Raw genomic sequence first — 72,089 nt, 5'->3', positions numbered from 1 at the left:
CTGGCGCTGAACGCCCAGACCATGTTCATTCCTGGCGTTCAACGCCAGAAACAAGCATGAATCCGGCGTTGAACGCCCAAGGGGAGCATGGTTCTGTCGTTCAAACGCCAGTAACAAACAAGGAAGTGGCGTCTAACGCCACTCCAGCTTCCACCCCTGGCATTCAAATGCCAGTGGGGGCTCAGTCACATACAAGTGCTGATGACAACCCTTCTAAAAAGGCTTCCCAACCCACTTCTGTAGGTAATAAACCTGCAGCAACTAAGGTTGAGGAATACAAAGCCAAAATGCCTTATCCTCAAAAACTCCGCCAAGCGGAACAGGATAAGCAATTTGCCCGCTTTGCAGACTATCTCAAGACTCTTGAAATAAAGATTCCGTTTGCAGAAGCACTTGAGCAAATACCATCTTATGCTAAGTTCATGAAAGAGATCTTAAGTCATAAGAAGGATTGGAGGGAAACTGAAAAAGTTTACCTCACTGAAGAATGCAGTGCAGTCATTCTGAAAAGCTTACCTGAGAAGCTTAAAGATCCTGGGAGCTTTATGATACCCTGCACATTAGAGGGCACTTGCACCAAGCAAGCTTTATGTGATCTTGGGGCAAGTATCAACCTAATACCTGCATCTACTATCAGAAAGCTTGGTTTAACTGAAGAAATCAAACCAACCAGGATATGTCTTCAACTTGCTGATGGCTCCATTAAATACCCATCAGGCGTGATTGAGGACATGATTGTCAAGGTTGGGCCATTTGCCTTTCCTACTGACTTTTTGGTGCTGGAAATAGAGGAGCACAAGAGTGCAACTCTCATTCTAGGAAGACCTTTCCTAGCAACTGGCCGAACCCTCATTGATGTCCAAAAGGGGGAAGTAACCTTGAGAGTCAATGAGGAGGAGTTCAAGTTGAATGTTGTCAAAGCCATGCAACATCCAGACACCCCAAATGACTGCATGAGTGTTGATATTATTGACTCTCTGGTAAGAGAGGTCAATATGGCTGAAAGTCTCGACTCAGAGCTAGAGGACATAATTAAAGATGTTCAGCCTGACCTGGAGGAATCAGAGAGAATAGTAGAACCTCTGAAAATCCCTCAGGAAGAGGAGAAACCTCCTAAACCCGAGCTCAAACCATTAACATCTTCCCTAAAATATGCATTCTTGGGAGAAGGTGATACCCTTCCTGTAATCATAAGCTCTACCTTAGAGCCACAGAAAGAGGAAGCACTAATTCAAGTGCTAAGGACACACAAGACAGCTCTTGGGTGGTCCATCAGTGATCTTAAGGGCATTAGCCCAGCTAGATGCATGCACAAAATCTTACTGGAGGGTGACGCCAAGCCAGTGGTTCAACCACAAAGGCGGCTAAACCTAGCCATGAAAGAAGTGGTGCAGAAAGAGGTCACTAAGTTACTAGAGGCTGGGATTATTTATCCTATTTCTGACAGCCCCTGGGTGAGCCCTGTCCAAGTCGTCCCTAAGAAAGGTGGCATGACAGTGGTTCATAATGAAAAAAATGAACTGGTTCCTACAAGAACAGTTACAGGGTGGCGTATGTGTATTGATTATAGAAGGCTCAATACAGCCACCAGAAAGGATCATTTTCCTTTACCATTCATAAACCAAATGCTAGAAAGACTAGCAGGTCATGAATACTACTGCTTCCTGGATGGATATTCAGGTTATAATCAAATTGCAGTAGATCCTCAGGATCAGGAGAAAACGGCATTCACCTGCCCACCTGGAGTATTTGCATACAGAAGGATGCCATTTGGCCTGTGTAATGCACCTGCAACCTTTCAGAGGTGCATGCTCTCAATTTTCTCTGATATGGTGGAAAAATTTTTGGAAGTCTTCATGGATGACTTTTCAGTGTTTGGAGACTCATTCAGCTCCTGCCTTAACCATTTAGCACTCGTTCTAAAGAGATGCCAAGAGACTAACCTGGTTTTAAACTGGGAGAAGTGTCACTTTATGGTGACTGAAGGAATTGTCCTTGGGCACAAAATCTCGAACAAGGGGATAGAGGTGGATCAAGCTAAGGTAGAGGTAATTGAAAAACTACCACCACCTGCCAATGTTAAGGCAATCAGAAGCTTTCTGGGGCATGCAGGATTCTACAGGAGGTTTATAAAGGATTTTTCAAAAATCGCCAAACCTCTGAGCAACCTGCTAGCTGCTGACACGCCATTTATCTTTGATAAAGAGTGTCTGCAAGCATTTGAGACTCTGAAAGCTAAATTGGTTACAGCACCAATCATCTCTGCACCAGACTGGACATTACCATTTGAATTAATGTGTGATGCCAGTGACCATGCCATTGGTGCAGTATTGGGACAAAGGCATGACAAGCTTCTGCACGTCATTTACTATGCCAGCCGTGTTTTAAATGACGCACAGAAGAATTACACCACAGAAAAAGAGCTACTTGCAGTGGTTTACGCCATTGACAAATTCAGATCCTATTTAGTAGGATCAAAAGTGATTGTGTATACAGATCATGCTGCTCTTAAATATCTACTCACAAAGCAGGATTCAAAACCCAGACTTATAAGATGGGTGCTGCTTCTGCAAGAGTTTGATATAGAAATAAGAGACAGAAAAGGGACAGAGAATCAAGTAGCAGATCACCTGTCCCGAATAGAACCAGTAGAAGGGGCGTCCCTCCCTCTCACTGAGATCTCTGAAACCTTTCCGGATGAGCAACTCTTTGCCATCCAGGAGGTGCCATGGTTTGCAGACATTGCAAATTACAAGGCAGTGAGATTTATACCCAAAGAGTACAGTAGACAGCAAATAAAGAAGCTGATCACGTACGCAAAATATTATCTTTGGGATGAGCCGTATCTCTTTAAGAGATGTGCAGATGGAGTAATCCGTAGATGTGTGCCTAAGGAAGAAGCACAGAAAATCCTATGGCACTGCCATGGATCACAGTATGGAGGACATTTTGGAAGTGAGCGAACAGCCACAAGAGTCCTCCAATGTGGCTTCTACTGGCCTACTCTCTATAAAGACTCCCGAGTGTATGTACTTAATTGTGACAGTTGCCAAAGATCTGGCAATCTACCTCACAGTTACGCCATGCCTCAACAAGGGATCTTAGAGATTGAGTTGTTTGATGTATGGGGCATTGACTTCATGGGACCTTTCCCACCATCATACTCAAACACTTACATTCTGGTGGCAGTGGATTATGTATCCAAATGGGTGGAGGCTATTGCAACACCCACCAATGACACTAAAACAGTGTTAAAATTCCTCCAGAAACACATCTTCAGCAGATTTGGTATCCCTAGAGTGTTAATCAGTGATGGGGGCACTCATTTCTGCAATAAACAGCTTTACTCTGCTCTAGTTCGTTATGGAGTTAGCCACAGGGTAGCTACTCCATATCATCCACAAACTAATGGGCAAGCTGAAGTCTCAAATAGAGAACTCAAAAGAATCCTGGAACGGACTGTAATTAACCGTAGAAGGGATTGGGCAAGAAGCTTGGATGATGCTCTGTGGGCATACAGAACAGCATTCAAGACCCCTATAGGGACCTCTCCATACCAGCTTGTGTATGGAAAGGTGATGAGCGGATAATTTATACGCTTTTTGGCATTGTTTTTAGGTAGTTTTTAGTAAGTTCAAGCTACTTTTAGGGATGTTTTCATTAGATTTTATGTTAAATTCACATTTCTGGACTTTACTATGAGTTTATGTGTTTTTCTGTGATTTCAGGTAAATTCTGGCTGAAATTGAGGGACTTGAGCAAAACTCTGAAAAAGGCTGACAAAAAGGACTGCTGATGCTGTTGGAATCTGACCTCCCTGCACTCGAAATGGATTTTCTGGAGCTACAGAACTCCAAATGGCGCGCTCTCAACGGCGTTGGAAAGTAGACATCCAGGGCTTTCCAGCAATATATAATAGTCCATACTTTATTCGGAAATTGACGACGTAACCTGGCGTTGAACGCCAAGTTCATGCTGCTGTCTGGAGTTAAACGCCAGAAAAACGTCATGATCCGGAGTTGAACGCCCAAAACACGTCATAACTCGGAGTTCAACTCCAAGAGAAGCCTCAGCTCGTGGATTGATCAAGCTCAGCCCAATCATACACCAAGTGGGCCCCGGAAGTGGATTTATGCATCAAATACTTACCCATGTAAACCCTAGGAGCTAGTTTATTATAAATAGAACATTTAACTATTGTATTAGATGTCTTCTTGACCACGTTACATCTTTGGTCTCAGCTTTGTTTTATTCTTCATCCTAAGAGGCTATTGATCACGTTTTAGGGGGGCTGGCCATTCGGCCATGCCTGAACCTCTTACTTATGTATTTTCAACGGTGGAGTTTCTGCACACCATAGATTAAGGGTATGGAGCTCTGCTGTACCTCAAGTATTGATGCAATTCTATTTTCTTTCATTCAATTCTCTCTTATTCTTATTCCAAGATATTCATTCGCACCCAAGAACATGATGAAGGTGATGATTATGTGACGCTCATCACCATTCTCACCTATGAACGCGTGTGATTGACAACCACTTCCGTTCTACATGCAACAGAGCTTGAATGTGTATCTCTTAGATTCCCCAACAGAATCTTCATGGTATAAGATAGATAGATGGCGGCATTCATGAGGATCCGGAAAGTCTCACCTTGTCTGTGGTATTCCGAGTAGGATCCTGGGAGTCCGAAAAGTCTAACCTTGTCTGTGGTATTCCGAGTAGGATTCCGGTAATGAATGACTGTGACGTGCTTCAGACTTGCAAGTGCTGGGCGTGATGACAAACGCAAAAGAATCAAGGGATTCTATTCCAGTAGGCGCGGGAACCAACCAGTGATTAGCCGTGCTGTGACAGAGCGCGTGAGCGTAGTTTTCACTGCGAGGATGGGATGTAGCCTTCGGCCAGGTGATGCCTCCAAACGATTAGCCATGCGAGTGACAGCCGCAGAGGACCATTTTCCCGAGAGGATTAAAAGTAGCCATCGTCGAACGGTGAACCCCTATACACAGCTTGCCATGGAAAGGAATAAGAAGGATTGAGTTGAAGTAGTAGGAGAGCAGGCGTCCTTGAGCCATACAGTATCTCCATATGCTTATCTGAAATTCCCACCAATGAATCTGCATAAGTATCTCTATCCCTTTTTAATTCTTCTATTTTCTTATTTCTATTTTCGAAACCATAAACCAATTTAATCTGCCTGACTGAGATTTACAAGGTGACCATAGCTTGCTTCATACCAACAATCTCTGTGGGATCGACCCTTACTCGCGTAAGGTTTATTACTTGGACGACCCAGTACACTTGCTGGTTAGTTGAACGGAGTTGTGTTCACTTGTGCCAATTTCAAATTCCATAATTTTACAATGATTACAACTTAAAGAATATGGATCACAATTTCGTCCACCAAGTTTTTGGCGCCGTTGCCGGGGATTGTTCGAGTATGGACAACTGACGGTTCATCTTGTTGCTCAGATTAGGTAATTTTCTTTTCAAAAAGTTTTCTAAAATCTTTCAAAAATATTTTTTTTATTATTTTCATTTTTTTAATATAATTTTCGAAAAAGAAATAATAAAAATACAAAAAAATCATAAAATCATAAAAATAAAAAATATTTAGTGTTTCTTGTTTGAGTCTTGAGTCAACTTTTAAGTTTGGTGTCAATTGCATGCTTTAAAAATTTTTTCTTGCATTTTTCGAAATTCCATGCATTCATAGTGTTCTTCATGATCTTCAAGTTGTTCTTGACAAGTCTTCTTGTTTGATCTTGATGATTTCTTGTTTTGTGTTGTTTGTTGTTTTTCATATGCATTTTTCGTTTGTTAGAGTCCATGCATTAAAGATTTCTAAGTTTGGTGTCTTGCATGTTTTCTTTGCATCAAAAATTTTTTCAAAATTATGTTCTTGATGTTCATCATGATCTTCAAAGTGTTCTTGGTGTTCATCTTGACATTCATAGTGTTCTTGCATGCATCTTGTGTTTTGATCCAAAATTTTCATGTTTTGGGTCATTTTTGTGTTTTTCTCTCGCATCAAAAAAAAAAAATATCTTATCTTTTTAAATCTTATCTTTTTAAAATCTTTTTCAAAAATCATATCTTTTCCATTTTTTTCATCATTTTCGAAAATTTCAAAAATCTTTTTCAAAATATTTTCAAAATCTTTTTCTTATCTTTACATCATATTTTCGAAAATTGCATCAAAAATTAATGGTTTGATTCAAAAATTTCAAGTTTGTTACTTTCTTGTTAAGAAAGATTCAAATTTTAAGTTCTAGAATCATATCTTGTGATTTCTTGTGAGTCAAGTCATTAATTGTGATTTTAAAATTCATATCTTTTCAAAAATATCTTTTTAAATCTTATCTTTTCAAAACCATATCTTTTTAAATCATATCTTTTTAATCATATCTTTTATATCATATCTTTTTGAAAATTTTATCTTTTTTAAAAAAAAAAATTGATTTTAAAATATCTTTTCTAACTTCTTATCTTCTTATCTTTTCAAAATTGATTTTAATATCTTTTTCAACTAACTAATTAACTTTTTGTTTGTTTCTTATCTTTTTCAAAACCACCTAACTACTTTTCCCTCTTCAATTTTCGAAAATATCTCACCTCTTTTTCAAAAATTCTTTTTGTTTTAAATTTTAATTTTAATCTTATCTTATCTTTAATTTTCAAAAATTACTAACCCCTTTTTCAAAATTATTTTCAAAAATTCTCCCTCTCTTTTCTTATTTTATTTAATTAACTATTTACTAACACTTCTCTTCACTTCTCTTCATCTAAAAATCCGAACCATTCTCCTTTCCTTATCCCCTTTCTTTTTCTACTAACATAAAGGAATCTCTATACTGTAACATAGAAGATTCCTCTTCCTTTTCTTTTTCTCTTCTCTTTCATATGAGCAGGAATAAAGAAAAAGGCACTCTTGTTGAAGCAAGGAAGAGACATAAAGGAGCTCAAAAAGCACCATTGGACCTTCAAGAAGGCGCCACCCTCACTCAGGTGGACTCATTCCTTGTTCTTATTTTCTCTGCTTTTTCGGTTTTTATGCTTCATGTCTATCTAATGTTTGTGTCTTTATTACATGATCATTAGTAGTTAGTAACTATGTCTTAAAGCTATGAATAGATTCCATTAATCCTTCACCTCTCTTAAATGAAAAATGTTTTAATTCAAAAGAACAAGAAGTACATGAATTTCGAATTTATCCTTGAATTTAATTTAATTATATTGATGTGGTGACAATACTTTTGTTTTCTGAATGAATGCTTGAACAGTGCATATGTCTTTTGATCTTGTTGTTTATGAATGTTAAAATTGTTGGCTCTTGAAAGAATGATGAACAAAGAGAAATGTTATTGAGGATCTGAAAAATCATGAAATTGATTCTTGAAGCAAGAAAAAGCAGTGAAAAAGAAAGCTTGCGAAAAATTTCAAAAAAAAAAAAAAGAGAAGGAGCAATAGAAAAAGCCACGAGCCCTTAAAACCAAAAGGCAAGGGTAAAAAGGATCCAAGGCTTTGAGCATCAATGGATAGGAGGGCCCAAGGAAATAAAATCCAGGCCTATGAGGCTAAATCAAGCTGTCCCTAACCATGTGCTTGTGTCATGAAGGTCCAAGTGAAAAGCTTGAGACTGAGTGGTTAAAGTCGTGATCCAAAGCAAAAGAGTGTGCTTAAGAGCTCTGGACACCACTAACTGGGGACTCTAGCAAAGCTGAGTCACAATCTGAAAAGGTTCACCCAGTTATGTGTCTGTGGCATTTATGTATCCGGTGGTAATACTGGAAAACAAAGTGCTTAGGGCCACGGCCAAGACTCATAAGTAGCTGTGTTCAAGAATCAACATGCTTAACTAGGAAAGTCAATAACACTATCTGAAATTCTAAGTTCCTAGAGAAGCCAATCATTCTAAACTTCAAAGGAAAAAGTGAGATGCCAAAACTGTTCAAAAGCAAAAAGCTACAAGTCCCGCTCATCTAATTATAATTAATATTCATTGATATTCTGGAATTTATAGTATATTCTCTTCTTTTTATCCTATTTGATTTTCAGTTGCTTGGGGACAAGCAACAATTTAAGTTTGGTGTTGTGATGAGCGGATAATTTATACGCTTTTTGGCATTGTTTTTAGGTAGTTTTTAGTAAGTTCAAGCTACTTTTAGGGATGTTTTCATTAGTTTTTATGTTAAATTCACATTTCTGGACTTTACTATGAGTTTATGTGTTTTTCTGTGATTTCAGGTAAATTCTGGCTGAAATTGAGGGACTTGAGCAAAACTCTGAAAAAGGCTGACAAAAGGACTGCTGATGCTGTTGGAATCTGACCTCCCTGCACTCGAAATGGATTTTCTGGAGCTACAGAACTCCAAATGGCGCGCTCTCAACGGCGTTGGAAAGTAGACATCCAGGGCTTTCCAGCAATATATAATAGTCCATACTTTATTCGGAAATTGACGACGTAATCTGGCGTTGAACGCCAAGTTCATGCTGCTGTCTGGAGTTAAACGCCAGAAAAACGTCATGATCCGGAGTTGAACGCCCAAAACACGTCATAACTCGGAGTTCAACTCCAAGAAAAGCCTCAGCTCGTGGATTGATCAAGCTCAGCCCAATCATACACCAAGTGGGCCCCGGAACTGGATTTATGCATCAAATACTTACCCATGTAAACCCTAGGAGCTAGTTTATTATAAATAGAACATTTAACTATTGTATTAGATGTCTTCTTGACCACGTTACATCTTTGGTCTCAGCTTTGTTTTATTCTTCATCCTAAGAGGCTATTGATCACGTTTTAGGGGGGCTGGCCATTCGGCCATGCCTGAACCTCTTACTTATGTATTTTCAACGGTGGAGTTTCTGCACACCATAGATTAAGGGTGTGGAGCTCTGCTGTACCTCAAGTATTGATGCAATTCTATTTTCTTTCATTCAATTCTCTCTTATTCTTATTCCAAGATATTCATTCGCACCCAAGAACATGATGAAGGTGATGATTATGTGACGCTCATCACCATTCTCACCTATGAACGCGTGTGATTGACAACCACTTCCGTTCTACATGCAACAGAGCTTGAATGTGTATCTCTTAGATTCCCCAACAGAATCTTCGTGGTATAAGATAGATAGATGGCGGCATTCATGAGGATCCGGAAAGTCTCACCTTGTCTGTGGTATTCCGAGTAGGATCCTGGGAGTCCGGAAAGTCTAACCTTGTCTGTGGTATTCCGAGTAGGATTCCGGTAATGAATGACTGTGACGTGCTTCAGACTTGCAAGTGCTGGGCGTGATGACAAACGCAAAAGAATCAAGGGATTCTATTCCAGTAGGCGCGGGAACCAACCAGTGATTAGCCGTGCTGTGACAGAGCGCGTGAGCGTAGTTTTCACTGCGAGGATGGGATGTAGCCTTCGGCCAGGTGATGCCTCCAGACGATTAGCCATGCGAGTGACAGCCGCAGAGGACCATTTTCCCGAGAGGATTAAAAGTAGCCATCGTCGAACGGTGAACCCCTATACACAGCTTGCCATGGAAAGGAATAAGAAGGATTGAGTTGAAGCAGTAGGAGAGCAGGCGTCCTTGAGCCATACAGTATCTCCATATGCTTATCTGAAATTCCCACCAATGAATCTGCATAAGTATCTCTATCCCTTTTTAATTCTTCTATTTTCTTATTTCTATTTTCGAAACCATAAACCAATTTAATCTGCCTGACTGAGATTTACAAGGTGACCATAGCTTGCTTCATACCAACAATCTCTGTGGGATCGACCCTTACTCGCGTAAGGTTTATTACTTGGACGACCCAGTACACTTGCTGGTTAGTTGAACGGAGTTGTGTTCACTCGTGCCAATTTCAAATTCCATAATTTTACAATGATTACAACTTAAAGAATATGGATCACAATTTCGTCCACCAAAAGGCATGTCACTTGCCAGTGGAACTGGAACACAAGGCCTATTGGGCAACCAGATTCCTAAACCTTGATGCCAAGTTAGCTGGAGAAAAACGATTGCTCCAGTTAAATGAGCTAGAGGAATTTAGACTTAATGCTTTCGAGAATGCAAAGATTTACAAAGAGAAAGCGAAAAGATGGCATGATAAGAAATTGTCATCCAGAGTCTTTGAGCCGGGGCAGAAAGTTCTGCTATTTAATTCTAGGCTCAAATTATTCCCCGGGAAATTAAAATCCCGGTGGAGAGGTCCATATGTCATTACAAACGTATCACCATATGGATACATAGAGCTTCAGGATAATGACTCTAACAAAAAGTTCATTGTTAATGGACAAAGAGTTAAACATTATCTTGAAGGCAATTTTGAGCGAGAATGCTCAAAACTGAGACTTAATTAAAACTCAGTAATAGTCCAGCTAATGACATTAAAGAAGTGCTTGTTGGGAGGCAACCCAGCTAATCACAAAATTTAATTTTATTTGTTTCTGTTGATTTTTACAGGTATAAGTCAAAATATCCTCAAGGTAAAATAGCAATTGATTGGATTCACAAAGTTAAAAGGGAATTTAGAAGTTCACTGGCGAAAAAAGCCAATAAGAAAAAATTTTTGGGCGTTGAACGCCCAAAAGAAGCACCCACTGGGCGTTCAACGCCAGTAAGGGTAGCCATCTTGGCGTTAAACGCCAGAGAGGAGCATCTTCTGGGCGTTAAACGCCAGAAAGAAGCACCTTCTGGGCGTTTAACGCCAGATTGACAGCATCATGGGCGTTCAGAAAAATGCCCAGTGACAAATGACTTCCTGGCGTTCAACGCTAGAAAGATGCACCAGCTGGGCGTTGAACGCCCAGGAGAAGCAACATTTGGGCGTTAAACGCCCAAACCATGCAGCAGTTGGGCGTTTAACGCCAGGATGGTGGGGAGGAGGTAAAATTCATTTTCTTTACAAAATTTCTAAATTTTTATGTTTCAATTCATAATTTCTTGCATTAACATGTTTTAAAATGTCATCCTTCAAATCAAATTGGTTTTCTAAGAACCCTAATTTCTAAAATCCCTTTTTCAAAAATTTCAAATATATCTTAATCCATAAAGATAGATTATTTTTCAATCCAATCCAACTCTTTTAAAGTTTGTTTTCAAAACTTAATTATCTCTTTAAAAATCTTTTTCAAAATTAAAATCTATCTTTTTAATTATTATTCATATCTTTCTCTTTTTAAACTATATCTTTTTCTTATCATATCTATCTTTTATAAATCATATCTTCTATCTTATCTTTTTCTTATTTTCAAAAATTCCCACCCCTCCCTATATATTGAGTTCGGCGCCCCTCTCCTTATCACCATGCCACACTTGCTCTCCTCCTATCCCTCTTCTTTCTTCTCTTTTGCTTGAGGACAAGCAAAACTCTAAGTTTGGTGTGGTTATCCGTGATCACAAAAACATACTCATCAAGATCATGGCTCCTAAAGAAAAACAACCCACCTCAAGAGGCAAGAAAGAAAGTACTCCAAAGCCACTTTGGAATCAAGGGAAGTTCTTAACTAAAGAACATTCAGACCATTACTACAAAATAATGAGTCACAGATCAGTGATCCCGGAAGTCAAATTTGATCTGAAAGAAGATGAATATCCAGAGATCCAAGAGCAAATTCGAAACAGGAATTGGGAAATTCTGGCCAATCCTGAAACGAAAGTGGGAAGGAACATGGTTCAAGAGTTCTATGCTAATCTATGGCAGACAGACAGGCAAAGAATAATTGGAGCTGCTCTCTATGACCATCGGACCTTAGTCAGAGGAAAGATTGTTCATACCCATCCTGACAAGATCAGGGAGATATTTAAGATTCCTCAACTGAAAGATGACCCAGACTCCTTTAATAGGAGAATGATGCGGGTAAATAAAGGTCTAGACAAGATTCTAGAGGATATATGCATCCCTGAAGTCAGGTGGACTACCAGCACCACTGGCACCCCAATTCAACTGAAAAGAGAAGATCTAAAACCAGTAGCCAGAGGCTGGCTAGATTTCATTGGGCGTTCCATATTGCCCACCAGCAACCGTTCTGAAGTTACCATTAAAAGAGCAGTAATGATTCACTGCATCATGTTGGGAAAAGAGGTAGAAGTCCATCAACTGATCTCATGTGAGATATACAAAATAGCAAATAGGAATTCTAAGGACGTCAAATTGGCCTATCCAAGCTTAATTTCTATGCTCTGCAAAGATGCTGGAGTGAAGATGGGAATAACAGAATATATTCCAGTTGAGAGGCCAATCACTGGAATATCAATGGTCAGACAACAGCAACAAGATGATTCAGCTAAGAGGAGAGCACAGGAAGCCCTCCCAGAACTGCCTCAATTCGAATATTGGGAACATCTTGAGGCTTCTATTTCCAAATTACAAGAAGCTGTGGACCAAATAAAGGAAGAACAGAACAATCAAAGTGGCATGCTTTGCAAACTGCTTAAGGAACAGGAAGAGCAAGGGCGTGATCTAAGGGAGCTAAAGCGCCAAAAATTAATCCTTGAAAAGCACCCCACAGATTAGAGGAACATCTACTCCTCAAAACAACATGTTGCTGAGTTCCAATTTTTCTGCTTTAACTTAGTGATAGTATTATTATAGAAATTTACCTTAGGAGATATTTAGTAGTAGTAATTAGTATATCTATTTTGATTTTATTTCCAATTAAGCTATAATTTATTTTTCTCATCATCATCAGGCATGAATAAAGTAGTAGATTTTTTTTAGAATAAAGAAGTAATCTATATTTTTCGAGTTCTTAATAAATAAAAATTATAATTAATTATGTGTGGTGGCAATACTTCTTGTTCTCGGAATGAATGCTTGAACAGGCATAACTTGTACTTTGAATTTGATGAATATTGGCTCCTGAAAGAATGAGGAACACGAAAAATATTATTGATGATATGAAAAATCATGAAATTGATTCTTGAAGCAAGAAAAAGCAGTCTATTCAAAAAAAAAAAAGGGGGGAGAAGAAGCAGTAGAAAAAGCCAATAGCCCTTAAAACCAAAAGGCAAGGGTAAAAAGGATCCAAGGCTTTGAGCATCAATGGATAGGAGGGCCTAAGGAAATAGTTCCAGGCCTAAGCGGCTAAACCAAGCTGTCCCTAACCATGTGCTTGTGGCATGAAGGTCCAAGTTACAAACTTGAGACTGAATGGTTAAAGTCGTGATCCAAGACAAACAGAGTGTGCTCAAGAGCTCTGGACACCTCTGACTGGGGACTCTAGCAAAGCTAAGTCACAATCTGAAAAAGGTTCACCTAGTCATGTGTCTGTGGCATTTATGTATCTGGTGGTAATACTGGAAAACAAAGTGCTTAGGGCCACGGCCAAGACTCATAAAATAACTGTGTTCAAGAATCAACATACTACACTAGGAGAATCAATAATACTATCTGAATTCTGAGTTCCTATGGATGCCAATCATTCTGAAATTCAAAGGATAAAGGGAGATGCCAAAACTGTTCAGAAACAAAAAGCTGCAAGCCCCGCTCATCTAAAAAGAATCTGAGCTCCATTTAAAACTCTTAAATATTATTACTTCTTAATTTCTCTCATCCTATTTTACTTATCTAGTTGCTTGAGGACAAGCAACAGTTAAGTTTGGTGTTGTGATGAGCGGATATTTTATACGCTTATTGGGGATAATTTCATGTAGATTTTAGTATGTTTTAATTAGTTTTTAATAGAATTTTATTAGTTTTTAAGCAAAAATCATATTTCTGGACTTTACTATGAGTGTGTGTATTTTTCTGTGATTTCAGGTATTTTCTGGCGGAAATTGAGGAAGCTGAGCAAAAATCTGACTTAGGCTGAAAAAGGACTGCTGATGCTGTTGGATCCTGACCTCCCTGCACTCGAAATGGATTTTCTGGAGCTACAGGAGTCCAATTGGCGCGCTCTCAACGGCGTTGGAAAGTAGACATCCAGGGCTTTCCAGCAATATATAATAGTCTATACTTTGCGCGAAGATAGATGACGTAACTTGGCGTTGAACGCCAAGTTCATGCTGCTGTCTGGAGTTAAACGCCAGAAAAACGTCATGATCCGGAGTTGAACGCCCAAAACACGTCATAACTTGGAGTTTAACTCCAAGAAAAGCCTCTACTCGTGGATAGCTTTAGTCTCAGCCCCAGCACACACCAAGTGGGCCCCAGAAGTGGATTTCTGCACCAATTATCTTAGTTTACTCATATTCTGTAAACCTAGGTTACTAGTTTACTATTTAAACAACTTTTAGAGAATTATTCTGTACCTCATGACATTTTCAGATCTGAATTGCATACTTTTTGACGGCATGAGTCTCTAAACTCCATTGTTGGGGGTGAGGAGCTCTGCAGCGTCTCGATGAATTAATACAATTCCTTTGTTTTTCATTCAAACACGCTTGTTCTTATCTAAGATGTTCATTCACGCTTAATTATGGAGAAGGTGATGATCCGTGGCACTCATCACCTTCCTCAACCCATGAACATGTGCCTGACAACCACCTCCGTTCTACATCAGATTGAATGAGTATCTCTTAGATTTCTTAATCAGAATCTTCGTGGTATAAGCCGCATTGATGGCGGCATTCATGAGAATCTGGAAAGTCTAAACCTTGTCTGTGGTATTCCGAGTAGGATTCTAGGATTGAATGACTGTGACGAGCTTCAAACTCCTGAAGGCTGGGCGTTAGTGACAGACGCAAAAGAATCAATGGATTTTATTCCAACCTGATTGAGAACCGACAGATGATTAGCCGTGCTGTGACAGAGCATAGGAACGTTTTCACTGAGAGGATGGGAAGTAGCCATTGACAACGGTGACACCCTACATAAAGCTTGCCATAGAAGGGATTTTGCGTGTGCAAAAGGATTTCAAGGAAAAGTAGAAATTCAAAGGACAAAGCATCTCCAAAACTCCAACATATTTCTCATTACTGCACACCAAGTAACGATTTGATTCTCTCTTATTTTTCTAACAATTTTAAACACTTTGACTTCTTACAATTAATTCCAAATAATCTTATTGGCCTCCTGACTAAGATTAATAAAATAAATATAGCTTGCTTCAAACCAATAATCTTCGTGGGATCGACCCTTACTCACGTAAGGTATTACTTGGACGACCCAGTGCACTTGCTGGTTAGTTGTGCGAATTGCCAAGGAGTTAGATTGCATTTCGTGCACCAGTGTTCTTGTGTCAAGTTAAGCTTGAGGACAAAACCCTTAGAGTCACGGCTAGGCTCAAGGTGCAGACTGGTGCACGAAATTGTGATCACTACTTTTCACAACTCAAATAATCCCCGGTAATGAATCCAAAAACTTGGTGCTCAATACCATGGTATAAACACAACTTCGCACAACTAACCAGCAAGTGCACTGGGTCGTCCAAGTAATAAACCTTACGCGAGTAAGGGTCGATCCCACGGAGATTGTTGGTATGAAGCAAGCTATGGTCACCTTGTAAATCTCAGTCTGGCAAATTCAAATGGTTATAGATGATATATGAATAAAACATAAAGTAAAGATAGAGATACTTATGTAATTCATTGGTGAGAACTTCAGATAAGCGAATGGAGATGCTTTGTCCCTTCCGTCTCTCTGCTTTCCTACTGTCTTCATCCAATCCTTCTTACTCCTTTCCATGGCAAGCTGTATGTTGGGCATCACCATTGTCAGTGGCTACAGTCCCGTCCTCTCAGTGAAAATGTTCAACGCACCCTGTCACGGCACGGCTAATCATCTGTCGGTTCTCAATCAGGTTGGAATAGAATCCATTGATTCTTTTGCGTCTGTCACTAACGCCCAGCCTTCAGGAGTTTGAAGCTCGTCACAGTCATTCAATCATTGAATCCTACTCAGAATACCACAGACAAGGTTTAGACCTTTCGGATTCTCTTGAATGCTGCCATCAATTCTAGCTTATACCACGAAGATTCCGATTAAGGAATCCAAGAGATAAACATTCAAGCCTTGTTTGCTTGTAGAACGGGAGTGGTTGTTAGGCACGCGTTCATAAGTGGGAATGATGATGAGCGTCACATAATCATCACATTCATCAAATTCTTGAGTGCGAATGAATATCTTGGAATAAGAATAAGCTGAATTGAATAGAAGAACAATAGTGATTGCATTAATACTCGAGGTACAGCAGAGCTCCACACCTTAATCTATGGTGTGTAGAAACTCCACCGTTGAAAATACATAAGAACAAGGTCTAGGCATGGACGAATGGCCAGCCTCCCAATACATGATCAAAGGATTCAAAGATCTAAAGATGATCTAAGATCCCCCAAATATGAAAATACAATAGCAAAAGGTCTTATTTATAAAGAACTAGTAGCCTAAGGTTTACAGAAATGAGTAAATGACAGAAAAATCCACTTCCGGGCCCACTTGGTGTGTGCTTGGGCTGAGCATTGAAGCATTTTCGTGTAGAGACTTCTCTTGGAGTTAAACGCCAGCTTTTGTGCCAGTTTGGGCGTTTAACTCCCATTCTTGTGCCAGTTTCGGCGTTTAACACCGGGCAAATTTGAGCTTATTTGGAACGCTGGTTTGGGCCATCAAATCTCGGGCAAAGTATGGACTATTACATTGCTGGAAAGCCCAGGATGTCTACTTTCCAACGCCATTGAGAGCGCGCCAATTGGGCTTCTGTAGCTCCAGAAAATCCACTTCGAGTGCAGGGAGGTCAGAATCCAACAGCATCTGCAGTCCATTTCAGTCTCTGAATCAGATTTTTGCTCAGGTCCCTCAATATCAGCCAGAAAATACCTGAAATCACAGAAAAACACACAAACTCATTGTAAAGTCCAGAAAAGTGAATTTTAACTAAAAACTAATAAAAATGTAATAAAAACTAACTAAAACATACTAAAAACATACTAAAAACAATGCCAAAAAGCGTATAAATTATCCGCTCATCACAACACCAAACTTAAATTGTTGCTTGTCCCCAAGCAACTAAAAACCAAATAAGATAAAGAGAAGAGAATATGCAATGAACTCCAAAAACATCTATGAAGATCAGTATTAATTAGATGAGCGGGGCTTTTAGCTTTTTGCCTCTGAACAGTTTTGGCATTTCACTCTATCCTTTGAAATTCAGAATGATTGGCTTCTATAGGAACTCAGAATCCAGATAGTGTTATTGATTCTCCTAGTTAAGTATGATGATTCTTGAACACAGCTACTTTATGAGTCTTGGCCGTGGCCCAAAGCACTCTGTCTTCCAGTATTACCACCAGATACATACATGCCACAGACACATAATTGGGTGAAACTTTTCAGATTGTGACTCAGCTTTGCTAGAGTCCCCAATTAGAGGTGTCCAGGGTTCTTAAGCACACTATTTTTGCCTTGGATCACAACTTTATTTCTTTCTTTTTCTTTCTTTTTCTCTTTCTCCTTTTTTTTGTATTCACTGCTTTTTCTTGCTTCAAGAATCATTTTTATGATTTTTCAGATCCTCAGTAACATGTCTCCTTTTTCATCATTCTTTCAAGAGCCAACTATTCATGAACAACAAATTCAAAAGACATATGCACTGTTTAAGCATACATTCAGAAAACAAAAGTATTGCCACCACATCAAAATAATTAATCTGTTATAAAATTCAAAATTCATGCAATTCTTCTCTTTTTCAATTAAGAACATTTTTCATTTAAGAAAGGTGATGGATTCATAGGACATTCATAACTTTAAGGCATAGACACTAAGACACTAATGATCACAAGACACAAACATAGCTAAACATAAGTATGATTTTTCGAAAAACAGGAAATAAAGAACAAGGAGATTAAAGAACGGGTCCACCTTAGTGATGGCGGCTTGTTCTTCCCCTTGAAGATCTTATGGAGTGCTTGAGCTCCTCAATGTCTCTTCCTTGCCGTTGTTGCTCCTCTTTCATGATTCTTTGATCTTCTCTAATTTCATGGAGGAGGATGGAATGTTCTTGGTGCTCCACCCTTAGTTGTCCCATGTTGGAACTCAATTCTCCTAGGGAGGTGTTGATTTGCTCTCAATAGTTTTGTGGAGGAAAGTGCATCCCTTGAGGTATCTCAGGGATTTCATGATGAGTGGGATCTCTTGTTTGCTCCATCCTTTTCTTAGTGATGGGCTTGTCCTCATCAATGGGATTGTCTCCCTCTATGTCAACTCCTACTTGAATAACAGAGGTGTCAAATGAGATGAGGAAAGGCTAACCTTGCCAAGGTAGAGGACTTGTCCGCCACCTTATAAAGTTCTTGGGCTATAACCTCATGAACTTCTACTTCTTCTCCAATCATGATGCTATGGATCATGATGGCCCGGTCTATAGTAACTTCGGCCCGGTTGCTAGTGGGAATGATTGAGCGTTGGATAAACTCCAACCATCCCCTAGCCACGGGCTTGAGGTCATGCCTTCTCAATTGAACCAGCTTCCCTCTTGAATCTCTCTTCCATTGGGCGCCCTCTTCACAAATGACTGTGAGGACTTGGTCCAACCTTTGATCAAAGTTGACCCTTCTAGTGTAAGGGTGTTCATCTCCTTGCATCATGGGCAAGTTGAATGCCAACCTTACATTTTCCAGACTAAAATCTAAGCATTTCCCCCGAACCATTGTAAGCCAATTCTTTGGGTTCGGGTTCACACTTTGATCATGGCTCTTGGTGATCCATGCATTGGCATAGAACTCTTGAACCATTAAGATTCTGACTTGTTGAATGGGGTTGGTAAGAACTTCCCAACCTCTTCTTCGGATCTCATGTCGGATCTCCGAATATTCACTCTTTTTGAGTTTGAAAGGGACATCGAGGATCACCTTCTTCAAGGCCACAACTTCATAGAAGTGGTCTTGATGCACCCTTGAGATGAATCTCTCCATCTCCAATGACTCGGAGGTGAAAGCTTTTGCCTTCCCTTTCCTCTTTCTAGAGGTTTTTCCGGCCTTGGATGCCATAAATGGTTATGAAAAAACAAAAAGCAATGCTTTTACCACACCAAACTTAAAAGGTTTGCTCATCCTCGAGCAAAAGAAGAAAGAAGAGAGTAGAAGAAGAAGAAATAAAGGAGATGGATGTGGCTTATGGTTCGGCCAAAGGGGGAGAAGTAGTGTTTAGGGTGTGTGGAAATGAAGGAGTGAAGATGGGTTTATATAGGGTGAAGAGAGGGGTAGGTTTCGGCTATGGGAGGGTGTGTTTAGGAGGGAAAGTGGTTTAAATTTGAATGGTGAGGTAGGTGAGGTTTTATGAAGGATGGATGTGAGTGGTGAAGAGAAAGATGGGATTTGATAGGTGAAGGGTTTTTGGGGAAGAGGTGTTGAGGTGATTGGTGTAGGTGGGGATCCTGTGGGGTCCACAGATCCTGAGGTGTCAAGGAAAAGACATCCTTGCACCAAGTGGCGAGCAAAATTGCTCTATGTGCCAATTCTGGCGTTAAACGCCGGGCTGGTGCCCATTTCTGGCGTTTAACGCCAGCTTCTTGCCCTTTCCTGGCGTTTAACGCCAGTCTGGTGCCCCTTTCTGGCGTTAAACGCCCAGAATGGTGCCAGACTGGGCATTAAACGCCCATTTGCTGCCCTTATTGGCGTTTAAACGCCAGCAAGGTCTTCCTCCAGGGTGTGCTATTTTTCTTTCTATTTTTCATTCTATTTTTGCTTTTTCAATTGATTTTGTGACTTCTCATGATCATCAACCTACAGAAAACATAAAATAACAAAGGGAAATAGATAAAATATAACATTGGGTTGCCTCCCAACAAGCGCTTCTTTAATGTCAGTAGCTTGACAGAGGGCTCTCAATGAGCCTCACAGATACTCAGAGAAATGTTGGAACCTCCCAACACCAAACTTAGAGTTTGAATGTGGGGGTTCAACACCAAACTTAGAATTTGGTTGTGGCCTCCCAACACCAAACTTAGAGTTTGACTGTGGGGGCTCTGTTTGGCTCTGTTTTGAGAGAAGCTCTTCATGCTCCCTCTCCATGGTGACAGAGGGATATCCTTGAGCCTTAAACACAAAGGATTCTTCATTTACTTGAATGATCAATTCTCCTCTGTCCACATCAATCACAGCCTTTGCTGTGGCTAGGAAGGGTCTGCCAAGGATGATGGATTCATCCATGCACTTCCCAGTCTCTAGGACTATGAAATCAGCAGGGATGTAATGATCTTCAATCTTTACCAGAACATCCTCTACAAGTCCATAAGCTTGTTTTCTTGAATTGTCTGCCATCTCTAGTGAGATTCTTGCAGCTTGTACCTCAAAGATCCCTAGCTTCTCCATTACAGAGAGAGGCATGAGGTTTATACTTGACCCTAAGTCACACAGAGCCTTCTTAAAGGTCATGGTGCCTATGGTACAAGGTATTGAGAACTTCCAAGGGTCCTGTCTCTTTTGAGGTAATCTCTGCCTAGACAAGTCATCCAGTTCTTTGGTGAGCAAAGGAGGTTCGTTCTCCCAAGTCTCATTACCAAATAACTTGTCATTTAGCTTCATGATTGCTCCAAGGTACTTGGCAACTTGCTCTTCAGTGACATACTCATCATCTTCAGAGGAAGAATACTCATTAGAGCTCATGAATGGCAGAGGTAAATCCAATGGAATCTCTATGGTCTCAGTGTGAGCCTCAGATTCCCATGGTTCCTCATTAGGGAACTCTTTGGAGGCCAGTGGACGTCCGTTGAGGTCTTCCTCAGTGGCGTTCACTGCCTCTTCCTCCTCTCCTAGTTCGGCCATGTTGATGGCCTTGCACTCTCCTTTTGGATTTTCTTCTGTATTGCTTGGAAGAGTACTAAGAGGGAGTTCAGTAATTTTCTTGCTCAGCTGTCCCACTTGTGCCTCCAAATTCCTAATGGAGGACCTTGTTTCAGTCATGAAACTTTAAGTGGTTTTGATTAGATCAGAAACCATGGTTGCTAAGTCAGAGTGGTTCTGCTTAGAATTCTCTGTCTGTTGCTGAGAAGATGATGGAAAAGGCTTGCCATTGCTAAACCTGTTTCTTCCACCATTATTGTTGTTGAAACCTTGTTGAGGTCTCTGTTGATCCTTCCATGAGAGATTTGGATGATTTCTCCATGAAGAATTATAGGTATTTCCATAGGGTTCTCCCATGTAATTCACCTCTTCCATTGAAGGGTTCTCAGGATCGTAAGCTTCTTCTTCAGATGAAGCATCCTTAGTACTGCCTGGTGCATTTTGCATTCCAGACAGACTTTGAGAAATAAAATTGAATTGCTGAGTCAATATCTTGTTCTGAGCCAGTATGGCATTCAGAGTATCAATCTCAAGAACTCCTTTCTTCTGATTTGTCCCATTGTTCACAGTATTCCTTTCAGAAGTGTACATGAATTGGTTATTTGCAACCATTTCAATGAGTTCTTGAGCTTCTGTAGGCGTCTTCTTCAGATGAAGAGATCCTCCAGCAGAGCTATCCAATGACATCTTGGACAGTTCAGACAGACCATCATAGAAAATACCTATGATGCTCCATTCAGAAAGCATGTCAGAGGGACACTTTCTGATTAATTGTTTGTATCCTTCCCAGGCTTCATAGAGGGATTCACCTTCCTTCTGCCTGAAGGTTTGGACTTCCACTCTAAGCTTACTCAATTTTTGAGGTGGAAAGAACTTTGCCAAGAAGGCATTGACTAGCTTTTCCCAAGAGTTCAGGCTTTCTTTAGGTTGTGAGTCCAACCATATCCTAGCTCTGTCTCTTACAGCAAAAGGGAATAGCATAAGTCTGTAGACCTCAGGGTCAACCCCATTGGTCTTGACAGTGTCACAGATTTGCAAGAATTCAGCTAAAAACTGATGAGGATCTTCCAATGGAAGTCCATGGAACTTGCAATTCTGTTGCATTAGAGAAACTAATTGAGGCTTAAGCTCAAAGTTGTTTGCTCCAATGGCAGGGATAGAGATGCTTCTCCCATAGAAGTCGGGAGTAGGTGCAGTAAAGTCACCCAGCACCTTCCTTGCATTGTTGGTATTGTTGTTGTTTTCGGCTGCCATGGATTCTTCTTCTTTGAAGATTTCTGTTAGGTCCTTTACAGAGAGTTGTGCCTTAGCTTCTCTTAGTTTTCGCTTTAAGGTCCTTTCAGGTTCAGGGTTAGCCTCAACAAGAATGCTTTTGTCTTTGCTTCTGCTCATATGAAAGAGAAGAAAATAAGAAAATATGGAATCCTCTATGTCATAGTATAGAGATTCCTTAAAGTGTCAGAGGAAAAGAAAAATAGAAGGAAGAAGTAGGAGAATTCGAACTTATCAAGAGAGATGGAGTTCGAATTGTTCATTGAGGAATAGTGTTAGTCCATAAATAGAAGGATGTGAGAAGAGGGGAAGAAATTTTCGAAAATTAATTAAAAATATTTTAAAAACATTTTGAAAAATTGATTGATAATTTTTGAAAACTAAAAGTAGGAAAGAAATCAAGTGATTTTTGAAAAAGATTTTGAAATTAGAAATAAAAAAGATATGATTGAAAACTATTTTGAAAAAGATATGATTGAAAAGTTATGGTTTTAAAAATACATGATTGAAAAGATATGTTTTGAAAAACAATTTAAAAAGATTTGATTTAAAAAAAAATTAATGACTTGGCTAACAAGAAAAGATATGATTCAGACATTAAACATTTCTCAACAGAAAAGGCAACATACTTGAAATGTTGAATCAAATCATTAATTGATAGCAGGTATTTTTGAAAATGGAAAGAAATTGATTTTGAAAACATATGATTGAAAAGATATGATTTGAAAAAGATTTGATTTTGAAAAATTTTGAAAACCTGAAAAAAAATTTGAGTTAAAAACAGAATCTTCCCTCTTGTGCCATCCTGGCGTTAAACGCCCAGAATGGTGCACATTCTGGTGTTCAACGCCCAAAGCACTACCCTTTTGGGCGTTAAACGCCCAGCCAGGCACCCTGGCTGGCGTTTAAACGCCAGCTTGCCTTCCTCACTGGGCATTTTGAACGCCCAGCTTTTTCTGTATAATTCCTCTGCTGTATGTTCTGAATCTTCAATTCTCTGTATTATTGACTTGAAAAGACACAAATTAAAAATATTTTTGGATTTTTAATAATGAGGAATAATCAAAATGCAACTAAAATCAAATAATAATGCATGCAAGACACCAAACTTAGCAGTTTGTATACTACTGACACTAACAACATGAGAATGCACATGAGAAACAACAAAACACTCAAGTCAAGAGAATTTAAAGATCAGGGCAAGGAAATTATCAAGAACAACTTGAAGATTAATGAAGACACATGAATGAATGCAAGAAGAATAGAAACATGCAATTGACACCAAACTTAACATGAGACACTAGACTCAAACAAGAAATATACAATATTTTTGGTTTTTATGATTTTGTAAATTTTTTTTGGATTTTTCGAAAATTAAGTGGAAAAGAAAATAAAGGTATCAAAATTCTTAATGAGAATTCCAGGAATCATGCAATGTTAGTCTAAAGCTTTAGTCTAAAGAAATTAGACATGGCTAGCCAAGCTTCAGCAGGACATCACATTCAAGAGCTAAATTGATGAGAATCAATCAGCTTTGGTGATGATAAAAACATCACCTTGAAACACTAGAATTCATTCTTAAGAGCTCTGAAGATAAATACCTAATCTAAGCAACAAGATGAACCGTCAGTTGTCCATACTCGAAACAATCCCCGGCAACGGTGCCAAAAACTTGGTGCACGAAATTGTGATCACTACTTTTCACAACTCAAATAATCCCCGGTAATGAATCCAAAAACTTGGTGCTCAATACCATGGTATAAACACAACTTCGCACAACTAACCAGCAAGTGCACTGGGTCGTCCAAGTAATAAACCTTACGCGAGTAAGGGTCGATCCCACGGAGATTGTTGGTATGAAGCAAGCTATGGTCACCTTGTAAATCTCAGTCAGGCAAATTCAAATGGTTATAGATGATATGTGAATAAAACATAAAGTAAAGATAGAGATACTTATGTAATTCATTGGTGAGAACTTCAGATAAGCGAATGGAGATGCTTTGTCCCTTCCGTCTCTCTGCTTTCCTACTGTCTTCATCCAATCCTTCTTACTCCTTTCCATGGCAAGCTGTATGTTGGGCATCACCGTTGTCAGTGGCTACAGTCCCGTCCTCTCAATGAAAATGTTCAACACACCCTGTCACGGCACGGCTAATCATCTGTCGGTTCTCAATCAGGTTGGAATAGAATCCATTGATTCTTTTGCGTCTGTAACTAACGCCCAGCCTTCAGGAGTTTGAAGCTTGTCACAGTCATTCAATCATTGAATCCTACTCAGAATACCACAAACAAGGTTTAGACCTTCCGGATTCTCTTGAATGCTGCCATCAATTCTAGCTTATACCACGAAGATTCCGATTAAGGAATCCAAGAGATAAACATTCAAGCCTTGTTTGCTTGTAGAACGGGAGTGGTTGTCAGGCACGCGTTCATAAGTGAGAATGATGATGAGCGTCACATAATCATCACATTCATCAAGTTCTTGAGTGCGAATGAATATCTTGGAATAAGAACAAGCTGAATTGAATAGAAGAACAATAGTGATTGCATTAATACTCGAGGTACAGCAGAGCTCCACACCTTAATCTATGGTGTGTAGAAACTCCACCGTTGAAAATACATAAGAACAAGGTCTAGGCATGGCCGAATGGCCAGCCTCCCAATACATAATCAAAGGATTCAAAGATCTAAAGATGATCTAAGATCCCCCAGATATGAAAATACAATAGCAAAAGGTCTTATTTATAAAGAACTAGTAGCCTAAGGTTTACAGAAATGAGTAAATGACAGAAAAATCCACTTTCGGGCCCACTTGGTGTGTGCTTGGGCTGAGCATTGAAGCATTTTCGTGTAGAGACTTCTCTTGGAGTTAAACGCCAGCTTTTGTGCCAGTTTGGGCGTTTAACTCCCATTCTTGTGCCAGTTCCGGCGTTTAACGCCGGGCAGTTTTGAACTGATTTAGAACGCCGGTTTGGGCCATCAAATCTCAAGAAAATTATGGACTATTATACATTTCTGGAAAGCCCAGGATGTCTAATTTCCAACGCCGTTGAGAGCGCGCCAATTGGGCTTCTGTAGCCCCAGAAAATCCACTTCGAGTGCAGGGAGGTCAGAATCCAACAGCATCTGCAGTCCATTTCAGTCTCTGAATCGGATTTTTGCTCAGGTCCCTCAATTTCAGCCAGAAAATACCTGAAATCACAGAAAAATACACAAACTCATAGTAAAGTCCAGAAAAGTGAATTTTAACTAAAAACTAATAAAAATGTAATAAAAACTAACTAAAACATACTAAAAACATACTAAAAACAATGCCAAAAAGCGTATAAATTATCCGCTCATCACCGACCACCAAGGAAAAGATAAGAAAAAACTGTGCTCAAGAATTAATCAAAGCTTATGGAGGAAGAGAATCCATAATATCATTCGAGTTCTAGTTCTGAAGGATATCAACATCTCTAAGTTTCAAAGGATAGTGAGATGCCAAACATATTCAGAATTCTAGTGTCATTAACCCCATTCAGTGATTGGACAGGAGCTTAAATCAACACTCAAGTCTTAGGCAATTTCTCTTCTCATTCCTATATTGTTTTTAGTTGCTTGAGGATAAGCAACAGTTCAAGTTTCGTGTTGTGATGCGTGAGCATCGTTTCTCTATTTTCTATTTATTTTAGATACAAATTTATTGAGTTTCAATTAAATTTTAGTGTTTGAAACCCCTTTGGATGCAACTTTGAGTTGCTTTAGTGTTTTAGTTATTTCAGGTGAAGTTTGAACCGGTTTGGCGGAGCTTTCGTGCAAGAAAAGAGAAGAGTTTGGAAGCTACCAAGCTGGCACTAAACGCAGACTTGGGCGTTTAACACCAGCAACTTAGAAACACAAGGGAACTCTCTGCCCACTAAGGCGCTAAACGCCAAGCTTGGCATTTAATTCCATCAAGCTAGAATTGGAAGGAGCATTTTTGTCCCTTAAGGCACTAAACGCCGAAGCTGGCGTTTAACGCTAGCAATGCGGATCCACTTTCACCAAAAGAGCATCTTTAGTTGGATTTAGCTTTTAATCATTCTATTTTATTTTATTTTAGTTATTTTTAATTACAAATAAAATCTTTTAGCTTTAGAATTTATTATTTTATTTTAGTTTCAAATCAAATTAGATTAGATATAAAAGGGAAAAGATTCAGCCCTGCAGGGGATCTTCTCTCTTTCGCACTTTCACATTTTCTGAACCCTAGTAATCTCTTTGAGTCATGAGCCACTAAACCTCCTTGGTTAAGGTTAGGAGCTTTGTTTATTTATATGGATTGAGACTATTAATTTATGTATTGATTTAGTTTGAAGGATTACTTTCGTTCTTCATCTTATGAATGTGGGTATATCGGAAGAACAACCCTTTTTCTATATGAATTCTTGTGATTCTTGGAAAAGTTATCTCACTTGAATATTAGCTTGAAAGTAACTCCTCCTAAACTACTAATTACTTAGACTTAACGAGATACATGATATATAATCCTCTTAGATTTGGGTAATTAGGATTTTTGTGGCCAATAAACTAGGCTTGAACCTAACCTTCTAATCTATATTAAGTGACCAAGGAATTGACGGTTAATTAGGTTAGAGGAGACTAAATCACTAAGGAATTAAGGTTTAGTCAATTAAAATTTGCCATGAAATGAATCTTGCATGATTAAAATAGTTGGTAAGAAAACTTGATCCGGAAGAATAAACAACTCTGAAACCTTAACAGTCTTCTCACATATATTTCACACCAATTCTACTGTTTGCTTTCTTACTCTCTAAAGTACTGTTTAATGCGATTTACAACCCTCAAAACACCACTTTCTACTTGCCTAACTAAGTGAGTCATTCAACCTTTGTTGCTTAGTTCATCAATCCTCGTAGGATCGACCCTCACTCACCTGAGGTATTACTTGGTACTACTCGGTGCACCTGTCGATTAGTTTGTGGACTTTGAATTCCGCACCAACACACTGCATTGACCACCTATAGGAAGAAAATTTATGAGATATACGATATAAAAGTTTTTAGAAAAATCATTAATGTTAATGTAATACGCAAAGAATTTACCGTGTTTTCTATATCTTGTCCGAGCATTAGAGACAAGAAATGATGTCTAAGCCCCTCCAAATGTACTTCATGGTTCAAGATAAATATGGTGTCATATTCATTGGTAGTATCTTTGGTTTCCTTTACTTGTGTTATCCAATGAAAACACTTCTCCTTCAACTCCTCTATGATTTCTTTTTCTTTCTCTGGTGTTTTGTACCGTGAAGCTCGGCTCGGCACTCGTTTCCTTAGCAAATTTCAATATTGCCATCACCCAAGCATCCATCACCACTTTTGCTAGGATTTCAAGCTGTGTCACTGTCGGCTGAGAGGTCGAGGGAGTAGGTTAAGATGTTGGGGGACTTATTCCAAGGCTGAAGGAAGGTGCTTCATCTTTCCATTTCCAAGGATGAGCAACACTGCAAGACGATAGAGGAAAATTTTAAGTAATAATGAAAAACCATTATGATATAACACGAAAGCTAATAAAAAGGATATTAATTAAAACTTACACATTCAGCATAGGTTCTGGCTACGTCTGCCTCGAGGAAGATTGATGAGCGGATAATTTAAACGCTTTTTGGCATTGCTTTTACATAGTTTTTAGTATGATTTAGTCACTTTTTGGTATATTTTTATTAGTTTTTAAGAAAAATTCACATTTCTAGACTTTACTATGAGTTTATGTGTTTTTTCTGTGATTTCAGGTATTTTCTGGCTGAAATTGAGAGACCTGAGCAAATATCTGATTCAAAGGCTGACAAAGGACTCCTGATGCTGTTGGATTCTGACCTTTCTGCACTCGAAATGAATTTTTTGGAGTTACAGAAGTCCAAATGGTGTGATCTTAATTGCGTTGGAAAGTAGACATCCAGGGATTTCCAAAAATATATAATAGTCCATACTTTGCTCGAGTTTAGATGATGCAAACTGGCATTCAACGTCAGCTTTCTGCCCTATTCTGGCGTTAAAAGCCAGAAACAAGTTGCAAGCTAGAGTCAATTGCCAGAAACAAGTTACAAAACTGGCATTTAACTCCAAAGAAAGCCTCTACACGTGAAAGCTTCAATGCTCAGCCCAAGCACACACTAAGTGGGACCGGAAGTGAATTTCTGCATCATTTACTTAATTCTGTAACCCTAGTAACTAGTTTAGTATAAATAGAACTTTTTACTATTGTACTAGGGGTCTTTTTCCCTATTTTCAAATTCATATGTCATTTGGGTAGGCTGGCCATTCGGCCATGCCTAGACCTTGTTCTTATATTTTTTCAAGGGTAGAGTTTCTACACACCAAAGATTAAGGTGTGGAGCTCTGCTGTTCCTCGAGTATTAATGCAAAGTACTGTAGCAACCCTCAATTTTAAAAAAAAATATAAATATAAATAAGTTATAATTTATTTTATAAAATTAGAATTCCTTATTTTAAAAAAAAATTATTTTTATTATTAGTAATTGAACTAATTTTATAATAATTTGAATTTAATCAAATCTATATTATTATTATTATTATTATTATTATTATTATTATTATTATTATTATAAACATTGGATATAATTTTCATGAATATTATATGTATTATAAGTTTATATAATTTTACTCCCTATTATTATAAATTTACTATTGTTATTATATTTATTACGTTACTATTATTATTACTATTATTACGTTTATTATTATTATTATTACATGATTATCATTACTATTACTAGTATTATTATTACTATTATTAATTATAAAACATGAAAGTGAAAGGCGGTTTAAAATTTACATTAAGTTACATATTTATTATTATCATCATTATATATGGGATTGTGTGTATATATATATATATATCATAAGGCTTGTATAATAATAAAGAAAGCCAAGGCGGTGGCTTATAGGCTTCCTTAAGCCATATATATATATATATATATATATATATATATATATGGAAGAGCGTAAGAGAACGAGGAAAGAAAAAAAAAAAGGAAGAGCGTAGCCGAGAGAGGAAAAAAGGAAACTTAAATCCCACCAAACTTCTGGCTTTGATTTCTTGAAATCCGTAACTCCAATCAAAAATCTAATCCGGTAAGAGTATTTATAACCTCCTCCTCTACACGTTGGTACCATTTTTTATTAGTGGAAGTTGACAGTGACGTAACTCCTCTTTCTTTTGAATTTGGCCAACGGGAGTTTTAGGAGGCATAAACGATTCTGGACATTTTCTTCTTCAATAGCTCAGTCAAAAAGCTTCTCCGGAGCTTTGAATATTTTGATTCCGTACGAAGGTATGGTTTTAGTTTCTCGTAGTTAACGTTTAATGTCACGTGAAAACTTAGGCTAGAAGACCTTAAGATAGAAATGAAATGAATGAATATTTGATAGATTGTGTATATGGTATAAAATGTGAGGTTTAGCTGTTGTCAATAATTTGCTGTTGAAGTTGGTCGGTTTGGAAAAAGATTTAATATTGGTATTTGTTTGATTATGAAATAATTTGTTATTGGAAATGATTTGAAGGACTGAGAGGTGTTTGATTTGATAGTTGGGACCCTTGAAGGGTGGCAGAAATTCGAGCTTTAGAGGAGATACTGCCAAAACTTCTATAAGAATTGGAGTTTGATTTGAGGTGGTATTTTAAAAAGAAAGAGATTATTATGTAGCTTGTGTATTTGAGACTATTTGTTGACCCTCTGTCGCAAGATGTGACCGGGCACTTTAACTCCCCGGATTCCCCCATGGGCATGCATATATATATGAATATTGAATGTTATATTTGAGCTTGGAGTTTAACTCCATGGAACATTATATTATTGAGCTTGGAGTTTAACTCCATGGAATACTATATTACTGAGCTTGGAGTGTGACTCCATGAAATATTATATTTGAGCTTGGAGTTTAACTCCATGGTATATTATTGAGCTTGGGGATGCGCGCACAGAGGGACTGTCCAATGGTTAACTACCAGGACTTGTCGGGTTGGCTGTATAACCGACAGATGAGACTCATCAGCTATAGGACAGGCATACATCATATGCATTTGTTTGTTTGCTTGAGTGTGCATTGTTTTGGTTTGCTTAACTGTTTAGTTCTGCCTATCCGCTACTTGTTCTACTTGCTGTAAATGCTTCTCTACCTGTGCTTTTCTTGCTTGAACTATATGTGTATATTTTCTAAGAAATCCTTCTTGGCGAAGGTGTGAGGAGAGAGGATTGTTTCACCAATGATTCGGAGGATTAGAGGAGACAGAACGTGAATTATTAGGTTAAAGTTAGATTCAGAATTAGAATACCTTAGACAACTTACCTAATTTCTGGTTTAGTTGAATTCTTAAGCTGAAATCTGAGTGTCAAAGTTCTAGGAATGCCTCTGGCTTTCCCGAGACCTTTTATATTAACTATGCGGGCACCTTTACCATACTGAGAACCTCCGGTTCTCATCCCATACTATGTTGTTGTTTTTCAGATGCAGGTCGAGAGACACCTCGTTGAGCGTTTGGGTATCCTCTTTACAAGCAAAGAACGGTCTTTTGGACTGTCATATTTTGTTTTAGGCTATGTATATGTTTATAGAATCTCCGCATGTATATTTTGTGTTTTGTCCCTCCTAGAGGTCGACTTGGAGATACAGGGGTTTATTTTGTGGTTTGAGTTTTATTTTGGGTTGTATATATACATAATTATATACTCTGGTCAGCCTTAGCTTCGCAGGTCGAGTCTGGAGCTTGCTATCTGAGTTTTGGAACTCTGATATGTATATATATGTGTTCAGTTATCTTTCGATTTTACCTATCCGTTTTACGAATATCCATGCGAGTGTGTCACGATTTTCTGTTTATCGATTTTTTTAGCTTGTTCTTCAAGGCTCCTAGATATGATTTCACCCAACTATATCTATGTAGATATCATTTTCTTTTAGAGGTCGTAATACCTTGCCACCTCTGCTTTACGACTTAAGCGTAAGGCCCTATGTGGTAGGGTGTTACATTATGGTATCAGAGCAGTTCGTTCCTATAGAGCCTGAGGGATGGACTGATTATGCTTCTGAGCATACTCTGGGTGTGTGTATGTGCTATTAGGATATCTGATCGATATATGTGGCATAAACGTTCATGAGCATGCATTTGGAACTTGAAGCATTAGACTTGCGATATTGAGACTGATCAACTTAATATCACTTGTTTGGTGTGTGAAGGGACCAGATGTCGACTCACGGACGCGGTCGCGGCCGAGGTAGAGGTAGAGGTAGGATAGGCACTGTTACTCCTGGCCTGGCAGGGAATGATGCAGTAGACTTCATGGCTGCCCTGGGAAATATGGCTGCGGCTATGCAGACGACAGCCGAGGCACTGGGTAATTAGATAAACCAGGGTAATCACGGAAACAATAATGATGAGGACGGTCCCATGACACTTGCTACATTTCTGAAAGTTCACCCTCCGACCTTTAGGGGAACCTCAAATCCCACAGATGCAGATAATTGGATTCAAGCTATGGAACGGGCACTGCAGGCTCAGCAGGTTCCTGAGGAGCAATGGGTTGAGTTTGGAACTTATCAGCTGCAGGGTGAGGCTCAGCATTGGTGGCAGAGGACACGACGTATCCTGCAGCCAGATGGCGCTGTGATTCCTTGGGAGGTTTTCCGAACAGAGTTCTATAAGAAATACTTTCCTAATTCAGCCAGAAATGCCAAAGAACTTGAATTGATGCAGTTAAAGCAGGGACAGATGACTATTGCTGAGTATACTAGCAGGTTTGAGGAGTTATGTCGCTTTTCTCGTATTTGTCAAGGTGCGCCTGATGATTTTGCTGAGTGGAAATGTATTAAGTATGAGGGAGGTCTTCGAAGTGATATTCTGAGCTTCGTTGCACCAATGGAGATCAGAGTGTTTTCAGAACTGGTAAACAAAAGTAGAGTTGCTGAGGATTGTCTGAGAAAGGCGACATCAGATAAGAGTGATCAGCGAATTTTTGTTAGGAGAGATCAGGGAAGGAACTTCGCCCCTAGAGGACCAGATTTTAAGCGAGGCGGTTACACCCGACAACCACATTTGGGTCAGAATAACTTTCAGAGATTCAGTAATAATAACAGCCAGGGAAGAGGCAAAGGAAAACAAGCTCAAACCCCACCGAATGATTTAACTTGTAGAAGGTGTGGAAAGTACCACCCGAATACTCCGTGCAGGGCTGGTTTAGGTGTATGCTATTACTGTGGTGAAGCTGGGCATTTGTCTTGGAATTGTCCAGAAAAGAAGAAGAATTAAGAAGCTGGAAAGGCACAACATCAGGGACGCGTGTTCACTATGACAGCGGATGGTGCTGGAACCGCAGATACTCCGATTAGAGGTAATCACGCACTGATAATCGAAATTTCTGACTGCTTTGCGTAGTAAATAGCACGTAGCATTCATTGTAGTACATTACCGAGTTGTGAGCCTTGTGATTTTCAATTGAGCGATCGACTAAAAACCTCCGAATGGTGAGACAGAACGATAGTTGGTCAGCCTAGAAAAGTGACTAAATTCTTGGAGAATAATAATAAGAGTGGCGCAGCAGTAGTGGGTTGAATTATTTTGAGTATACAACTTAAGTTATACATAAAGAACCGGAAATGTTGAGAGTTGTGCGGGACAGTTACCTGAAACCCAGAGATGGTAAGTTATGAGGAAGAGACATGACATAGGTTGAACCCGTAATTGATAATCGGTTATGTGTCAAGAGAAAGAGTAAGTTGTGATAGATTTAGTGTCAGAGGCTGAACCAGTTTCGATTGAATTACGAAAGGTGACACCATTAGAATCAGCAAAACCTGGGAGCTAGATGAAGCGAGTATTAGAAGCGATAAACCCGTCGTTCCAATACCAACCTGCCTTATAACCTTTCTGCATCGAGTTTATCTTGTATATTCCGCTTTGCGTAGACTTTTAAGCCATAAGAATATCCTGAATTTGCAAACTAAACATGTCAAATCTTTCTGTTTTTCTTTGACATGTTTAAGAAGGGAAGTTACGTTAGTATGAGTCTCTTCCATTTTATATCAATTTTCGAGGGCGAAAATTTTTATAAGGTGGATAGGATGTAGCAACCCTCAATTTTAAAAAAAATATAAATATAAATGAGTTATAATTTATTTTATAAAATTAGAATTCCTTATTTTAAAAAAAAATTATTTTTATTATTAGTAATTGAACTAATTTTATAATAATTTGAATTTAATCAAATCTATATTATTATTATTATTATTATTATTATTATAAACATTGGATATAATTTTCATGAATATTATATGTATTATAAGTTTATATAATTTTACTCCCTAGTATTATAAATTTACTGTTGTTATTATATTTATTACGTTACTATTATTATTACTATTATTACGTTTATTATTATTATTATTACATGATTATCATTACTATTACTAGTATTATTATTACTATTATTAATTATAAAACATGAAAGTGAAAGGCGGTTTATAATTTACATTAAGTTACATATATATTATTATCATCATTATATATGGGATTGTGTGTATATATATATATCATAAGGCTTGTATAATAATAAAGAAAGCCAAGGCGGTGGCTTATAGGCTTCCTTAAGCCATATATATATATATATGGAAGAGCGTAAGAGAACGAGGAAAGAAAAAAAAAAGGAAGAGCGTAGCCGAGAGAGGAAAAAAGGAAACTTAAATCCCACCAAACTTCTGGCTTTGATTTCTTGAAATCCGTAACTCCAATTAAAAATCTAATCCGGTAAGAGTATTTGTAACCTCCTCCTTTACACGTTGGTACCATTTTTTATTAGTGGAAGTTGACAGTGACGTAACTTCTCTTTCTTTTGAATTTGGCCAACGGGAGTTTTAGGAGGCATAAACGATTCTGGACATTTTCTTCTTCAATAGCTCAGTCAAAAAGCTTCTCCGGAGCTTTGAATATTTTGATTCCGTACGAAGGTATGGTTTTAGTTTCTCGTAGTTAACGTTTAATGTCACGTGAAAACTTAGGCTAGAAGACCTTAAGATAGAAATGAAATGAATGAATATTTGATAGATTGTGTATATGGTATAAAATGTGAGGTTTAGCTGTTGTCAATAATTTGCTGTTGAAGTTGGTCGGTTTGGAAAAAGATTTAATATTGGTATTTGTTTGATTATGAAATAATTTGTTATTGGAAATGATTTGAAGGACTGAGAGGTGTTTGATTTGATAGTTGGGACCCTTGAAGGGTGGCAGAAATTCGAGCTTTAGAGGAGATACTGCCAAAACTTCTATAAGAATTGGAGTTTGATTTGAGGTGGTATTTTAAAAAGAAAGAGATTATTATGTAGCTTGTGTATTTGAGACTATTTGTTGACCCTCTGTCGCAAGATGTGACCGGGCACTTTAACTCCCCGGATTCCCCCATGGGCATGCATATATATATGAATATTGAATATTATATTTGAGCTTGGAGTTTAACTCCATGGAACATTATATTATTGAGCTTGGAGTTTAACTCCATGGAATACTATATTACTGAGCTTGGAGTGTGACTCCATGAAATATTATATTTGAGCTTGGAGTTTAACTCCATGGTATATTATTGAGCTTGGGGATGCGCGCACAGAGGGACTGTCCAATGGTTAACTACCAGGACTTGTCGGGTTGGCTGTATAACCGACAGATGAGACTCATTAGCTATAGGACAGGCATACATCATATGCATTTGTTTGTTTGCTTGAGTGTGCATTGTTTTGGTTTGCTTAACTGTTTAGTTCTGCCTATCCGCTACTTGTTCTACTTGCTGTAAATGCTTCTCTACCTGTGCTTTTCTTGCTTGAACTATATGTGTATATTTTCTGAGAAATCCTTCTTGGCGAAGGTGTGAAGAGAGAGGATTGTTTCACCAATGATTCGGAGGATTAGAGGAGACAGAACGTGAATTATTAGGTTAAAGTTAGATTCAGAATTAGAATACCTTAGACAACTTACCTAATTTCTGGTTTAGTTGAATTCTTAAGCTGAAATCTGAGTGTCAAAGTTCTAGGAATGCCTCTGGCTTTCCCGAGACCTTTTATATTAACTATGCGGGCACCTTTACCATACTGAGAACCTCCGGTTCTCATCCCATACTATGTTGTTGTTTTTCAGATGCAGGTCGAGAGACACCTCGTTGAGCGTTTGGGTATCCTCTTTACAAGCAAAGAACGGTCTTTTGGACTGTCATATTTTGTTTTAGGCTATGTATATATGTTTATAGAATCTCCGCATGTATATTTTGTGTTTTGTCCCTCCTAGAGGTCGACTTGGAGATACAGGGGTTTATTTTGTGGTTTGAGTTTTATTTTGGGTTGTATATATACATAATTATATACTCTGGTCAGCCTTAGCTTCGCAGGTCGAGTCTGGAGCTTGCTATCTGAGTTTTGGAACTCTGATATGTATATATATGTGTTCAGTTATCTTTCGATTTTACCTGTCCGTTTTACGAATATCCATGCGAGTGTGTCACGATTTTCTGTTTATCGATTTTTTTAGCTTGTTCTTCAAGGCTCCTAGATATGATTTCACCCAACTATATCTATGTAGATATCATTTTCTTTTAGAGGTCGTAATACCTTGCCACCTCTGCTTTACGACTTAAGCGTAAGGCCCTGTGTGGTAGGGTGTTACAAGTACTATTGTTCTTCTATTAATTTCATACTTATTCTTATTCTAAGATATTCATTCGCACACAAGAACCTGATAAATGTGATGATTATGTGACACTCATCACCATTCTCACTTTTAAATGCGTGATTGACAACCACTTCCGTTCTACATGAAAACAAGCTTGAATGTATATCTCTTGGGTTTCTAATCAACGATTCACATCGACTCCCCTCTAAAAATGGGGCATCTGAATCCGAGAGTAGAATCTTCGTGGTATAGGCTAGAATCCATTGGCAGCATTCATGAGATCCGAAAAGTCTAAACCTTGTCTGTGGTATTTCGAGTAGGATCTGAGATGGGATGACTGTGTCACGCTTCAAACTCGCGACTGTAGGGCGTGGTGATAGACACAAAAGGATAGTAAATTCTATTCCTACACGATCAAGAACTAATAACTGATTAGCCATACGATATATGTGCATGGTATTTTTCATCCGAGACGAGAAATCCGACAGTTGATTAGCCGTACAGAAATAGTAGAGGACTGGTGTGCGAAATTGTGATCACTACTTTTCACAACTCAAATAATCCCTAGTAATGGCCCCAAGAACTTGGTGCTCAATACCATGGCATAAACACAACTTTGCACAACTAACCAGCAAGTGCATTGGGTCGTCCAAGTAATAAACCTTACGCGAGTAAGGGTCGATCCCACGGAGATTGTTGGTATGAAGCAAGCTATGGTCACCTTGTAAATCTTAGTCAGGCAGACTCAAATGGGTATGGTGATATACGAATAAAGCATAAAGATAAAGATAGAGATACTTATGTATATCATTGGTGAGAGCTTCAGATAAGCGTATGAAGATGCTTTCCCTTCCGTCTCTCTGCTTTCCTACTGTCTTCATCCAATCCTTCTTACTCCTTTCCATGGCAAGCTTATGCAAGGGTTTCACCGTTGTCAGTGGCTACCTCCCATCCTCTCAGTGGAAATGTTCAACGCACCTTGTCACGGCACGGCTATCCATCTGTCGGTTCTCGGTCAGGCCGGAATAGAATCCAGTGATTCTTTTGCGTCTGTCACTAACGCCCCGCCTGCTAGGAGTTTGAAGCACGTCACAGTCATTCAATCATTGAATCCTACTCAGAATACCACAGACAAGGTTAGACCTTCCGGATTCTCTTGAATGCCGCCATCAGTTCTTGCCTATACCACGAAGACTCTGATCTCACAGAATGGCTGGCTCGGTTGTCAGGCGAGCACTCGGTTGTCAGGCGAGCACTCGGTTGTCAGGCGATCAACCATGCATCGTGTATCAGGAATCCAAGAGATATTCACCCAATCTAAGGTAGAACGGAGGTGGTTGTCAGTCACACGTTCATAGGTGAGAATGATGATGAGTGTCACGGATCATCACATTCATCAAGTTGAAGAACAAGTGATATCTTGGACAAAGAACAAGCGGAATTGAATAGAAGAACAATAGTAATTGCATTAATACTCGAGGTACAGCAGAGCTCCACACCTTAATCTATGGTGTGTAGAAACTCTACCGTTGAAAATACATAAGAACAAGGTCTAGGCATGGCCGTGAGGCCAGCCTCCCAATGATCTAAGAACTAGATGTCCAAAGATGATCCTAAGATCGAAAATGATCCAAAGATGAAAATACAATAGTAAAAGGTCCTATATATAGAGAACTAGTAGCCTAGGGTGTACAGAGATGAGTAAATGACATAAAAATCCACTTCCGGGCCCACTTGGTGTGTGCTTGGGCTGAGCAATGAAGCATTTTTCGTGTAGAGACTCTTCTTGGAGTTAAACGCCAGCTTTTATGCCAGTTTGGGCGTTTAACTCCCATTTTGGTGCCAGTTCCGGCGTTTAACGCTGGAAATTCTGAGGGTGACTTTGAACGCCGGTTTCGGCCATCAAATCTTGGGCAAAGTATGAACTATCATATATTTCTGGAAAGCCCAGGATGTCTACTTTCCAACGCCGTTGAGAGCGCGCCAATTGGGTTTCTGTAGCTCCAGAAAATCCACTTCGAGTGCAGGGAGGTTAGAATCCAACAGCATCTGCAGTCCTTTTCAGTCTCTGAATCAGATTTTTGCTCAGGTCCCTCAATTTCAGCCAAAAAATACCTGAAATCACAGAAAAACACACAAACTCATAGTAAAGTCTAGAAAAGTGAATTTTAACTAAAAACTAATAAAAATATACTAAGAACTCAACTAAAACTACTAAAAACATACTAAAAACAATGCCAAAAATCGTACAAATTATCCGCTCATCACAACACCAAACTTAAATTATTGCTTGTCCCCAAGCAACTGAAAATCAAATAAGATAAAAAGAAGAGAATATACTATAGACTCCAAATTATCAATGAAACTTAGCCCCAATTAGATGAGCGGGACTAGTAGCTTTTTGTCTCTGAACAGTTTTGGCATCTCACTTTATCCTTTGAAATTCAGAATGATTGGCTTCTTTAGGAACTCAGAATCCAGATAGTGTTATTGATTCTCCTAGTTAAGTATGATGATTCTTGAACACAGCTACTTCATGAGTCTTGGCCGTGGCCCAAAGCACTATGTATTCCAGTATTACTACCGGATACATACATGCCACAGACACATAATTGGGTGAACCTTTTTAGATTGTGACTCAGCTTTGCTAGAGTCCCCAATTAGAGGTGTCCAGGGTTCTTAAGCACACTCTTTTTGCCTTGGATCATAGCTTTATTTCTTTCTTTCTTTTTCTCTCCTTTTTTTTTCGATTTTTTTTGTATTCACTGCTTTTTCTTGCTTCAAGAATCATTTTTATGATTTTTCAGATCCTCAGTAACATGTCTCCTTTTTCATCATTCTTTCAAGAGCCAACAATTTTAACATTCATGAACAACAAATTCAAAAGACATATGCACTGTTCAAGCATACATTCAGAAAACAAAAAGTATTGTCACCACATCAAACTAATTAAGCTAGTTTTAAAGATGAATTCGAAATCCTGTACTTCTTGTTCTTTTGTAATAAAAATAGTTTTCTTTTAAGAAAGGTGATGGATTCATAGGACATTCATAACTTTAAGGCATAGACACTAAGACACTAATGATCACAAGACACAAACATAGATAAACATAAGCATGATTTTTCGAAAAACAGAAAATAAAGAACAAGGAGATTAAAGAACGGGTCCACCTTAGTGATGGCGGCTTGTTCTTCCTCTTGAAGATCTTATGGAGTGCTTGAGCTCCTCAATGTCTCTTCCTTGTCTTTGTTGCTCCTCTCTCATGATTCTTTGATCTTCTCTAATTTCATGGAGGAGGATGGAATGTTCTTGGTGCTCCACCCTTAGTTGTCCCATGTTGGAACTCAATTCTCCTAGGGAGGTGTTAATTTGCTCCCAATAGTCTTGTGGAGGAAAGTGCATCCCTTGAGGCATCTCAGGGATCTCATGATGAGAGGGGTCTCTTGTTTACTCCATCTTTTTCTTAGTGATGGACTTGTGGTCATGCCTTCTCAGTTGAACCGGCTTCCCTCTTGAGTTTCTCTTCCATTGAGCGCCCTCTTCACAAATGTTTATGAGGACTTGGTCCAACCTTTGATCAAAGTTGACCCTTCTTCATGGCCACAACTTCATAGAAGTGGTCTTGATGCACCCTTGAGATGAATCTCTCCATCTCCCATGACTCGGAGGTGAAAGCTTTTGCCTTCCCTTTCCTCTTTCTAGAGGTTTCTCCGGCCTTGGATGCCATAAATGGTTATGGAAAAACAAAAAGCAATGCTTTTACCACACCAAACTTAAAAGGTTTGCTCGTCCTCGAGCAAAAGAAGAAAGAAGAGAGTAGAAGAAGAAGAAATGGAGGAGAGGGAGAGGGCTTTGTGGTTCGGCCAAAAGGGGGAAGAAGTAATGTTTAGGGTGTGTGAAAATGAAGGAGTGAAGATGGGTTTTTGGGGAAGAATGGTTGAGGTGATTGGTGAATGGGTGAAGAAGAGAGAGGGTGGCGGGGTAGGTGGGGATCCTGTGGGGTCCACAGATCCTGAGGGGTCAAGGAAAAGTCATCCCTGCACCAAGTGGCATGCAAAACTGCGTTTTTAGCCAATTCTGGCGTTAAACGCCGGGCTGGTGCCCATTTCTGGCATTTAACGCCAGGTTCTTGCCCATATCTGGCGTTTAACGCCAGTCTGGTGCCCCTTTCTGGCGTTAAACGCCCAGAATGGTGCCAGACTGGGCGTTAAACGCCCATCTGCTAGCCTTACTGGCGTTTAAACGCCAGTAGGTTCTTCCTCCAGGGTGTGCTATTTTTCTTCCTGTTTTTCATTTTGTTTTTGCTTTTTCAATTGATTTTGTGACTTCTCATGATCATCAACCTACAGAAAACATAAAATAACAAAGGAAAATAGATAAAATATGACATTGGGTTGCCTCCCAACAAGCGCTTCTTTAATGTCAGTAGCTTGACAGATGGCTCTCATGGAGCCTCACATTTTCTCAGAGCAATGTTGGAACCTCCCAACACCAAACTCAGAGTTTGACTGTGGGGGTTCAACACCAAACTTAGAGTTTGGTTGTGGCCTCCCAACACCAAACTTAGAGTTTGACTGTGGGGGCTCTGTTTGACTCTGATTTGAGAGAATCTCTTCATGCTTCCTCTCCATGGTGACAGAGGGATATCCTTGAGCCTTAAACACAAAGGATTCTTCATTCACTTGAATGATCAGTTCACCTCCATCAACATCAATCACAGCCTTTGCTGTGGCTAGGAAGGGTCTGCCAAGGATGATGGTTTCATCCATGCACTTCCCAGTCTCTAGGACTATGAAATCAGCAGGGATGTAATGGTCTTCAATCTTCACCAAAACATCCTCTACAAGTCCATAAGCTTGTTTCTTTGAATTGTCTGCCATCTCTAGTGAGATTCTTGCAGCTTGTACCTCAAAGATCCCTAGCTTCTCCATTACAGAGAGAGGCATGAGGTTTACACTTGACCCTAGGTCACACAGAGCTTTCTTGAAGGTCATGGTGCCTATGGTACAAGGTATGGAGAACTTCTCAGGATCTTGTCTCTTTTGAGGTAATTTCTGCCTAGACAAGTCATCTAGTTCTTTGGTGAGCAAAGGGGGTTCATCCTCTCAAGTCTCATTTCTAAATAACTTGTCATTTAGCTTCATGATTGCTCCAAGGTATTTAGCAACTTGCTCTTCAGTGACATACTCATCCTCTTCAGAGGAAGAATACTCATCAGAGCTCATGAATGGCAGAAGTAAGTCCAATGGAATCTCTATGGTCTCATTTTGAGCCTCAGATTCCCATGGTTCCTCATTGGGGAACTCATTGGAGACCAGTGGACGTCCATTGAGGCCTTCCTCAGTGGCGTTCACTGCCTCTCCTTCCTCTCCAAATTCGGCCATGTTGATGGCCTTGCACTCTCCTTTTGGATTTTCTTCTGTATTGCTTGGGAGAGTACTAGGAGGGAGTTCAGTAATTCTCTTGCTCAGCTGACCCACTTGTGCCTCCAAGTTTCTAATGGAGGACCTTATTTCACTCATGAAACTTTGAGTGGTTTTGATTAGATCAGAGACCATGGTTGCTAAGTCAGAGGTATTCTGCTTAGAACTCTCTGTCTGTTGCTGAGAAGATGATGGAAAAGGCTTGCCATTGCTAAACCTGTTTCTTCCACCATTACTGTTGTTGAAACCTTGTTGAGGTATCTGTTGATCCTTCCATGAGAAATTTGGATGATTTCTCCATGAAGAATTATAGGTGTTTCCATAGGGTTTTCCTAGGTAATTCACCTCTTCCATTGAAGGGTTTTCAGGATCATAAGCTTCTTCTTCAGATGAAGCATCCTTAGTACTGCTTGGTGCATTTTGCATTCCAGACAGACTTTGAGAAATCAAATTGACTTGTTGAGTCAATATCTTGTTCTGAGCCAGAATGGCATTCAGAGTATCAATCTCAAGAACTCCTTTCTTCTGATTTGTCCCATTGTTCACAGGATTCCTTTCAGAAGTGTACATGAATTGGTTATTTGCAACCATTTCAATTAGTTCTTGAGCTTCTGTAGATGTCTTCTTCAGATGAAGAGATCCTCCAGCAGAGCTATCCAAAGACATCTTGGATAGTTCAGAGAGACCATCATAGAAAATACCTATGATGCTCCATTCAGAAAGCATGTCAGAAGGCCATTTTCTGATTAATTGTTTGTATCTTTCCCAAGCTTCATAGAGGGATTCTCCATCCTTCTGTCTGAAGGTTTGGACTTCCACTCTAAGCTTACTCAATTTTTGAGGTGGAAAGAACTTTGCCAAGAAGGCATTGACTAGCTTTTCCCATGAGTCCAGGCTTTCTTTAGGTTGTGAGTCCAACCAAGTTCTAGCTCTGTCTCTTACAGCAAAAGGGAATAGTATAAGTCTGTAGACCTCAGGGTCAACCCCATTAGTCTTGACAGTGTCACAGATTTGCAAGAATTCAGCTAAGAACTGATGAGGATCTTCCAATGGAAGTCCATGGAACTTGCAATTCTGTTGCATTAGAGAAACTAATTGAGGCTTAAGCTCAAAGTTGTTTGCTCCAATGGCAGGGATAGAGATGCTTCTCCCATAGAAGTCGGGAGTAGGTGCAGTAAAGTCACCCAGCACCTTCCTTGCATTGTTGGTATTGTTGTTGTTTTCGGCTGCCATGGGTTCTTCTTCTTTGAAGATTTCTGTCAGGTCCCCTAAAGAGAATTGTGCTTTAGCTTCTCTTAGCTTTCGCTTCAAGGTCCTTTCAGGTTCAGGGTCAGCTTCAACAAGAATGCCTTTGTCTTTGTTCCTGCTCATATGAAAGAGAAGAGAACAAGAAAATGTGGAATCCTCTATGTCACAGTATAGAGATTCCTTGAGGTGTCAGAGGAAAAGAAAAATAGAAGGAAGAAGGAGAAGAATTCGAACTTAGTGAGACAGAGTTCGAATTGTGCATTGAGGAGGAGTGGTACTCCATAAATAGAATGATGTGAGAAGAGGGGAAGAAATTTCGAAAATTAAATTAAAAATATTTTAAAAACATTTTGAAAAACTTTAATTGATTTTCGAAAACCAAGAGTGGGAAAGAAATCAAGTAATTTTTTAAAAAGATTTTGAAATTAGAAGTTAAAAAGATATAATTGAAAACTATTTTGAAAAAGATGTGATTAAAAAGATATGATTGAAAAGTTATGGTTTTAAAGAGATATAATTGAAAAGATATGATTTGAAAACAATTTTAAAAAGATTTGATTTTAAAAATTAATGACTTGCCTAACAAGAAAAGATATGATTCAAACATTAAACCTCTCTCAACAGAAAAGGCAATCATACTTGAAATGTTCAATCAAATCATTAATTGTTAGCAAGTATCTTTGAAAAAGGAAAGAAATTGATTTTGAAAACATTTGATTGAAAAGATATGATTTGAAAAAGATTTGATTTTGAAAAACTTTGAAAACTTGAAAAAAATTGATTTTGAAAACAAAATCTTCCCTCTTGTGCCATCCTGGCGTTAAACGCCCAGAATGGTGCACATTCTGGCGTTTAACGCCCAATGCACTACCTTTTTGGGCGTTAAACGCCCAACCAGGCACCCTGGCTGGCGTTTAAACGCCAGTCTGTCCTTCTTCACTGGGCGTTTTGAACGCCCAGCTTTTTCTGTATAATTCCTCTGCAGTATGTTCTGAATCTTCAATTCTCTGTATTATTGACTTGAAAAGACACAAAGTAAAAATATTTTTGGATTTTTAATAATGAAGAATAATCAAAATGCAACTAAAATCAAATAACAATGCATGCAAGACACCAAACTTAGCAGTTTGTATACTATTGACACTAACAAAATGAGAATGCACATGAGAAATAACAAAACACTCAAGTCAATAGAATTCAAAGATCAAAACAAGGCAATCATCAAGAACAACTTGAAGATTAATGAAGACACATGCATAAATTCGAAAAATGCAAGAAGAACAGAAACATGCAATTGACACCAAACTTAAAATGAGACACTAGACTTAGACAAGAAATATTTTTGGTTTTTATGATTTTGTAATTAATTTTTTTTATTTTTTTTGTGCTTTTTTTTCGAAAATTAAGTGGAAAAGAAAATAAAGGTATCAAAATTCTTAATGAGAATTCCAGGAATCATGCAATGTTAGTCTAAAGCTTTAGTCTAAAGAAATTAGACATGGCTAGCCAAGCTTCAGCAGGACATTGCATTCAAGAGCTAAATTGATAAGAATCAATCAGCTTTGGTGATGATAAGAACATCACCTTGAAACACTAGAATTCATTCTTAAGAACTCTGAAAAAAAATACCTAATCTAAGCAACAAGATGAACCGTCAGTTGTCCATACTCGAAACAATCCCCGGCAACGGCGCCAAAAACTTGGTGTGCGAAATTGTGATCACTACTTTTCACAACTCAAATAATCCCTAGTAATGGCCCCAAGAACTTGGTGCTCAATACCATGGCATAAACACAACTTTGCACAACTAACCAGCAAGTGCATTGGGTCGTCCAAGTAATAAACCTTACGCGAGTAAGGGTCGATCCCACGGAGATTGTTGGTATGAAGCAAGCTATGGTCACCTTGTAAATCTTAGTCAGGCAGACTCAAATGGGTATGGTGATATACGAATAAAGCATAAAGATAAAGATAGAGATACTTATGTATATCATTGGTGAGAGCTTCAGATAAGCGTATGAAGATGCTTTCCCTTCCGTCTCTCTGCTTTCCTACTGTCTTCATCCAATCCTTCTTACTCCTTTCCATGGCAAGCTTATGCAAGGGTTTCACCGTTGTCAGTGGCTACCTCCCATCCTCTCAGTGGAAATGTTCAACGCACCTTGTCACGGCACGGCTATCCATCTGTCGGTTCTCGGTCAGGCCGGAATAGAATCCAGTGATTCTTTTGCGTCTGTCACTAACGCCCCGCCTGCTAGGAGTTTGAAGCACGTCACAGTCATTCAATCATTGAATCCTACTCAGAATACCACAGACAAGGTTAGACCTTCCGGATTCTCTTGAATGCCGCCATCAGTTCTTGCCTATACCACGAAGACTCTGATCTCACAGAATGGCTGGCTCGGTTGTCAGGCGAGCACTCGGTTGTCAGGCGAGCACTCGGTTGTCAGGCGATCAACCATGCATCGTGTATCAGGAATCCAAGAGATATTCACCCAATCTAAGGTAGAACGGAGGTGGTTGTCAGTCACACGTTCATAGGTGAGAATGATGATGAGTGTCACGGATCATCACATTCATCAAGTTGAAGAACAAGTGATATCTTGGACAAAGAACAAGCGGAATTGAATAGAAGAACAATAGTAATTGCATTAATACTCGAGGTACAGCAGAGCTCCACACCTTAATCTATGGTGTGTAGAAACTCCACCGTTGAAAATACATAAGAACAAGGTCTAGGCATGGCCGTGAGGCCAGCCTCCCAATGATCTAAGAACTAGATGTCCAAAGATGATCCTAAGATCGAAAATGATCCAAAGATGAAAATACAATAGTAAAAGGTCCTATATATAGAGAACTAGTAGCCTAGGGTGTACAGAGATGAGTAAATGACATAAAAATCCACTTCCGGGCCCACTTGGTGTGTGCTTGGGCTGAGCAATGAAGCATTTTTCGTGTAGAGACTCTTCTTGGAGTTAAACGCCAGCTTTTATGCCAGTTTGGGCGTTTAACTCCCATTTTGGTGCCAGTTCCGGCGTTTAACGCTGGGAATTCTGAGGGTGACTTTGAACTCCGGTTTGGGCCATCAAATCTTGGGCAAAGTATGGACTATCATATATTGCTGGAAAGCCCAGGATGTCTACTTTTCAACGCCATTGAGAGCGCGCCAATTGGGCTTCTGTAGCTCCAGAAAATCCACTTCGAGTGCAGGGAGGTCAGAATCCAACAGCATCTGCAGTCCTTTTCAGTCTCTGAATCAGATTTTTGCTCAGGTCCCTCAATTTCAGCCAAAAAATACCTGAAATCACAGAAAAACACACAAACTCATAGTAAAGTCCAGAAAAGTGAATTTTAACTAAAAACTAATAAAAATATACTAAGAACTCAACTAAAACTACTAAAAACATACTAAAAATAATGCCAAAAAGCGTACAAATTATCCGCTCATCAAGGACCATTTTCCCTAAGAAGACGGAAAGTAGCCATTGACAACGGTGACACCCAACATACAGCTTGCCATAGAAAGAAGTATGAAGGATTGGATGAAGGCAATAGGAAAGCAGAGATTCAAAAGGAATGAGGCATCTCCATACACTTATATGAAATTCCCACCAATGAATTACATAAGTATCTCTATCTTTATTTTATGTTTTATTTATCTTTTAAATTATTAAAACTCCATAACCATTTGAATCCGCCTGACTGAGATTTACAAGGTGACCATAGCTTGCTTCAAGCCGACAATTTCCGTGGGATCGACCCTTACTCACGTAAGGTTTATTACTTGGATGACCCAGTGCACTTGCTGGTTAATTGTGCGAAGTTGTGAAAAAGAGTTGAGATTACAATTGTGCGTACCAAGTTGTTGGTGCCATTGAGATCACAATTTTGTGCACCAAGTTTTTGGCGCTGTTGCCGGGGATTGTTCGAGTTTGGACAACTGACGGTTCATCTTGTTGCTCAGATTAGGTAATTTTCTTCTTGTTTCAACCTTTATTTTATTTTCAAAAAGTTTTCAAAAAGCTTTCAAAAACTTTTTCTTCTTTTTCGTTTTTCCAAAATAATTTTCATAAAATCCAAAAAAAAATTTAATAAAATCATAAAAACAAAAAATATTTTGTGTTTCTTGTTTGAGTTTAGAGTCAATTTTTAAGTTTGGTGTCAATTGCATATTTTTATTTTTCTCAAAAATTTTCAAAAAACTCATGCATGGTGTTCTTCATGATCTTCAAGTTGTTCTTGATAAGTCTTCTTGTTTGATCTTCATATTTTCTTGTTTGGTGTCTTTTGTTGTTTTTCATATGCATTTTTGAATTCATAGTATCTAAACATGAAAAATCTCTAAGTTTGGTGTCTTGTATGTTTTTCTTTTCTTCAAAATTTTTCAAAAATAAGTTCTTGATGTTCATCATGATCTTCAAAGTGTTCTTGGTGTTGATCTTGACATTTATAGTGTTTTTGCATATTTTCTTTGTTTGATCTTAATTTTTCATGTTTTGACTCATTTTGTTGTTTTTCTCTTTCCACATTAAATTAAAAAAAAAATCTTTTCTTTATTTCTCTCATAAATTTTGAAATCTTTTGGTTGACTTAGTCAAAATTTTTTTAAAATAAGTTGTTTCTTGTTAGTCAAGTCAAGATTTCATTTTTAAAAATCTTATCTTTTCAAATCTTTTTCATTTTTTTTCTTAAATATTTTCAAAAATTTTAAAAATTGATTTTCAAAATCTTTTTCTTAATTTTATTTCATAATTTTCGAAAACTTTACTAATAATTAATGTGATTGATTCAAAAATTTAAAGTTTGTTACTTTCTTGTTAAGAAAGGTTCAATCTTTAAATTCTAGTATCATATCTTTTAGTTTTTTGTTAGTCAAGTAATCAATTTTAATTTTAAAAATCAAATCTTTTTAATTTTCTTTTCAAATCTTTTTCAAAATAAATTTCAATCATATCTTTTCAAACATATCTTTTTCAAAAATCAATTTCAAAATCTTTTCTAACTTCTTATCTTTTCAAAATTGAATTTCAAATTTTTTTCAACTAACTAATTGACTTTTTGTTTGTTTTACTATTTCTTATCTTTTTTCAAAACCACCTAACTACTTTTCTCTCTCTAATTTTCGAAAATCACCTTCCTCTTTTTCAAAATTTTTTTAATTAACTAATTGTTTTAAATTTAAAATTTAATTTTATTTCTTTTCCTAATTTTCGAATTTTAACTAATAATTAAAATAAAAACAAAAATATTTTTCTTTTCTCTTAATTAAAATTCGAATTTTCTCCTCTCTCTCATCTCTTTCTATTTATTTATTCATTTACTAACACTTCTTTTCATCTTAAAATTCGAACCCTCTCTTCCTTTCCGTGTTCAAATTTTTCTCTTCTCCTTCTTCTATTCTTTTCTTCTCTGCTACTCATATAAAGGAATCTCTATATTGTGACATAGAGGATTGGTGCACGAAATTGTGATCATCAGTGGCGCCATCAACATGGTACGCTCATTGCAATCTCAACTCTCTATCACAACTCCGCACAACTAACCAGCAAGTGCACTGGGTCGTCCAAGTAATAAACCTTACGCGAGTAAGGGTCGATCCCACGGAGATTGTTGGTATGAAGCAAGCTATGGTCACCTTGTAAATCTTAGTCAGGCAGACTCAAATGGTTATAGATGAAATATGAATAAAACATAAAGATAAAGATAGAGATACTTATGTATATCATTGGTGAGAGCTTCAGATAAGCGTATGAAGATGCTTTGTCCCTTCCGTCTCTCTGCTTTTCTACTGTATTCATCCAATCCTTCTTACTCCTTTCCATGGCAAACTTATGCAAGGGTTTCACCGTTGTCAGTGGCTACCTCCCATCCTCTCAGTGGAAATGTTCAACGCACCCTGTCACGGCACGGCTATCCAGCTGTCGGTTCTCGATCATGTCGGAATAGAATCCAGTGATTCTTTTGCGTCTATCACTAACGCCCCACAATCGCGAGTTTGAAGCACGTCACAGTCATTCAATCATTGAATCCTACTCAGAATACCACAGACAAGGTTAGACCTTCCGGATTCTCTTGAATGCCGCCATCAGTTCTTGCCTATACCACGAAGACTCTGATCTCACGGAATGGCTGGCTCGTTTGTCAGGCGAGCGCTCGGTTGTCAGGCGATCAACCATGCGTCGTGTATCAGGAATCCAAGAGATATTCACCCAATCTAAGGTAGAACGGAGGTGGTTGTCAGTCACACGTTCATAGGTGAGAATGATGATGAGTGTCACGGATCATCACATTCATCAAGTTGAAGAACAAGTGATATCTTGGAACAAGAACAAGTTGAATTGAATAGAAGAACAATAGTAATTGCATTAAGAACAAGGTCTAGGCATAGCCGTGAGGCCAGCCTTAATCTATGGTGTGTAGAAACTCCACTGTTGAAAATACATAAGAACAAGGTCTAGGCATAGCCGTGAGGCCAGCCTCCCAAAGAGGGTTCAATCATAAAAACATGATCAAAAGATTCTAAGATTGAAAGATGAAAATACAATAGTAAAAGGTCCTATTTATAGAGAACTAGTAGCTTAAGAATTACAAAGGTGAGTAAATGACATAAAAATCCACTTCCGGGCCCACTTGGTGTGTGCTTGGGTTGAGCATTGAAGCATTTTCGTATAGAGACTCTTCTTGGAGTTAAACGCCAGCTTTTGTGCCAGTTTGGGCGTTTAACTCCCACTTTGGTGCCAGTTCTGGCGTTTAACGCTGGGAATTCTGAGGTTGACTTTGAACGCCGGTTTGGGCCATCAAATCTTGGGCAAAGTATGGACTATCATATATTGCTGGAAAGCCCAGGATGTCTACTTTCCAACGCCGTTGAGAGAGCGCGCCAATTGGGCTTCTGTAGCTCCAGAAAATCCACTTCGAGTGCAGGGAGGTCAGAATCCAACAGCATCTGCAGTCCTTTTCAGTCTCTGAATCAGATTTTTGCTCAGGTCCCTCAATTTCAGCCAGAAAATACCTGAAATCACAGAAAAACACACAAACTCATAGTAAAGTCTAGAAAAGTGAATTTTAACTAAAAACTAATAAAAATATACTAAAAACTAACTAAATCATACTAAAAACATACTGAAAACAATGCCAAAAAGCGTATAAATTATCCGCTCATCACAACACCAAACTTAAATTGTTGCTTGTCCCCAAGCAACTGATAATCAAATAAGATAAAAAGAAGAGAATATACTATAGACTCCAAATTATCAATGAAACTTAGCTCCAAATTAGATGAGCGGGACTAGTAGCTTTTTGCCTCCGAACAGTTTTGGCATCTCACTTTATCCTTTGAAATTCAGAATGATTGGCTTCTTTAGGAACTCAGAATCCAGATAGTGTTATTGATTCTCCTAGTTAAGTATGATGATTCTTGAACACAGCTACTTATTGAGTCTTGGCCGTGGCCCAAAGCACTCTGTTTTCCAGTATTACCACCGGATACATACATGCCACAGACACATAATTGGGTGAACCTTTTCAGATTGTGACTCAGCTTTGCTAGAGTCTCCAATTAGAGGTGTCCAGGGTTCTTAAGCACACTCTTTTTGCCTTGGATCACAACTTTATTTCTTTCTTTTTCTTTCTTTTTCTCTTTCTCCTTTTTTCGTTTTTTTTCGCTTCCTCTTTTTTTTTTGTATTCACTGCTTTTTCTTGCTTCAAGAATCATTTTTATGATTTTTCAGATCCTCAGTAACATGTCTCCTTTTTCATCATTCTTTCAAGAGCCAACAATTTTAACATTCATGAACAACAAATTCAAAAGACATATGCACTATTTAAGCATACATTCAGAAAACAAAAAGTATTGTCACCACATCAAACTAATTAAGCTAGTTTTAGAGATGAATTCGAAATCCTGTACTTCTTGTTCTCTTGTGATAAAAACAGTTTTCATTTAAGAAAGGTGATGGATTCATAGGACATTCATAACTTTAAGGCATAGACACTAAGATACTAATGATCATAAGACACAAACATGGACAAACATAAGCATAAATTTTCAAAAAACAGAAAAATAAAGAACAAAGAGATTAAAGAACGGGTCCACCTTAGTGATGGCGGCTTGTTCTTCCTCTTGAAGGTCTTATGGAGTGCTTGAGCTCCTCAATATCTCTTCCTTGCCTTTGTTGTTCCTCTCTCATGATTCTTTGATCTTCTCTAATTTCATGGAGGAGGATGGAATGTTCTTGGTGCTCCACCCTTAGTTGTCCCATGTTGGAACTCAATTCTCCTAGGGAGGTATTTAGTTGCTCCCAATAGTTTTGTAGAGGAAAGTGCATCCCTTGAGGCATCTCAGGGATTTCATGATGAGTGGGGTCTCTTGTTTGCTCCATCCTTTTCTTAGTGATGGGCTTGAGGTCATACCTTCTCAGTTGAACCGGATTTCCTCTTGAATCTCTTTTCCATTGAGCGCCCTCTTCACAAATGTCTGTGAGGACTTGGTCCAACCTTTGATCAAAGTTGACCCTTTTTGAGTTTGAAAGGGACCTCATGGATCACCTTCTTCATGGCCACAACTTCATAGAAGTGGTCTTGATGCACCCTTGAGATGAATCTCTCCATCTCCCATGACTCGGAGGTGAAAGCTTTTGCCTTCCCTTTCCTCTTTCTAGAGGTTTCTCCGGCCTTGGATGCCATAAATGGTTATGGAAAAACAAAAAGCAATGCTTTTACCACACCAAACTTAAAAGGTTTGCTCGTCCTCAAGCAAAAGAAGAAAGAAGAGAGTAGAAGAAGAAGAAATAGAGGAGAGGGAGATGGCTTTGTGGTTCGGTCAAAAGGGGAAGAAGTAGTGTTTAGGGTGTGTGAAAATGAAGGAGTGAAGAAGGGTTTATATAGGGGTTTTTGGGGAAGTGTGGTTGAGGTGATTGGTGAATGGGTGAAGAAGAAGAAAGAGGGTGGTGGGGTAGGTGGGGATCCTATGGGGTCCACAGATCTTGAGGTGTCAAGGAAAAGTCATCCCTGCACCAAATGGCATGCAAAAATGCGTTTTGAGCCAATTCTGGCGTTAAACGCCGGGCTGATGCCCATTTCTGGCGTTTAACGCCAAGTTCTTGCCCATATCTGGCGTTTAACGCCAGTCTGGTGCCCCTTTCTGGCGTTAAACGCCCAGAATGGTGCCAGACTGGGCGTTAAACGCCCATCTGCTAGCCTTACTGGCATTTAAACGCCAGTAGGTTCTTCCTCCAGGGTGTGCTGTTTTTCTTCCTGTTTTTCATTCTGTTTTTGCTTTTTTCAATTGATTTTGTGACTTCTCATGATCATCAACCTACAGAAAACATAAAATAACAAAGGAAAATAGATAAAATATAACATTGGGTTGCCTCCCAACAAGCGCTTCTTTAATGTCAGTAGCTTGACAGAGGGCTCTCATGGAGCCTCACAAATGCTCAGAGCAATGTTGGAACCTCCCAACACCAAACTTAGAGTTTGAATGTGGGGGTTCAACACCAAATTTAGAGTTTGGTTGTGGCCTCCCAACATCAAACTTAGATTTTGACTGTGGGGGCTCTGTTTGACTCTGTTTTGAGAGAAGCTCTTCATGCTTCCTCTCCACGGTGATAGAGGGATATCCTTGAGCCTTAAACACAAAGGATTCTTCATTCACTTGAATGATCAATTCTCCTCTGTCCACATCAATCACAGCCTTTGCTGTGGCTAGGAAGGGTCTGCCAAGGATGATGGATTCGTCCATGCACTTCCCAGTCTCTAGGACTATGAAATCATCAGGGATGTAATGGTCTTTAATTTTCACCAGAACATCTTCTACAAGTCCATGAGCTTGTTTTCTTGAGTTGTCTGCCATCTCTAGTGAGATTCTTGCAGCTTGTACCTCATAGATCCTTAGCTTCTCCATTACAGAGAGAGGCATGAGGTTTACACTTGACCCTAGGTCACATAGAGCCTTCTTAAAGGTCATGGTGCCTATGGTACAAGGTATTGAAAACTTCCCAGGATCTTGTCTCTTTGGAGGTAATCTCTGCCTAGACAAGTCATCCAGTTCTTTGGTGAGCAAAGGAGGTTCATTCTCCCAAGTCTCATTACCAAATAACTTGTTATTTAGCTTCATGATTGCTCCAAGGTATTTAGCAACTTACTCTTCAGTGACATATTCATCCTCTTCAGAGGAAGAATACTCATCAGAGCTCATGAAAGGCAGAAGTAAGTCCAATGGAATCTCTATGGTCTCATTTTGAGCCTCAGATTCCCATGGTTCCTCATTGGGGAACTCATTGGAGGCCAGTGGACGTCCATTGAAGTCTTCCTCAGTGGCGTTCACTGCCTCTTCCTCCTCTCCAAATTCGGCCATGTTGATGGCCTTGCACTCTCCTTTTGGAATTTCTTCTGTATTGCTTGGAAGAGTACTAGGAGGGAGTTCAGTAATTTTCTTGCTCAGCTGTCCCACTTGTGCCTCCAAGTTTCTAATGGAGGGCCTTGTTTCATTCATGAAACTTTGAGTGGTTTTGATTAGATCAGAGACCATGGTTGCTAAGTCAGAGTGGCTCTGCTTAGAACTCTCTGTCTGTTGCTGAGAAGATGATGGAAAAGGCTTGCCATTGCTAAACCTGTTTCTTCCACCATTATTGTTGTTGAAACCTTGTTGAGGTTTCTGTTGATCCTTCCATGAGAAATTTGGATGATTTCTCCATGAAGAATTATAGGTGTTTCCATAGGGTTTTCCCATGTAATTCACCTCTTCCATTGAAGGGTTCTCAGGATCATAAGCTTCTTCTTCAGATGAAGCTTCCTTAGTACTGCCTGGTGCATTTTGCATTCCAGACAGACTTTGAGAAATCAAATTGACTTGCTGAGTCAATATTTTGTTCTGAGCCAATATGGCATTCAGAGTATCAATCTCAAGAACTCCTTTCTTCTGATTTGTCCCATTGTTCACAGGATTCCTTTCAGAAGTGTACATGAATTGGTTATTTGCAACCATTTCAATTAGTTCTTGAGCTTCTGTAGGCGTCTTCTTCAGATGAATAGATCCTCCAGCAGAGCTATCCAAAGACATCTTGGATAGTTCAGAGAGACCATCATAGAAAATACCTATGATGCTCCATTCAGAAAGCATGTCAGAAGGACATTTTCTGATTAATTGTTTGTATCTTTCCCAAGCTTCATAGAGGGATTCTCCTTCCTTCTGTCTGAAGGTTTGGACTTCCACTCTAAGCTTACTCAATTTTTGAGGTGGAAAGAACTTTGCCAAGAAGGCATTGACTAGCTTTTCCCAAGAGTTCAGGCTTTCTTTAGGTTGTGAGTCCAACCATGTCCTAGCTCTGTCTCTTACAGCAAAGGGAATAGCATAAGTCTGTAGACCTCAGGGTCAACCCCATTAGTCTTGACAGTGTCACAGATTTGCAAGAATTCAGCTAAGAACTGATGAGGATCTTCCAATGGAAGTCCATGGAACTTGCAATTCTGTTGCATTAGAGAAACTAATTGAGGCTTAAACTCAAAGTTGTTTGCTCCAATGGCAGGGATAGAGATGCTTCTCCCATAGAAGTCGGGAGTAGGTGCAGTAAAGTCACCCAGCACCTTCCTTGCATTGTTGGCATTGTTGTTGTTTTCGGCTGCCATGGGTTCTTCTTCTTTGAAGATTTCTGTTAGGTCCTCTACAGAGAGTTGTGCCTTAGCTTCTCTTAGCTTTCGCTTCAAGGTCCTTTCAGGTTCAGGGTCAGCTTCAACAAGAATGCCTTTGTCTTTGTTCCTGCTCATATGAAAGGGAAGAGAACAAGAAAATATGGAATCCTCTATGTCACAGTATAGAGATTCCTTGAGGTGTCAGAGAAAAAGAAAAATAGAAGGAAGAGGGAGAAGAATTCGAACTTAGTGAGATAGAGTTCGAATTGTGCATTGAGGAGGAGTGGTACTCCATAAATAGAAGGATGTAAGAAGAGGGGAAGAAATTTTGAAAATTAAATTAAAAATATTTTAAAAACATTTTGAAAAACTTTAATTGATTTTCGAAAATCAAGAGTAGGAAAGAGATCAAGTAATTTTTGAAAAAGATTTTGAAAAAGATATGATTGAAAACTATTTTTGAAAAAGATGTGATTAAAAAGATATGATTGAAAAGTTATGTTTTAAAAAGATATGATTAAAAAGATATGATTTGAAAAACAAATTAAAAAGATTTGATTTTTAAAAAAAAATAATGACTTGGCTAACAAGAAAAGATATGATTCAAACATTAAACCTTTCTCAACAGAAAAGGCAACTTACTTGAAATGTTGAATCAAATCATTAATTGTTAGCAAGTATCTTTGAAAAAGAAAGAAATTTATTTTGAAAAAGATTTGATTGAAAAGATATGATTTGAAAAAGATTTGATTTTGAAAAACTTTGAAAACTTGAAAAAAAATTGATTTGAAAACAAAATCTTCCCTCTTGTGCCATCCTGGCGTTAAACGCCCAGAATGGTGCACATTCTGGTGTTTAACGCCCAATGCTCTACCTTTTTGGGCGTTAAACGCCCAACCAGGCACCCTGGCTTGCGTTTAAACGCCAGTCTGCCTTCTTCACTGGGTGTTTTGAACGCCCAGCTTTTTCTGTATAATTCCTCTGCTGCATGTACTGAATCTTCAGTTCTCTGTATTATTGACTTGAAAATAGAACCAAGATCAAATAAATAATGCATGCAAGACACCAAACTTAAAATAAGACACTAGACTCAAACAAGAAACATAAAATAATTTTTTTGGTTTTTATGATTTTGTAATTTTTTTTTGGTTTTTTCGAAAATTAAGTGGAAAAAGAAAATAAAGGTATCAAAATTCTTAATGAGAATTCCAGGAATCATGCAATGTTAGTCTAAAGCTTTAGTCTAAAGAAATTGGACATGGATAGCCAAGCTTCAGCAGGACATTGCATTCAAGAGCTAAATTGATGAGAATCAATCAGCTTTGGTGATGATAAGAACATCACCTCGAAACACTAGAATTCATTCTTAAGAACTCTGAAAAATACCTAATCTAAGCAACAAGATGAACCGTCAGTTGTCCATACTCGAAACAATCCCCGGCAACGGCGCCAAAAACTTGGTGCACGAAATTGTGATCATCAATGGCGCCATCAACATGGTACGCTTATTGCAATCTCAACTCTCTGTCACAACTCCGCACAACTAACCAGCAAGTGCACTGGGTCGTCCAAGTAATAAACCTTACGCGAGTAAGGGTCGATCCCACAGAGATTGTTTGTATGAAGCAAGCTATGGTCACCTTGTAAATCTTAGTCAGGCAGACTCAAATGGTTATAGATGAAATATGAATAAAACATAAAGATAAAGATAGAGATACTTATGTATATCATTGGTGAGAGCTTCAGATAAGCGTATGAAGATGCTTTGTCCCTTCCGTCTCTTTGCTTTCCTACTGTCTTCATCCAATCCTTCTTACTCCTTTCCATGGCAAGCTTATGCAAGGGTTTCACCGTTGTCAGTGGCTACCTCCCATCCTCTCAGTGGAAATGTTCAACGCACCCTGTCACGGCACGGCTATCCAGCTGTCGGTTCTCGATCATGTCGGAATAGAATCCAGTGATTCTTTTGCGTCTGTCACTAACGCCCCACAATCGCGAGTTTGAAGCACGTCACAGTCATTCAATCATTGAATCCTACTCAGAATACCACAGACAAGGTTAGACCTTCCGGATTCTCTTGAATGCCACCATCAGTTCTTGCCTATACCACGAAGACTCTGATCTCACGGAATGGCTGGCTCGTTTGTCAGGCGATCAACCATGCGTCGTGTATCAGGAATCCAAGAGATATTCACCCAATCTAAGGTAGAACGGAGGTGGTTGTCAGTCACACGTTCATAGGTGAGAATGATGATGAGTGTCACGGATCATCACATTCATCAAGTTGAAGAACAAGTGATATCTTGGAACAAGAACAAGTTGAATTGAATAGAAGAACAATAGTAATTGCATTAATACTCGAGGTACAACAGAGCTCCACACCTTAATCTATGGTGTGTAGAAACTCCACCGTTGAAAATACATAAGAACAAGGTCTAGGCATAGCCGTGAGGCCAGCCTCCCAAAGAGGGTTCAATCATAAAAACATGATCAAAAGATTCTAAGATTGAAAGATGAAAATACAATAGTAAAAGGTCCTATTTATAGAGAACTAGTAGCTTAAGAATTACAAAGGTGAGTAAATGACATAAAAATCCACTTCCGGGCCCACTTGGTGTGTGCTTGGGCTGAGCATTGAAGCATTTTCGTGTAGAGACTCTTCTTGGAGTTAAACGCCAGCTTTTGTGCCAGTTTGGGCGTTTAACTCCCACTTTGGTGCCAGTTCCGGCGTTTAACGCTGGGAATTCTGAGGTTGACTTTTAAACGCCGGTTTGGGCCATCAAATCTTGGGCAAAGTATGGACTATCATATATTGCTGGAAAGCCCAGGATGTCTACTTTCCAATGCCATTGAGTGCAGGGAGGTCAGAATCTAACAGCATCTGCAGTCCTTTTCAGTCTCTGAATCAGATTTTTGCTCAGGTCCCTCAATTTCAGCCAAAAAATACCTGAAATCACAGAAAAACACACAAACTCATAGTAAAGTCCAAAAAAGTGAATTTTAACTAAAAACTAATAAAAATATACTAAAAACTAACTAAATCATACTAAAAACATACTGAAAACAATGCCAAAAAGCGTATAAATTATCCGCTCATCAAGGATTCCATACTTTCTTTGTTTTCTTCTCTCTCATATGAGCAGGAACAAGGAAAAGGCATTCTTGTTGAAGCTAATCCTGAACATGAAAGAACTCTGAAGAGGAAGCTAAGAGAAGCTAAAACACAACACTTTGAAGAGGAATTTACTGAAATTTTCGAAAAAGAAGTAGAGATGGCCGAACCCAATAACAATGGTGGAGATGCAAGGAAGATGCTTGGTGACTTTACTGCACCAAATTCCAACTTCCATGGAAGAAGCATCTCAATCCCTACCATTGGAGCAAACAATTTTGAGCTAAAGCTTCAATTAGTTTCTCTGATGCAAGTTTCATGGACTTCCATCAGAAGATCCTTTTCGGTTCTTAACTGAATTCTTGCAGATCTGTGATACTGTTAAGACCAATGGAGTTGATCCCGAGGTCTATAAGCTTATGCTTTTCCCTTTTGCTCTAAGAGACAGAGCTAGAGCATGGTTGGACTCTCAACCTAGAGATAGCCTGAACTCTTGGGATAAGCTGGTCACGGCTTTCTTAGCCAAGTTCTTTCCTCCTCAAAAGCTGAGAAAGCTTAGAGTGGATGTTTAAAACTTCAGATAGAAAGAAGGTGAATCCCTCTATGAAGCTTGGGAGAGATACAAGCAACTGACCAAAAAGTATCCTTCTGACATGCTTTCAGAATGGACCATCCTGGATATATTCTGTGATGGTCTGTCTGAATTGTCTTAAGATGTCATTGGACCATTCTGCAGGTGGATCTATTCACTTGAAGAAAATGCCTGCAGAAGCTCAGGAGCTCATTGACATGGTTGCAAACAACCAGTTCATGTGCACTTCTGAAAGGAATCATGTGAGTAATGGGTCGCCTCAGAGGAAGGGAGTTCTTGAAATTGATGCTCTGAATGCCATATTGGCTCAAAACAAAATGTTGACTCAACAAGTCAATATGATTTCTCAGAGTCTGAATGGATTGCAAAATGCATCCAACAGTAAAGAAGCATCTTCTGAAGAAGAAGTTTATGATCCTGAGAACCATGCAATGGCAGAGGTGAATTACATGGGTGAAGCCTATAGAAACACCTATAATCCCTCAAGGAGAAATCATCCAAATTTCTCATGGAAGGATCAACAAAAGCCTCAACAAGGCTTTAATAATGATGGAAGAAACAGGTTTAGCAATAGCAAGCCTTTTTCATCATCCTCTCAGTAACAGACAGAGAATTTTGAGCAGAACCCCTTTAACTTAGCAAACATAGTCTCTGATCTATCTAAGGCCACTCTAAGTTTCATGAATGAAACAAGGTCCTCCATTAGAAATTTGGAGGCACAAGTGGGCCAGCTGAGTAAAAAAGTCACTGAAACTCCTCCTAGTACTCTCCCAAGCAATACAGAAGAGAACCCAAAAAGAAAGTGCAAGGCCATAACCTTATTTGGCGTGGCCGAATGCATAGAGGAGGAGGAAGACGTGAATCCCAGTGAGGAAGACCTCTTGGGATGTCCTCTGGATAAAAAGGAGTTCCCATTTGAGGAACCTAAGGAATCTGAGGCTTATCTAGAGACCATAGAGATTCTATTGAACCTACTTTTGCCATTCATGAGCTCTGATGACTATTCCTCCTCTGAGGAGGATGAAGATATCACTGAAGGGCAAGTTGCTCAGTATTTAGGAGCAATCATGAAGCTGAATACCAAGCTATTTGGTAATGAGACTTTGGTGGATGAACCCCCTTTTCTCACCAATGAACTGAATGACTTGGTTAGGTAGACATTACCTCAAAAGAAACAGGATCCTGGTAAATTCTTAATTCCCTGTAACATAGGCACCATGACCTTTAAGAAGGCTCTGTGTGACCTTGGGTCGGGTATTAACCTAATGCCACTATCTGTAATGGAGAAACTGGGAATCTTTGAAGTACAAGCTGCCAAATTCTCATTAGAGATGGCAGACAAATCCATGAAAAAGGCTTATAGACAGGTAGAGGACGTGCTAGTAAAGGTCAAAGGCCTTTACATCCCTGCTGATTTCATAATCCTAGACACTGGGAAGGATGAGGATGAATCCATCATCCTTGGAAGACCATTCCTAGCCACAGCAAAAGCTGTGATTGATGTGGACAGAGGAGAGTTGATCCTTCAATTGAATGAGGACTACCTTGTGTTTAAAACTCAAGGATCTCCCTCTGTAACCATGGAGAGGAAGCAAGAAAAGCTTCTCTCAATGCAGAGTCAAACAAAGCCCCCACAGTCAAACTCTAAGTTTGGTGTTGGGAGGCCACAACCAAACTCTAAGTTTAGTGTTGAACCCCCACATTCAAACTCTAAGTTTGGTGTTGGGAGGTCCCAACAATGCTCTAAACATCTGTGAAGCTCCATGAGAGCTCACTGTCAAGCTATTGACATTAAAGAAGCACTTATTGGGAGGCAACCCAATTTTATTTATCTATGTTATTTTCTTTTTTTAGGTTGATGATCATGTGGAGACACAAAAACAACTGCAAAAATCAAAGAAAAATAAAAATAGCATTAAAAATAGCACACACTGGAGGAGCAATTTACTGGCATTTAAATGCCAGTAAGGGTAGCAGAATGGGCGTTTAACGCCCAATCTGACACCATTCTGGGCGTTAAACGCCAGAAACAAGCACCAGACTGGCGTTAAACGCCAAAAACATGCTACAAACTAGCGTTAAACGCCAGAAATAGGTTGCAGCTTGGCGTTTAACACCAGGAAAGGAACAAAAGCTGGCATTTAACGCTAGAAACAAGCAACAGTCTGGCGTTAAACGCCAGGATTGCACAATAGGGGCGTTTTGCACACCTAAAAGGAGCAGGGATGAGAAATCCTTGACCCCTCAGGATCTGTGGACCCCACAGGATTCCCACCTATCCCACCTTTCACTTTCTCCCTCCATCTCCTATATTCTCTTCTTCTTCCCCTTCTTTCTTTCTTCTTTTGCTCGAGGACGAGCAAGCATTTTAAGTTTGGTGTGGTAAAAGCATTGCTTTTTGTTTTTCCATAACCATTTATGGCACTAAGGCTGGAGAAACCTCTAGAAAGAGGGAAGGGAAGGCAAAAGCTTCCACCCCCGAGTAATGGAAGATGGAGAGATTCATCTTAAAGGTCCATCAAGACCACTTCTATAAAGTTGTGGCCAAGAAAAAGGTGATCCCTATGCAATTCAGCTGGAATTGTCATAGAAGAAGACACCCTCATTGAAAAGGACAAGCCCATGACTAAAAAGAGGATGGAAAAAATAAGAAAGCTCACTCATGGACCTCAACAGGAGCAACTAAGGATAGGAGCACCAAAAGCACTAAGGATGGAGCAACAAAGACAAGGAAGCAGTATAGAGGAGTTCAAGAGCACCATTGGATCTTCAAGAGGAAGAACTAGCCGCCATCACTAAAGGTGGACCCATTCTTTAACTTCCTTGTTCTTATTTTTCTATTTTTGAATTTGATGTTTTATGTGTCATCTATGTTTGTGTCTTCATTACATGATCATTAGTGTGAAGTGTCTATGTCTTAAAGCTATGAATAATCCCATGAATCCTTCACCTCTCTTAAATGAAAAATGTGCTTAATTACAAAAGAACAAGAAGTACTTGGATTTCAATTTTTATCTTGAAATTAGTTTAATTATTTTGATGTGGTGGCAATACTTTTTGTTTTCTGAATGAATGCTTGAACAGTGCATATTTTTGATAGTGAAGTTTATGAATGTTAAAATTGTTGGCTCTTGAAAGAATTATGAACAAAGAAAAATGTTATTGATAATCTGAAAAATCATGAAATTGATTCTTGAAGCAAGAAAAAGCAGTGAAAAAGAAAAAAGCTTGCGGAAAAAAAATTGGCGAAAAAAAAAGAAAGAAAGAAAAAGAAAAAGCAAGCAGAAAAAGCCAATAGCCCTTTAAACCAAAAGGCAAGGGTAAAAAGGATCCAAGGCTTTGAGCATTAATGGAGAGGAGGGCCTAAAGGAATAAAATCCTGGCCTAAGTGGCTAAATCAAGCTGTCCCTAACCATGTGCTTGTGTCATGAAGATCCAAGTGAAAAGCTTGAGACTGAGTGGTTAAAGTCGTGATCCAAAGCAAAAAGAGTGTGCTTAAGAACTTTGGACACCTCTAATTGGGGACTTTAGCAAAGCTGAGTCACAATCTGAAAAGGTTCACCCAGTTATGTGTCTTTGGCATTTATGTATCCGGTGGTAATACTGGAAAACAGAGTGCTTAGGGCCACGGCCAAGACTCATAAAGTAGCTGTGTTCAAGAATCAACATACTGAACTAGGAGAATCAATAACACTATCTAAAATTTTGAGTTCCTATAGATGCCAATCATTCTAAATTTCAAAGGATAAAGTGAGATACCAAAACTGTTCAAAAGCAAAAAGCTACTAGCCCCGCTCATCTAATTAGGACTAAGTTTCATTGATATTGTGAGATTCATTGTATGTTCTCTTCTTTTTATCCTATTTTGTTTTCAGTTGCTTGGGGACAAGCAACAATTTAAGTTTGGTGTTGTGATGAGCGGATAATTTATACGCTTTTTGGCATTGTTTTTACATAGTTTTTAGTATGATTTAGTCACTTTTTAGTATATTTTTATTAGTTTTTAAGCAAAATTCACATTTCTGGACTTTACTATGAGTTTGTGTGTTTTTTTGTGATTTCAGGTATTTTCTGGCTGAAATTGAGGGACTTGAGCAGATATCTGATTCAGAGGCTGACAAAGGACTCCTGATGCTGTTGGATTCTGACCTTCCTGCACTCGAAATTGATTTTTTGGAGTTACAGAAGTCCAAATGGCGTGCTCAATTGCGTTGGAAAGTAGACATCCAGGGCTTTCCAGCAATATATAATAGTCCATACTTTGCTCGAGTTTAGATGATGCAAACTGGCGTTCAACCCCAGCTTTCTGCCCTATTCTGGCGTTAAACACCAGAAACAAGTTGCAAGCTAGAGTCAAATGCCAGAAACAAGTTACAAACTAGCGTTTAACTCTAAAGGAGGCCTCTACACGGGAAAGCTTCAATGCTCAGCCCAAGCACACACCAAGTGGTCCCGGAAGTGGATTTCTGCATCATTTACTTAATTCTGTAAGCCTAGTAACTAGTTTAGTATAAATAGAACTTTTTACTATTGTACTAGGGGTCTTTTTCCCTATTTTTGAATTCATATGTCATTTGGGGAGGCTGGCCACTCGGCCATGCCTAGACCTTGTTCTTATGTATTTTCAACGGTTGAGTTTCTACACACCATAGATTAAGGTGTGGAGCTCTGCTGTTCCTCGAGTATTAATGCAAAGTACAATTGTTCTTCTATTCATTTCATGCTTATTCTTATTCTAAGATATTCATTCCCACACAAGAACCTGATGAATGTGATGATTATGTGACACTCATCACCATTCTCACTTATGAACGCGTGATTGACAACCACTTCCGTTCTACATGAAAACAAGCTTGAATGTATATCTCTTGGGTTTCTAATCAACGATTCACATCGACTCCCCTCTGACAATGGGGCATCTGAATTTGAGAGTAGAATCTTTGTGGTATAGGCTAGAATCCATTGGCAGCATTCTTGAGATTCGAAAAGTCTAAACATTGTCTGTGGTATTCCGAGTAGGATCTGTGATTGGATGACTGTGACGCGCTTCAAACTCGCGACTGTAGGGCATGGTGACAAACACAAAAGGATAGTAAATCCTATTTCTACACGATTGAGAACCAACAGCTGATTAGCCATGCGATATCTGTGCATGGTATTTTTCATCCGAGACGAGAAATCTGACAGTTGATTAGCCGTATAGAAACCGTAGAGGACCATTTTCACTGAGAGGATGGAAAGTAGCCATTGACAACGGTGACACCCAACATACAGCTTGCCATAGAAAGGAGTATGAAGGATTGAATGAAGGCAATAGGAAAGCAGAGACTCAAAAGTAATGAGGCATCTCCATACACTTATCTGAAATTCTCACCAATGAATTACATAAGTATCTCCATCTTTATTTTATGTTTTATTTATCTTTTAAATTATTAAAACTCCATAACCATTTGAATGCGCTTGACTGAGATTTACAAGGTGACCATAGCTTGCTTCAAGCCGACAATCTCCATGGGATCGACCCTTACTCACGTAAGGTTTATTACTTGGACGACCCAGTGCACTTGCTGGTTAGTTGTGCGAAGTTGTGAAAAAGAGTTGAGATTACAATTGTGCGTACCAAGTTGTTGGCGCCATTGAGATCACATTTTCATGCACGAAAGATTCTTCGCCGTCCTGGTTTTTGGGTTCTGGAGGACAGCTATAACAAACAGAAAAGAGTCCAACAAAGAACACATCGAATTGATTTCTGGATTCAAATGAACCGCAAATAATCCATGTAATGAACTGAAATTTCCTAGATTTGAACAAGCAGTAAAACTTACCCATCAAGGTGTGCTACTTTTTCTGATTGCCTTGTCGCCGGAGCTTCTTTTTAGGGTTACTGTTGCGATTCCAGAGGGCTACTGCATTAAATAGAAAAGCGTTCAATAATGACCCAAAATTAATATCCTATACCATTAAAACTAATAAAAGAAATTTTAAGTGCAACTTACTCATTAACAGAAGCTTCTTCTGTATTCCTCTCCGAAGGGACATGGGTGAAGGTCTCTTGATGTTTTATTATCTCTTCCACAAGAGGACTTGGAAGAGACACCACAATAGGAGCTCTAGTGAACATAAACAAGGAAGAAGTTAATGTTAAAGGAGTAGAATAGGTACTAAGAAACCAAAATCTGCACAATGAAAAACTTACATATCCAGAGGTTGAGAATGAGTTTCTTCTCGAACCGCAATGATTTGTAGTTTAGGATCAGGTGTAGTGCTATTGAAAATTAAACACAGATTCCATGTGATTAAGTAAACAAAAACTATTACCTAAATCTAAAAGACCAACATAAATATTTCAACTTACATAGTTGGAGTTTCTAAACTCTATTTTTCCTTTTTTTGATGTAGTTTCTTTCTTCTAAAAACTTTCACCGGGATTTTTGGGGTATTTTTCCTAATAAAAAGGATACCAAATTAAAATCATCAACCAAGATTAAATGCAGAGGATTAAAAGCACATCAAATTCATTTTCGAAATCCAATGAACCTCACTTAAACCCTGAATGAACCGAATTTACCTGGCATTGGCTAGTGCATTTACAGATGGTCTGGAGCTCGTCTGAGTTTGTAAAGGTTCGCTGCCCAAATTTACAGTCGGCAGTCTATGAAAAAAAATATTATTCAGTAAATCCAGAGGAATTACAAAAGGTTTTAGGAAAAGTTAGCTGACAAAGAAAAAGAACTCGATATAAGGAACATAATCTTACGTCTCGGATAAATCATTTCACGCCTCTGTCGAGTCAGAGTCATCCGGAGCAACATTTGTTTTTTGAGCTCCGTCATTTTTTCTCTTTGCTCCTTTTTCTTTTAATAGTTGCAACATTTCTCTTATTTTTTTGGCAGCCCTAACCTTTACTTGTTCACTTCTAAAAATTAATAAAATAAGTATCAAGACACCTAATATAAAAGTATCAATGAACCAAAAATATCATTTCAGAAACTTACTCCTTTTCAAATTTAGTTTTGCTTTCTGAATCTGTTATAACAAGGTTCCTTGATTTGGTTTGCTTTTTGGCAATCCTCTCTGGTTGTTTTCATTTCATTGTCGGTATTTTTTCGAATTTTTTTCATTGCAACACATACAAACACGTCGAATTTATACCAGAGATAAATATTACAGCTGTAATTTACTTAACAAGCACACACAAACAATTTTCAGCAAATAAAAGTAAAACTAAACCAAATGAACATCATACAAACATAGCAATGAACCGAAAATAATCAATTCCCAAACTCACTCGTTTTCAGATTCACTTGTGCTCGTCGAATCCGTCGGAGCAAGCTTCCTTTTTTTGCTTTGTTTTTTAACCACCTTTTGTGGTTGTTTTCTTTTTTTCGATGTTTTTTCAATTTCTTCTTCTTCTCTGCGACACATACAAAAAGTTTCGTTAAAATAACATGACAAAAATTTAAATAAATAGATAGTTTTCAAGAAGTACACTCAGATTCAAAAAAACTGTCTTGATTGAATACAAATACCAGAGCTGTAATTAACTTAACCAGCGTATAATAATAATTTTCAGCAAATACAAGCAAAACTAAACCAAATGAACATCAAACAAACATAGCAATGAACCAAAAATGATCATTTTTCAAACTTACTGGTTTTCAGATTCACTTGTGCTTTCCGAATCCATCGGGCTGCTTTGGTTTTCAGATTCACTTGTGGTTTCCAAATCTGTCGGAACAATCTTTTGTTTTTTCACCAGCCTTTGTTCTTGTGTTCTTTTGGTTGGTGGTGTTTTTTCATATTTAGATTCAGATTAAGAAAAATTGTCTTCTTTCGAAGAAGAATCCAGAACAACAATTTTCTTTTTTTCTTTCATCTGCTTTCCTTTCTCTTCCCTCTTTAGAACAACTATTTTTGACACCTTCTTTTTTGCTGTCTTTCCTTCCCTTAATTCTGCTCTGTGCAGAAGTCCCTAAAACACAAAGTTATTTAGTTAGCAGAGTATTTTAGAAGCATCTAAACCAAATTTTCAAGGGAAATTTTTGTTTAGTTTACCATTGTATCAGTTGCTTCGTTAGCAATCCGGTCGAGTAGTTAACTCCGTGTCCAGTAGGCCACCCATGGTGACCCGGGAGTTTCAGGTGCTTCCATTCGGGGGAACCTCGATTCATGAAAATATATTATCATCAAAGCAAAGATGCATCCATCAATGGACTGTTTCTTTCCTTGTCACTCGGCTTCAATCCTCTTCCTCAAGAAGCTCAGCACATGAGTTGCCCAATCCCATTGACGGATGTTGTTCACACAAAGGGCAGGCGACTTATGGATTGATGAGGCCGAGCTCACTATCGTCGACAGCAAAAAGACTTATGGATGAAGACGACAAAAGTCCTCTTAAATTTTTGCCGGTTCTCCTCCCCTTGAACACTCACATCAAGCACAGATTTCGTCAAAGATGCCAATGTAGCACTTTTGAAGTTGTCAATTATCTCCTTGTATTTCTCACTCAGTTTGCTGTACTCAACTTTTTTAGCAAAATGCTCCTCGACAATATTTTAATAGCAATAAATCAGCCAAAAAGGCTTAGTTAAAAAATGAATGTAAATTAAAGCAATAAATGAATCGAAATAAGCTCAAGGTGGAAAGTATATTACCGCCGCAATTAATGCCCAGCGCATCTGCGACCTTGTCAAGTGTTATGTATATTCTGCCATAGAGAGTGTCCATGTATCCATGATAGTCATTATAGCAACCAATCAATTCCCTCAAGAGCTTGTGAGAGACATTCATTTTCAGGATATGTGCAGTGCACCGAATCCCATTTCTTCGACAATATTTTTCTTTTGCTGACTCATTGCCGTGAACACCCTTGCTATTGCTTTTGTCTGGCATCTAAGATCATGAGTTTTCTGCAAGGTTTTGAAAGAGTATGTTATGATATATTTATAATACAAAATAGAGTTTATTTGAATGAAAGGTGATAAATATATTTAATGTGTATATATGCTTATGTTATAGTGCAGCTTTTACTTTTTTGTCACCATCATCTTTTTCATTTTTGCTATAAGGACAAAAAATTTGATCAATACTTTACTGAATAGACCGACAAGCACAAGCATGCATATTTTAATCAAGTGAATCTAAATTACCAACTCCAATAAATTGAACCCCTTTCTGCATAAAACGTGTTAAACATTCATTTAGCAAGAAAAGCATTTCTGCATGCAAAAGAACTCAACTGAACACATAACAACCAAGTGAATCTAAATTACCAACTCCAATGAACCGAACTCCATTCATGTTTGAATAAAACATGATAAATATTGAATCAGAAAGAAAACATTTTCTGCATGCAAAAGAACTCAATTGAACACTTAACAATCAAGTGAATCTAAATCACCAACTCCAATGAAGCAAACCCGTTTCATGTTTGAAAAAATGTGATAAACATTCAATCAGTAAGAAAAATATCTCTGCATGCAAAAGAACTCAACTGAACACATAACAATCAAATAAATCTAAATAATAAACTCCAATGAACCGATCTCCATTCATGTTTGAATAAAACGTGATAAACATATTTCCATTCGTAAATCATCAACTCTAAAATATTTTTGCATGCAAAAGAACTCAACTGAACATTTAACAATCAAGTGAATCCAAATCACCAACTACAATGAATCGAGTTATATATCACAGAAGCAAATAACAACACATTTCCATTCTTATGCTCTGGTTTTGGAGAAAAAAATCAGAATAAGTCGATCTACTAAACGCACCAACTCAATCCACTAAGCCTTAAATCAAACTAGGAAAAACACGAGTTTTGCGAGAAATTAAATGAACATAATAATGACAGTTTTTCTCATACCTTCAAAGTCTCTATTCTTATTTTTGTTTGTTTTTTCTTCTTCCTTTCAAAAGCTTGACATAATTCTGGAGTAATAGCCGTTTCCGCTGAGAACATGATCGAGGTTTGAGAGATTTTGAGAGAGATTTGAAATTTTTCAGCAGCAGTTTCGACAGTGAAGAACGCACGTTGCTTTGATATTCAAGAAGCAAATGAATGTTAACATTTTGGGGGGTTTCGACATGTGTCATAATGCTCATTTAATGAGATTGGATTTTTTTGGTATTGGGCCTGCTTGGATGGACTTGGATGAAAATTTGCTCGGATGGACTTGGTTGAAAATTTGCTTGGATGTGTGGCCTAACTGTTTTAGGAATTATTTTATTAAAAGAATAATTTATTTGTCATTGTCTTGATGTGATACATATTTAAAAAAGCGTATTTATAACTTCATGTGACTGATGATGAATGATGATCTAACTTGGGATAACAATAATGCTAAGTTGGATTTGATAGAAAGTTGCAAGTATTTAGATTTAAACTTAAAGTGTCCTAACAATGGTCACTGGTCTAAAACAAAATTTGTGTCTCTTTAGAAAGATATGCAAATGTCACACATGGAAAGACTGTGGGATGAAAAATTGTGATTGTCATATTTATATGGAGTCATTTTTAATTGTCTTTAAAAAATTTTTTTACCAACATTTGGAAGTCTCTCACCATAGTTATGTGAGTTTTTTAGAGAATTCTGTGCCACCAAACTTTTAGTTGATGGCAAAATTAAATTATGTTCAGGATAATCTATCAATATAATGAATATTTAACTAATTGCTCTCATTTGAAGTCCAATAAATAAAAGCTATGAGCTATCTAATTTATAATGTGAATGTATACAAATTTCATTCCTACTAATGGGTAATGGAGAAAATAAACAAATAACACTGGAGTATAGATTCAAAGAAATGCAACATCTTCTAATTAAAGTATTTTGGTCATATTATCCGCAAACTATTTTTGTTTAACTGAAAATCGTTTAATCCAAGTCTATGAGATGGAACATGCAAACATAAAGCTTACAATATTAATGAGGTAAACAACAACAATATATATAGATGTTGTGATGGTATGAGTAGTGTTGAAAATTGTTTATCGCCGGATTATTTCATCCGACGCTGATTACTGGCAGATTTTTCGTTAGATTTTTAATGAATTTGTCGAGATTAAGTTGCTGATTACCATTGGATTATTCTGACGGTAATTTTGGCACTATATTATGTGTTTTGGCACCCAATTAGCGTCGAATTTTTCAGCTAGTAAATCCTACGATAGATTTTTTTCACAATTAAGCCAAAATTAGTAGTCAAATTAAAATTCTTGTTAACATAATTAGGGCAAAAATTTAAAATTACCAAAAATCAACTAATAATCGTCGTCGTCATCTTCTTCCTTGTACTAAGGCGGCTGAGTAAGTGCCGATGGCGGTGCCCATCCTGCAGCGCCGCTACTACCTCCAGCGTGCATATACTTGTTGTACACCTCCATCTACTCTCACAAATGTTCTAACCACTCCAGCTTCTCTGTCAACTGTGAGTTAATGGCTACTGTGTCTCCCATGCGTGCAAGAAGCTCGTTGTACCTCTTCTCAGACTGCTGAGTGTAAGACCCTAAATTTTGAAAAGTTATTAATAAATTATATTTGATTTATTATATTTACTTGAGATTATCTTTTTGATATTTTGTATATAAACTTGGCAAATTCTTATTTGTAATTTAGAGTTTTTATAATTGAAAAATAATGAGTATTTTATATCCCTTAATTTTAATATTTAGATTTTATCCTTATTTTATAAATAAAGAAGAATTAATTTACTTATCTCTAATTTTTATTAAATTAGTATTTAACTGAAAATAATTTACCAATTGGTAATTAAAAGGTATTTTAAAGATGGATATTTTATATTTAATTTAGTTTTTAATTATTATTATATCTTTTTATTTATTTTATAAAATTACACTACTACCCTATTTTTAATAAAAATACCTAAACTAACCCACACCACCCCAAACCCTAACACACTACATTCACACTCCCTTCGTCCTTTCTCCTTCAGCCAGCAAAACACCCTTTTCCCGAAAAACATGCAGCAGCTTCAAGGAACAAAGAAAGAAAAAGGAAATAGAGTGAGGGTTGCAAGAGATGAGGGAGATACGAGAGAGAGGGAGAACGTCAGGGGAGGAGGAGCTCGCCGCCGCCACTGCATCCTGCTATTTCCGCCGTTATCGTCTATCAGGGAGCTTCCACTTCTATTTGTCATCGCTGGTCCTGTCAACCGCTTTGCTGCCGTTCGTCCTTGCCGCTGCTAGCTGTGCCGTCACGAAGGAGAGATGCGTGAGAGAGGATAGGCCGATTCTGTCACCGCCACCGCAAGATGCCATCACCATTCGTGAAGAGAGAAAGAGAGACGAGCCGCGAGAGAGCTGCCGTTGTAGAGTGTGTCTCCATTGAGAAGCCGTTGCATATTGCTATTACCGCCAGATCCGCCATTGTCGGAGCTTCTAGCCACTGGGATCCACTATCGCTAAGGGTATCTTTGGTTCTAGTTTCCATTCTTTTGAATTCCTGTAACGTTGTTGTCACTACATGGTTGATACAGTCACCATCACCAGAGCTTTTGGTCGTCGCTGTTGCTTGAGGTTGTTGTTGGAGCCGGTGCCTGGTTGGTTCGGAGTTGCTGCTGCCTGGTTCCGCTGTTATAGTAGGTATCTCTGTTCTAAAATCTTCGTCACTAGCGTATAACTTTTCTGTTATGGTTTGTTAAAGGTTTTGAGATTTTGGTAACGTAGGGTCGAGTTCCGGTTATTACATGTTGCTATTAGACTTGTTATGGTTACCGCAAAAGTGGTTTGGAGCTGTGGTTGCAGCTGCTGCTATTGCGGGCCAAGGAAATAGGAGTTTTGAACGCATTTTGGTTTTTATGGGTTCGACTATTAAGCAATTTTCTTAAACTTATTTTACTTTCAAGAGTTGTTACAAGTCAATATTAATGCGAAATGTATATTTTTGTAATTTCGTAAGTCTTATGGATTGGTTTGAGATGTTCTAGACAATTGTAGTTATTTGTGGTTGAATTATTGATTATTTGAGAAAATTGAATAATTTGCGTTATTGAAAAGAGTTTGAGACATTGGATTTCGATTGTTGATTTATCAAAAATGATTTTTGAGAGTTAAAAATGATTTGAGATATTGGAATTGGTTTGATTTCGGAAATGATTTAAAGGAGTTTGAGGAATGTTTGGATGGGACCTGAAAATGGTGGTAGAGTCCAAGTTTTAGAGGAGATGCTACCAAAATTTTATAAAAATTAGAGATTTTGTTTGGATGGTTATTTAAAAAGAGTTGGATTTAAGGATTATAAGGCTTGATTTTGAGTTATTAAGATGATTAAATTTTGAGTATGAATTTTTTATGAATGATGATGACATTGAGACTAATTGTTGACCCTCTGTCACAAGATTTGACCGAACAGTTTATCTCCCCGGGTTCTCCCATATATATATATATATATATATATATATATATATATATATATATATATATATATATATATATATATATATGAATTTCAACTTGGAGTTTGACTCCAAAGAATATTATATTTGAGCTTGGAGTTTGACTCTGTGGAATATTATATTTGAGCTTGGAGTTTGACTCTATGGATATTATTTTTGAGCTTAGGGATGCGCGAACAGAGGGACTATCCAATGGTTAACTACCAGGACATGTCGGATTGGCTATATAACTGACAGATGAGACTTATCAGCCATAGGACAGGCATGCATCATAATGTAACACCCTAACTTTTAGCACCTCATGATCGCTCTAAAAATTCAGGTGTTACCTACCGCTACTCCTTTAATTTCATACTATATTTATTTAATATTGAGTCTTCACAGATATAAACCGAATTTTTTATTAAGTAAACAAAAATCTTTACTTTAAATCACTTAATCACATAATTATATTCATATAATATTAAATACATAGACTTATTTACAATTCCTTAAATACAAGTCCTACCCCTCTAATAACCAACAATAAATGTCGAGGGAAAAATAAATTCTAAGACTAAACCAAATACAGAAAATGAAAACACACACACACACACACACACACACACACACACACACACACATATATATATATATATATATATATATATATATATAAAGCTTTGTAGTCAGTTACGGCTTCGCGTCAAAACTTCCTGAACCTATCACTAAAAAAAGAAATTCTGTAGGAAAGTGAGAACATCGTCCTTGCAGATTCTCAGTAGGGAAGGGAATACTATCAAAGCAAAGAAATACTTGCGAATAGAAAGAAGTTAATTATAAAAATAGTTTATTCCTAGAATAACCTTTTGAAAAAGCTTTGTGAAAAACTTATTTTAAAAGGTCAAAGAGAAATTTCTTTAGTTTTCAAATCAGTAAAATGAGCGGTTTAAGAAAATTAAAAAGGACCAATGATGTGC

The 72,089-nt window shown here is 38.3% G+C and overlaps 1 protein-coding gene and 3 non-coding genes across 4 annotated transcripts; 3 read left to right on the top strand and 1 right to left on the bottom strand.

The window, feature by feature from the left end:
- Positions 1 to 31,444: 31,444 nt before the first annotated feature.
- Positions 31,445 to 32,302, top strand: LOC130939668 (uncharacterized). The gene has a single exon (XM_057867757.1). The coding sequence runs from the start codon at positions 31,445 to 31,447 to the stop codon at positions 32,300 to 32,302; it is 858 nt and encodes a 285-aa protein (XP_057723740.1).
- Positions 32,303 to 41,845: 9,543 nt separating this feature from the next.
- On the top strand, positions 41,846 to 41,953 carry LOC130943145 (small nucleolar RNA R71). The gene has a single exon (XR_009071677.1). It is a non-coding gene; the product is annotated as a small nucleolar RNA R71 (small nucleolar RNA).
- An 11,536-nt stretch (positions 41,954 to 53,489) lies between these two features.
- Positions 53,490 to 53,597, top strand: LOC130943219 (small nucleolar RNA R71). The gene has a single exon (XR_009071747.1). It is a non-coding gene; the product is annotated as a small nucleolar RNA R71 (small nucleolar RNA).
- Positions 53,598 to 57,667: 4,070 nt separating this feature from the next.
- Positions 57,668 to 57,775, bottom strand: LOC130943072 (small nucleolar RNA R71). Its single transcript, XR_009071608.1, has one exon. It is a non-coding gene; the product is annotated as a small nucleolar RNA R71 (small nucleolar RNA).
- Between the last annotated feature and the right edge of the window lie 14,314 nt (positions 57,776 to 72,089).

This window comes from Arachis stenosperma, chromosome 7, assembly GCF_014773155.1.
Source record: "Arachis stenosperma cultivar V10309 chromosome 7, arast.V10309.gnm1.PFL2, whole genome shotgun sequence".
NCBI classification, from domain to species: domain Eukaryota; kingdom Viridiplantae; phylum Streptophyta; class Magnoliopsida; order Fabales; family Fabaceae; genus Arachis; species Arachis stenosperma.
This window is presented reverse-complemented; position numbering and strand designations above follow the sequence as displayed.

Bases quoted from the DNA above. Each gene is read 5' to 3' on its own strand.
- LOC130939668 (XM_057867757.1), top strand. From the start codon at position 31,445: ATGACACTTGCTACATTTCTGAAAGTTCACCCTCCGACCTTTAGGGGA.